The sequence below is a fragment of the Lutra lutra genome, chromosome 12, assembly GCF_902655055.1.
Source record: "Lutra lutra chromosome 12, mLutLut1.2, whole genome shotgun sequence".
In the NCBI taxonomy this organism is placed as follows: Eukaryota; Metazoa; Chordata; class Mammalia; order Carnivora; family Mustelidae; genus Lutra; species Lutra lutra.
This window is the reverse complement of record NC_062289.1, coordinates 7,334,551-7,406,639: the sequence shown is the minus strand read 5'-3', so window position 1 is coordinate 7,406,639 and position 72,089 is coordinate 7,334,551. Positions and strand designations below refer to the sequence as shown.

The following is a 72,089-nucleotide window of genomic DNA, read 5'->3' as shown; positions in this document are numbered from 1 at the left end:
CACATTAGGGAGGCAATCTGTTTTACTCCAAGTCTACTGATTTAAGTGTTAATGTCATCTAAAAAAAATGACAGAAACATCTAAGATAATGTTTGATAGATATCTGGGCACCATGGCCCAGTTAGGTTGGCACATAAAATGAGCTGTCATAGTAGTCAAGTACTGAATTAATAATTTAGTGTGTCAAACTGCAAAATGTGCCAAGAATTATGGCATTACTCTTATGCTATTCATTGGGATGAATTTTACAGCAAAACAATTTTTTCCAACTTCTAGTTTATGCATATGTGGCTAAAAAATTACTATGGAAAAAATCCAAATTTGTCTCAAGCCCTGAGGATTACAATAAAGCTGATAACAGCCTTTGCCAGTGAATACAATTTTTTGATATAATGAATGAATTTAGGAAAAAAATGATGGCCACATTAACCTATGGAATGTCAACGATGCTGGCACTGTAATAGGGATTTTCGGTGGGAAGACAAAGAGGGCACACAAGCTCTTCTCTCTGGAATGTATCAGATTGTTCACAAGCAAATATTAACTTTGAAAGCCCTGCCTAGTGATCTGAGGGAAGACTTCCTTCTTGCTATTCGTGTGGTTAATTTCAAACGGATTGTTGAAGTTGTGGTGTGAAGCTTATAAATGACAAAATTTGTTTATCTTCCACAATGACATCATTTGAAAGTCTATCAGAATTTTTGAGGTTCATATTAGAGTATCTTCAGTTGGACTTGAAATTTTAAAAAAGGAAGCTATTTCCCCCTTGTGTTTTGGAATTTCTTCTGAAGATGCTTTCACAACTCAAGTGAGGGGAAAAAAATAAATCCAAGGGCTTACTCATTTTCAGAGTTGATGTAATGAATTTATTTTGTCCTAAGGTATTACCAATCAAAAGATAATTTTGTAAGAGGAATATTCTGAGTTGTTTAACCTTCTTCCTAAGAAAGATCATGGTTTATCCAATGATTCTTAGAACCTCTCTATCAGGGTCTTAGATGAAAATCATCAATGCAATCCATACCCTCTTCCTGGAAACTCATTTTTTTAAAGATTTATTTATTTTGAGAGAGAGAAAGAAGGGGGAGGGGCAAAGGGAGAGAGAGAGACTTCAAGCAGACTCCTCACTGAGCACAGAGCCCAGTGTGCAACTTGATCCCAGGACCCTGAGATCATGCCCTGGCCCACACTAAGAGTCAGCTGCCTAACCAGCGAAGCCCTCCAGGTGCCCCTTCCTGGCTAGCTTCAATGGTTCAGGGAGAATTTGGTTTTTCCTTTTTTTGGACAGGAAAGAAGGGTAGGTACTATTAAAAAAAATTATAGCCTTGCCACATTCCATTGCTATGACAACTCTCCCATTAGCAGGCTGTATTGGGATATAACCGAGCCCCCCAACCCCGCTCCGCCAAAAAAAAAAAAAAAAAAAAAAAAAGGTTTGCTTGTGCTTGTTAAGAAGATGTTCACATAGTTGAACCCTGGATCCAGGAGGAACCATTAACATGGATTCCTCCAAAAGTAATGCCACCCCAGGCTCGTGAGCACCCCTAGCAAGGATCAGATGGCACCAGCTGATAGGCACCATTCCAAAATCTTTCTTTTTTGTGCATTCATCCAGTGAACTGACTTCTTTTCTTTGGTAAACATCCAATGTTAAAAAGAAAAAAAAAAAAAAGAAGACTTAATTGGTTGTGCCACAAAAATTGGCTCCAGAGGCCTGGAATAGGCTGCTTATAAAATTATTGCAGTTAGGCCATGGAAAACACGTTGCGATCTTGTCAGAGGGAAATATGCTTGTCCTGATCTGCAGCCTGGAGCTGCTCTGGCTTTGGAGCACCAGGGAAAACACCAAATCTTCAAACTTCCAAAAATGGTAATTTTCAAAAGAGCTTAGCATATTTGGCAAATATTTGAGCTTCGAAAATATTGAACCGGCAACTGAGGGAAAAAACAAAACAAAACACCCCTACAGCACCTGTAGATAAGCTCCAGCCACTGATATAAGAAACTGCGGCACAGGGTGCCTCCTCCTTTAATGAACATCTCAAAGGGCACTGGTCTTGACAGTGACTGAAAGGAAGGAAAGAGCATCTTATCTGGGGAAGGCCCAACCTGGAGAATGAGGCCCTGGCCTCTTATGCCCTGGCGTGGAGGGAGCTTGTACAGAGCCCTCCTCCGAGATGGCGTGGTAGGGGCTCGTACCAAACCCTCCTCAGAGATGGTCAGTGCTGTCAAATGATCCATTTGATGAATTTGGCATAATTAACCACTGGAAAGTAGCTTTTAGTAATTGATTATGAGTTTATCTCTGGGCATGATCTCATTTTTTAAATCTGTATGTAATGGGGAAGTAGTTTTATGTGTTTTGTCTGTAACTGGATCAATGTTGAACATGAACTGTTTTCTCTCTTTCATGATGACAAAACTTGCAGCCAGATGTGACAAAATTGGGTGTGTGTCGGGGGGGGATGTAATTCTAAAGCTGTCATTCCTTTGTTTTATCTTTGGTTTCAATATTTAGTTTGTTTTTGAAATTTCTGGGGCACTGCGTGGCTCAGTCAGTTAAGCATCTGACTCTTGATTTTGGCTCAGGTCATGATCTCAGGGTCCTCAGTATGAGCCCTGCATTGAGCTCTGCACTCAGCGGGGAGTCTGCTTGAGATTCTCTCTCCCTCTGTATGCCCCTTCCCCCTCCTAAATAAGTAAATATTAAAAATAAATTTCTATTAACATTTAAGGAAGGCAGGAGATGTTTCTGTTTATCTAAGAGGTCATGGGTTAGAAGTTGATAGTCCTGATTCTAAGCTCACTAGTCTCACAAGCAAGCCTCTTAGAAGAAGCACAGGTACCTTTTCTATGACCGTTCCCTTTCTCCTGCACACAGATTCTCTCTGTAGCCATGCCTAAGCAGGCACACCATATTTTGTCTCATTTCTTTATTTTTGCATACTTTGATGGTTTACTCTTGATGTGCCCTACTCTCATATTTCTAATCAGTTTTCCTATTTATCCTTGAGACTAAATTCAGATGGCACCTCCTTTAAGATGGCTTCCATGATTACATGGGCACATTGAACATTTCCTTCATCTATGCTAATACAACTTTGTATACACCACTATTTTGTGTTATTGTAAAGACTTAGAAAAATACATGACATGTACAAAAATATATTCGTATCTCATAAAAGTTGAAACATTACAAGTGAGGGTAAATTCTCTTTTGGCCATTGTCTAAGTTCCTCCTTCTCACACTTCTTAGATGGAATCACTGTTCTCAGTGTGAGAAATATCATGCCATGCCATTTTTATTTATATATGCATACATGTCCCTATATAAAATAGACAGTATTGTCTTTTGTGTGAGTTGCAGAAAATGGCATAACAATTATTGTGATATTCTGCAAATTGGTGATTTCTCTGTGTATCTGTCTCAGCTTATAGGAGACTCTCACCCCTCCCATCAGGTGGCAAAGTCCTTTCATCTAAAGGTGATGATGAGGAGGAGGAGGAGGAGGACTGTGTATGTGTGTTTCATTTTATTCCTTGCACCTTCTTTGTGCTCTCAACAGTGCCTAGACGATCATTATATAGTATTTTAATATATGTCTGTTGTCTGTTAAGTATCTGTATTGCTCTTTCATAACTATAGGAAGACAACAAAAAATCAAAAATTTAATCTTTAAAAATTAAATCTAAAAAATTAAAACTAGATCTGCCAATGTGGTCCCGCTGTGGTCCCGCAGTTTTACTTCTGGGTATATGTTTATTGCAACATTATTCACAATAGCCAAGATATGGAAACAATGTAAGTGCCCATCAGCTGATGACTGGATAAAGAAGATTATATATGTATATATATGTAATGGAATATTGTTATATTTATAATGGAATATCGTTCAGCCATGAGAAAGAAGGACATCCTGTCATTTGTGACAATATTGATGCAGAAAAAAGGAATGCTGTATGATACCACTTATATGTGCTTAAAGCAGAGGGTAAAATTGTGGTTACTAGGGGCTGGAAGATGGGGTATAGGATAGATGTTGTTAAGGGGACAAATTTGCAGTGTAGTGAATAAATCCTAGAGATCTAGTGCACAGTATGCGGAATATAGACAATCGTATCATCAGATTTGCTCAGAATCTAGAACTTAATTATTGCAGCTATTTAAAAGAAATGATAACTATGCAGTGTAATAGAGGTGCTAATTATCTTTACAATGGCAATCATATTACAATATATAAGTGTATCAAATGAACATGTTACACTTTTTTTTTTTTTTTTTTTAAGAGAAGAGAGTGAAAGCGTGAGTGGGGTGGGGGTTGTAGGGGCAGAGGGAGAGAGAGAATCCTGAGTAGGCTCAGTGCACATCCAGTGCAGAGCCCAGCTCAGGACTCGATCGATTCTGAGATCATGACTTGAGCTGAAACCAAGTCTCAGATGCTTAACTAACTGTGCCACCCGGATGCCCTAACGTGTTATACATTTTAAGTTTACACAATGTTATATGTCAAATATATTTCAGTAAAAAAAGATAGTATGGACTGATCACCAAGTGATAAATCCATTTCGTATGAGTGTTTTACTTAAGGAACATAAGAGAAATTATCTTTCCTATTGAGAATTGTATAATTGAATGGGGTTAATGGAAGAGAAGTTTATTGAGGCCATATCGAATACAGCTTGGTTACATGCATTTCTTACCTTGTTTTTACAAAGCACTTTGCTACTTGTACTCTAAAAATTAGTTCAAGTTGTCCTGGGGCAGAGAGTAGCAGACAACTGAGCATAAATATTAACCATTCCAGTATTACATAAATGGCAGTGTCTTCTCTCAAGTGGTACACATGCCTCTGGCAAAGAGAAAAAAATGCCCGGATGGCACATTTTCTTCTTCCAGTATGCGTCTCCAGTAGATACAAAGGCAAAAAACAAACTCTCAACGACTAGGTCTGTTCATGTTGTTTAATGGATTTCTTAGAGACCCACGTCTCAGGGACCTTCAGCTGTGGCTAATCCCTATGCAAACGGGGTCAGTTAAGATCTGACCTTCCCTAGTTGGGCTCCAACTCAGGCCAGAGGGAAATCGGACACCTCCTCACGTATGCCTTAGGGTGTGGGTTCCCTACTGGGAAAGCGTGGGATTTGAAATCCAGAAGCTTTTGTTTCAAGTCCCAATTCTGCCACTTGCCAATCGTATGATTTGGGGCAATTTATTTAATTTTTCCACACCTCAGTTTTCTCATCTGTAAAATTGGATTAATCGTTTTTACATAGACTATAAAGCATAATGTTAATGTGCAGTTAGGTAAAGCATGACCCAGCTTTGTTCCCATGTTTGTGTGTGGTCGTTCTTCGCCCTCTTTTTGCTCTTGTTACACCTTTCCCAAGCCTGTTTGAGGGAAGAGTCTCTGACTATCTTGTGCTTTTTCTGTCCTGGATTTTTTCCAGTTGTTCCTCAAAACCTACTCAGTCTCCCCCCTTCTCCACCCTGCACTGTCCTGTCAGACCATCCTTCACTGGTTGCACAGGGGATGCTGCTGCCTCTGGCTTCTTGTCAGGCTTGGTTGACAGGAGGGGCCGGTAGAGCTGAGCTGGAGACTGGGGTCAGAGAGTTCCCTTATGCCCAGAACGACAGGGCCAGCACATGGGCTCCCGGCCAAGCTTTCTCTCAGGGGTCTGGTGACATAATATTTTAACACCTGTTGACCAGTAAGTATTATGTATCTGTATTGTCCTTTACGACTAAAGGAAGATGAAGAATCAAAGCAAAATTTAAGATTGAATAATGGCCAACAAGATATTTAATATGAGCAATCCCTAGGCAAATGACATACATGTACTGGAATTTTCAGAGGTGATCTTCCTTAGAGATTAGAATAGAAAGAAGTTTCCACAGTGACGCTTCTACCAACATTACTACAAAATGCCATTTATATCCATTTTCTTTTAAAATAGTTTCCTAATTAAAATTATGTGACTTGATCACAAAGTAATAAACGAGTCCATTTCACGTGAGTGTCTTCCTTAAGTAAGGGACATAAGGACTGCCTCTCTTGGGGTCTCCTTCTATTGGCAGATGCCCTATTCTTGCTTGCTGGGTCCCCCCTCCTCTATAAATATTCCTTTTGTGGAACTCTCCTGTGTTACCTGTGAACGTGCCCAGCGTTTGTGATGGACCCTGAGCCATCGAGAGAAAGGGTGGGATGGCCCTGCCGCCCTCTCCTTGCACTCTGCAGGCATCATAACTAGGGCAGAAAATGTACCCTGAGTGTGGCTCCAGAATGAGCCAGCGGTTCTCAAGTCTGGTACAGAGTTGAACTGCAGAGGAGTCTGTTTTCTGAGATCCCAGTGAAGTTAGGTAGATTTATTTATTTCTGGAAAGTTTGTCTGGAAATTTAATGAGAACTCTCCTTCTGTGACATTTCATAGCAAGGAGTCGGTTATTAAAAGTGAAAACAATACAAAACCAGAACTGGTAGAAAAGTGGAAGTGCTCCGATAATTTTGTATGTTGTTGCCAAGATGGATGTGACAGATCAGATTCAATCACTTCAATTGTCTTCTTGGAACAGAGTGATTTTTATACTCAAATGGATCTTGTAATAGCCTATATTTATCAACAAGTATTCCTCAATATATTCCATTTATTATTCTGTATTCTGGTGATTTTAGTCATATACATTAAATTTGATCATTAAAAAATATACCCAAATTATTGTAATCTAAGAAACAAAGATTAAAAAAAAATCTTCCTTCCAAACTCATCTCTATCTTACAGCTGATTTAAAAACTTAAGTATTCAGTAACAGAGAGCAGTGATAAGTATAATCGCAAATAATTTCTTTGGCTTCAGGACACTTGTTAGGTATTTTTAGAATACTTTATATGAAGATTAAAGTTAATATATAGCTCCTGACAATACACCAGCTAAGGCTTAGGGAATTAATCAGCTGTTGTGATAGTAAGAATTTATCACTAGTAAGCCATCAGACACAAAATCTTTGGTGAACTGATTTAATTGACAGACTAAAAATAGATCTCCACTCAACTTGTCATGACTGGGAAAAGACATCTACCCCTGAACCAACATTGGTTGTGCATCTTTCTAGCCTTTTGACCTTGGGAGAGTGACTCAAAGTTTTAGGTCTCCATTTCCCCATCTGCAAAATAGTGATAGGATAACTAGTTATATCATCTCCACAGGGTTATTTTAAGCTTTAACTAGGCTGGTGCTTTGAAAAGCATAGAATGTCAACCTTGAGGATGTATGTGATTTTTATTTTGAAAGTTTTCTTCTGAATTGCAGCAGAATATTTTTTTAATGTAATGGGGAAAATGACTAGAAAATAAATATGTGAAAAAATAAAAATTTCTGCTTGTCTAGCTTGTTCAGCATTTCCTTTAATATGGGGAATAGGCCTTAGTTGGTGCTTAGGAATATGTGACAATTCACAGAAGAATTTGTTGCTCTTTAGATGGGTTAGTTCTCTTATGGATTTAATTACAGTAAAAGCATCAGCATTTTCAGCCTAAGAAGGATGATTTTTATCCTTTTTGGCACAAATGACAGATTTGTGTTATCTTTCTTTCTTGATGTTGTATAATCCCCAAATAGTGAGCAAATATCTAAATTTGTAGCCTCTATATTTTTAGGAGGATTCTGAACTGTATCTAAAACTTTCTCTTTGGGGAAGTATATAGACCCAGTATGTATTTAAAATTTATAATTAATCATCAACTTAGAATTTTAGAATTTGAAGGAAACCATCTTCCTCATCAGAAAATTGAGATCTGAGATGCAGTGACTTGCACAGTTCAGCAGTGAACCAGTGGTAGACAGGATCAGAACATGGGCCTCCTGATGATCAAATGGGCACTTTTTTAATTTTTATTTTTTAAAAAGATTTATATATTTATTTTAGAGAGAGAGATGGATATTGAGGGTGCATGAGTTGGGGGGAGGGAGAGGGAGAGAGAATCCAAGTGCACTGCGTGCTGGCCTGGAGCCCAGAAGGGGCTCGATCTCATGACCCTGGGATCATGACCTGAATCAAAATAAAGAGTTGGATGCCCCTTGGCACTCTTTTTAGTATTCCTTCACTCATTTTGTGAGCACATCAGTGAGCCCCTATCATTACTTCTAGAGAGAGACATGCAAGGGCTTACAGACACTCCATTCCAGCAGAGAAGAAGTAAAATGTTTCAATATATGCATCAGAGTAAAAAAATAACTAAATTTTACTCATTTCCTTATTATCTTATAAATCTCTCTCTCTCTCTCTCTTTTTTTTTTTTTTTTTGAGACTTTTATAGTAAGGGCAAACTGTATTCATTCTGGTACAATAGTCTGGGCTTTCATCCCCTCGTTCATATAACTGAAGGACATCAGAGTTTACCTTTTATTACTGTTTTCCCAGGACTTAGTTTCAGTGACTGGTGCATGGGAGGTTTGTCCTTACTTATTGATTTATTTTTGGACACCTGAAAGGCTTACCCTGTTCATGGATTCCATACATTCACCTGTCCATATCGCTAGGAAGCTGCAGTTTGGAAGATACAGTTTCACAGATAAGATCCCAGGTTGGGAATACCGCACAAGAGTAAAGTTCAGGAAGCTGCGATGAAAAAATTTTCATTGATTATTTCTTCAAGTCCCACTTCTCTAAAAGTGAGGAATGTGTTGAGGGAGGACCAGCATTTTGACCACTTTATCCACATGGCGGGAACTCAATGCTTAAAGGCTTTATTCATGGTTATGTACCCAGTACTTAGGAGTGCACCTGCCACAGGGTGCTCTTCCAACAAATATCTCTTGAATAAATATAACTTCTCTCTTATCTACTTCATGAAATTAGTGCTGCTTCAATACCATCCACAATAGAGAGAATCATGTAGTTTCTAGAGTGTCATTAGCAATGACTTCAACAGCATTAGATACTCTAGTCTATTTCCCCTAAAATATTTTCTCATAACTATCTGCTATTACTTCTATTAAATCTTTCTGTATGCTTTTACAAATATATAATACAGTCTCTAGGAAAATACAAAATCTCTTATGAGTTCTGTAACTGGTTATCAGAATTTAAAAAATACATATTTTTGAAGTAATGGTATAATGGAAAGAGTATAAGATTTTAAGTGAGAGAAATTTGAGTTAGAATTTTTAATTTTAAGACCAGATGTCTATCTGAGAAAATGATCAAATTTTTTGATACAACTTTGACAAATACTCAGTTTTTTTAATCCCCAAGTTGGAATGCACTCACGCATTGCTATTCCATTAATTAGTCTTAAAAAATGCCTAGAGACCAAGGCTTTGTTGTACCTAAGGTTTTGTTGTCTCTCTTGCTCTAAAAAGAAAATAGGATGGAAATAATGGCCTCACTGGAATGAGGCTAAGAAAGTGTCTCTGTCTGCCTAACCTGCAGTGTCTAAGACGACAGAGAACAAACAAGACGAAGGCGACTGGTGTGGTCAGAGATCATGCTCACAGAGCTCGTTCCGTGGAGGGAAATGTTATGTGATGGAAGCAGCGCCTTCAGCATGGTGCCCATCCACTTGGCATGCACTAGGCCGAGCTCTCTCGGAACCAGTGTTCTAGAAGTACGGAGTCTGAATGATAGCAGAATCCTCCAAGAGCATCATGAATTTAAAGTTGCAGGGCTGTCCACCCAGTTTTCAAGTAAAGAATGCCCAGGTCCGTCACTGTTCAGCTCAGTCAAGAAGAGGCTTTAGAATCCTCTGGGAACTCTGCCTCGGCTGGTACCAGCTGAAGCCTCACTACACTGATGAGTGTGGGTCTCCCAGATGCCATTTAAAGTTGCCAGGCATCCTTGGCGGTGTTACGGTCAACAGTGTGGTTCCCATAGTTGAACGATACATCTCTATCAGGTTGATTCTGAGATCAAATGCAGGTTACGGCAGAATCTTCTGGATGTACTCCATCTGGTCTGTCTTCTGTCTCCTGAGGATTTTCATTCAGACCTTGTATGAAGCTCACAGAGCAAGTCCTTATATCACAGCATTTTCAGCGAAGAAGCTCATTTCCGGTTAGGTCATGCCTTTAGTATTCACTGCTTAAACTTTCATGTAAATTAGAGATTTCAAAAGTCCCTAATTTAAAACAGTGATCTGGAGGCCCCAATGCTTCTAAAATTCATCCATAAATCCTACACTTTATAGTTCCTCCTGGCAGGTAATGTAAAGCAGAAATATATATATATATATATTTATATATATATATTATAAATATATATATTTATATATAATATATATATAATATATATTATATATATTATATATATATAATATATATTATATATATATTATATATAAATATATATATTTATAATATATATAATATATATATTATAAATATATTATATATATATATATATATTATAAATATATTATATATATTATATATAAATTATTATATATAAATATATATAAATATATAAATATTTATATATAATTATATATATTATATATAATATATATATATATATTTATATATAGGGCAGGGGCTGCGGTGAGAGGAACGTGGAAGGACCCCTGGGGAGAAGGTCTAGAACTTGAGGTTTAACCACCACGAAGTCAATAAATAACTGTCGAAAGCTGTACACAGCCGTTCCTTCTAATACAGCGAGAACTGATGAGTTTTTGCGTGCGCCTGCGTGGGCTCCGGGTTGTGCGCCTGCGTGGGCTCCGGGTTGTGCGCCCGCGTGGGCTCCGGGTTGTGCGCCTGCGTGGGCTCCGGGTTGTGCGCCCGCGACCCGAAGGACGTTCCGGCCTCCCGCGCCGCAGAGCCGCACGTTAGAGGAGGCACAGCCCGTCGAGAGCAAACCTGCGCGGGCCCCGCCTGCGTTTTCAGCCCGCGGGCCGTCGGCTGCTGGGACGCGCGACCCGCTCTACGGGAACCTCGGTGGGCGAGCGCGGGGTGGGCGCGGCCAGCCGGGCAGTGGGAACGGCGGCGCGCCCTGTCCCCGGCCCCGGCCCGGCCCCCGTGCTTACCGGCCAGCGGGAGCGGGGACAGCTGTCACTGCTCCTTAAAGCAGACTCTGAGCAGCAAGGGTCGTCATCTCTGCTCTGACAGTTGCTTTGGAATAAGGGAATTCTTGGGAAGCATTTCTTCTCTTTCAGCTTAAAAATTGCTGCTGGCATCACGACTTTGGATTTCAGGATGTTCTCAACTTCTGCCCGAACCATGCCACACAACAATACCGACGCGTTTCGCCGAGATCGCGCTCCACTTCGTAAGCACATGCATTTTTCTAGAGAGGAGCCACGAATGAAAGTCTGGTTGTTCCGACGGCCTCTGCCGAGGGTGGCCTTCACCGCCGAGCTCCGGTGATAACCGCTAAGTTGCCTGGCCCGGACCCCCTACCCGAGCTCTGCTTCCTGTGGCTGATGTTCTGTCTGCGGCAGGCGGACGCGGTTGGTCCCAGGTGTGACATTAAATTAGGTGACAGTGCTGCTGTAGGAGCCGACGTGGGGCGTCAGCCGGGGCTGCGGGACGGGTGGGAGGGGGATCAGAAATGAACCTTTTCATTTTCCAAGCATGGAGGTCCAATCAGACGACTGTTGTGAATGCCCACGAAAATCATAATTTATAATTCTGGGCACCTCTGAGCTAAATCCTAGAAAAGCTTTCTCTTCATTTTTTTCTCTCCTCAAACACTGTTGTAGTTACGAAGGAGATTTGGGGATAAGAAGGTAGGTAAAACCAAAAAGTGAGAAAATCTGCATGTTCGGGTTGTCTTTACTTAAGCCCAAAGAGCTCTTGGAAAGAATAAATTTGGCTGACTTACTATCTGGAGACATGTCACCACCAGACTGAAGTTTTAATTTTTCAATGGAATATTTGGGGTCATGTGAGCAGAAGTTGGCAACTACAGTAGCATAAATAAAGTTAAGGCCTCTTACAACTTTATATTTTGTTATATTTATATATATATATATATATATGTATATGTATATGCATATATATATTTCTATTTGATGTTATGGCGTCCTTGAGAAATATGTTCCAGCACCCAGAAGTGTAGGACACAGATAGGACTGTGCTGTCCTCTGCTTTTTTATAAAAGCAGTTTGTTCTACCTTATTGATCTTTACTGATTTTTACTTTTTTACTTCTTTTCTTAGAATGGAAATCTGATCTGATAAGGTCATCAGCTCTTTGCCATTTGCATTCTTTTCCTTGGAGGTTGTACTAATGGTTGTAATTGCCCACGTGAGTCCCAGATCCATGCCTGGGCTGACTCCCTACCCTTCCAGGCCTGCCTTCCCATCAAGCCCTTCTACGGACTTGTCACATCCACCTGCTGGTTTGTCCATCATTTTTAGGTCTCTGGGCGTTGTTCCCAATGTTCCTTCAGTCTTCAGTATTGTTTCCTGGCTCCTGTGTTGTTAGAGATTCTGCTGTCTTTAGGAGCGCCTGTGCTCTAGAGCCTATCACCAGGTTCAGGTGATATTAAAAGTATTTGTTAGTCAGTTTGGCATAGGTACCTGTCACTAGGCAGAGCTGACATGAGCCTGTGTGCAGCTGGGCAGCACTGGTGGATGTCAGCTCTGAGTATCCCCCTCTTCTGACATTTATGTTGGCAAATCTGTCTCCCCTACTCTACTTGTCATACTGAAGGTTCTCTGATGTCTAGGCCTTGCTCACACTTTAGATCCCAGTCATGTTCAAAATGCATGGGGGACTAAAATGTTGTTTGGATTGAGTGAGTAAATCATCTTTTTTTTTTTTTTTTTCATTTCAGTGCTTTGGTTCCATTAATCTAGCCTTATTTCATAGTTATTGCTTGGATGTCATATTCCTCTGGTGACTTATGTTGGTCCTTTCTGTATATCAAATTTGTCTCTCCCTCTCTTTCAATAGCTTAGGGTTACAAATTTCAAGCTGTTATTCTAGATTGAAAGGATAATGTTGATTGATAATTATAACATCTGATAAAATTAGCTACAAAATCTATGTTACAAATTCTAGGAAGAAAAAAAAAAACCCACCTTCTTATATCTCTATGTTAAGTAGCAAAAGCCAAAGGTAGAACTCTAAAATACTTTAGAAACATTTTCTCTCTTTAAAAAATGTTTACATCAACCCATTCACTGAGATTTTTATGGTAAGCTGTATACCCAACTATGTGTCTATATCATTATATTGTTTTATAAAAGTTTGTATTTATCAATACATCCCCAAATACACTCTTTTTTTTCAGGTGTCCTAGTGAAATTGAGACATGGTATGCCTATAATACCATATGTTCAAATCTTGAACTTACAAGCTTAGTGATCATAGAAATAGTAAAAACAGGACTCAGAGATAATGAGGCTCTGGAAGACCTTTCTTCCATGGGGGAAAGGGCCTCTCATTATTTGACTCTGGAGTATATTAGCTCTGGGTCCTTTAGATAGAAGACCACTGGGTTCAGTTGTCACTGTGGTGGACATTTGAGAATGTCACTCGCCCAAGCAAAAAACACGTAACAGGTAAGTAAGCAACTGAGAAGAGAAACACAAGGAGTTAGTGAGCCAGGGATGACTGTGCACAGACAGGAAAAGCAGGAGCATGAAGGAATGCAGCTCGTGGTCAGGGAGAACATTGATTTATAACTAGATCATGTGAACAGTCATCTCTGTGGCGTTTCACTCCGACCCAGACATGTGCCAGGCTTCTCCACGAGCTAACCTTTCTTTAATGGACAGTGATTACCCACCACCATTTTGGCTGGGACTGAACATGCACACAGCCTTTTCAAAATGGCTTCTCCACCAGAATCGTAAAGCCCTTTCAGTTCTCAGATGTGTTTTCACCCAGGCAGTGGAAATTATGCCTGTAGAGCAAGTTCAACTCTGGGCCTCCCGAAGTCCCCATCCCCCACCTCTTCTGACCCATTCTTGCCTTCCAGGGCACCGCTCCATTTTTTTTTTTTCCTGCGCCTTTTGTGGGAGTTACAGAATGCAGAAGCCAACCTTGTGTCATAAGTTCTAATGTGTTGCACAGAGTTTTCAGTGAGGTTTGCTTTATTTGGTTTTATTCCCGATACTAAAAAAGAACCTTAAACATGACCCTCAAAAAAGTGCCTTAACCTTTGGAAAACATGTCTAGAAGCAGAGGAAATGAAGGCATCTGCACAATTCCCCAGAGCAGTGACAGAAGCCCGCACTGTGAAGCCTCTGACAGCTCTTCCTGGTTACCATGGTGAGGGAAGGCCTTCTTGTGTATAGGCCATTAATGGGATGTTGATGCTCCTCAAGGTTTTAAATTAATTGTTTGGGGCACATCTCCTTCCTCCTCCATAATGTGAGCGTGTTGAACCAGTGCATAAACCTTACGCAAGGACTGGTGGGCTGATTCCTTGAGACGACCCAGGATTCTCCTTCCACTTATCTAAATTCTGTGTGTAGAGTAAATGTGCGAGGTATCATTATTCTATCTCAAGTACGTGTTTGCAAGCCCCTCCAACCATTTCCAATATTTTCTTGTAAAATAATCTGTATCCTGTGGCCTGCCTTGCAATACACAGCTGTGGAGTTAATGCCGCCCTACCATGGAGGCCTCGTGTGTGATGAATAGGGCACTTAGAGTTGATGTACCTTGTGCCTTCATCTCAAAGCTATGCTTTTGTGCCCTAAAACACATTTACTATGCAAAACCAGTTTTTACCTCCTGATTTTTCATTGCTCTTTGGGATAGCCTATGAACACTAAACAGTTCCTAGCTTTCTTTTTTTCTCGGCTGCTGGTAATTATTTCATTCTCTCTCCCAGAAGTCGATGCTAACGTCTTTTGAGCAAGTGGTCCCTCTATGATATCCCCTTTGTATGAGTACATGAAAATCGTCTCCACTGTATCCCACACTAATTTCTTTTCCTTTATTCTTATCATGTGCTAAATGAGAAATTACGAGGGGAAATTAGTAATAAAGGCAGTACTGAAATGAGCAGAACCAAATGTGCTACAATTACATTGTTATCACACAATCGCACTTTTTTTCTATGTTCCCATTAAAGCATGTATCATTATTCGTGGGAGCAGAAAAACAAAGACAAATCTTATATGGAATTTATAGGTATTTGTTTTAGTCTCTGGATTCCAAACTAGGATTACTTAACACATGATGATGTGCTCAGCTGGTGAGAAAAATACCTAAAATCCACACCTCCTGGGAGTGCCTGGGCTGTAGGTTAAGAGGAGCGTAGTAAAGAGTTTCGGCTTCAGGAGAAGCTATTTGCTGGTGATTAAAGAACATTCAACTGTAAAACCTTATCTTAATTTATGGTCCTTAACAACTAATGATCTATTCTGTAACCAAGGATAACCTTCTCTTATAGGGGTAATACCTTATAATTCAGAGTCTTGTTAACTGTGAACCTGGTGTATTGTGTTGGGAAGAAAAGCCAAGAGAGAGAAAGTAAACTCTGTTAATGCTGAGCCGCTAATTATCCCTGAGAACTTTTCTCATTTTTCCTATCATTATATGACTTCTGGTTCACAGTAGCCAAGATTAGGAATGATGTTTCTTATACTTGTACCGAAGAAGGTGCTCCCGTTCCCGGCGCTGTGAAGCCACGGTACTAGCTCAGGACTCCTTTCACCCAGACTATTAGGGGAGGGAGGAAAACAAGATTCTGTCACATTTAAACCACTGTTGTTTCAATTCTCTATTATCACAGCCATATCTAATCTTAAGCAACAGAGAAAGTTACAAACAAAATTCAAGGGAAAATAACTAGCAAAAATGACTAGCAGAAACATAATGAAATAGAGAATCAGACTGTAAGGGTTGATGTTCAGGAAAAAAATACATTTGGTGAAAGAAAAGCAAGGTATGTTTTTCCTTTTTTTAATTGAAGTATAGTTGATACACAATGTTTCATTAGTGTCAGGCGTACAACATAGTGATTCAACAACTCTATATGTGCTCACGACAGGTACAACTTACCACGTGTTCCCATACGACCCTATTATAATACCACTGACTATATTCCCTAAGCAAGGTGTGCTTTACAACTGTGTTTCCACACTGCCAGAGGCAGAAAGTGGTAGAAAGTAGGTGCTTGAATAATGTTTGTTTCAGCTTATGTTAAGATAAGCCTGTGGGTGAATTAATGAGATCTTAGCAGTCCCACATAGTGGAAATATGTAGGGATCGGAAGGCCATCTTGCTCCCATAGTTCCAATAAGAATACTGCTCCTGGTATCTCAAGAAAGAAACAAAGCTTTGGGGGGTGTTATTCAACACTATTCAGACAACCTAACTCCCCAAATTAAACATCATAATAACCGCTGCTGTGGCCCCAACAACAAGAAATAACGTGAGTTAACCCAACAAATCAGGAGGAGTGGAGAGTACATTGGTTTCCCTGGAGAAATTGAGTAAAAGCTTTCCTTGTGGAATAGGAAGTATGGAATGATTGTTAATCTTGATAATCTGCTCAAAGGAAACTAGTCTTCGGAGACTAATATTTCAAACTAAGGGAAAACAGGCTGCCAGAAACAAGGGCAAAGGAAATCCCTCAACATGATATTCAATTTGGAACACAATTTATGTAAAATTATCTTCAGATGGGCATGCTTTTGAGTTACAGTGAATGAATTTTAATTGGAGATGGCATAATTAATTATAATCAATAAGCTCAGTGATGCATTATCTACTAAGATATCAAAGAAATAATTCACTTTAACAAATATTTATTGAACACTCCACAACGATTTATGAAAGATGCAAATAAGGCAACATATTGTCTCTGCTCTTAAGCTACTTACTCTCTGAAGAAAATGCCTTGTAGTACTTGCAAAAGCAGTTTCCAGAGGAATGAGAAGTGGAACTAGACAGGAAAGCTAGTTATCGCTGTTTCTATAGGAATTTAGGGTCTCCTCTAAAATGGAGAAATCCTCAATTATGTTGGGTATTGTTTGAGTACGTGTGAACTCTAGGAATCACTGACGCTTTGCTAATAATGATAATGCGGGTGTTACGACTTTTTCAGTGGCCTGAGACAAAAATTAACCCAAACTTTCCCAAGCAAAAAAGAATACAAGCCTAATGGTTGCTGAAAATTAAATACCTGCATCGTTTCACAGCTTGCAAGCAAACCAAGATTCTTTTCCTTCCTTCGTTCTTTTTTTTCTGACTACAGAACTCCCAGGGATAAGTCTGTTTTGCTTCGCGTCCTGTGTGCAACTGCAGCTGAAGGCAGACGGGATGCTCTGTGTCTCTCACCCCTGGGCAGGGCTGGTCCCAACCGAACTCAGCATGCGGGGCAGTATTTTTTCTGAGAGAACTGTGATTTCCCAAGTGAAATAGCTCTAGGTGGACACATACATGCCTTCTTAAGTTCCCCCACAGCGTGCTTGACTACTCGGGAACAAGAAATGGAAGGCAAGTGAATTTCTTAGCAAGTAGAAGATGGGATGAACAGAAAACAAAGATAATATCTTAATCTTTTCTTATGTATCAGAGATCATAACACCGAAGAGAGAGGACAATATGAAAACTGAATATCTGATTACATAGATGATTTTAAGGAATAGGATTTAAAAAAAATTATGTATGGTATTTGTGTGGCTTAGGGCAGTAATTCCTAAAGTGTGTTTCCCAGGTGATGTTATATGATAAAAGGATTCCATTGGCTGACATATGTTGCAGACACTGCATATTATATTCTTCTATCCAAGCTTTTTAGTACATATTACTATACCAAAGACTGAAGTGTTTTAGAGTAAATAAGCCCATTTTACTTTGTTTAAAAACACCATTTATTCTATTTGACTTGGGATTTTTAAAAACACATAAATTATAAACATTCCAAATACTGATTTAGGAATGAAGAGGTACAATCTGTATCAAGACAACTTGAAATAGAATTTGAGCAGGAATGAGAAAAGATTAAAACTTCTTTATGAAACCGTGAAGTACAGAGGGTGTCATTTAGAAAATTATCACGAAGGGGCAATGAGGAATTTGAGGGCCCACTATATCTGGAAACTGCCCGAGGTCTAGACACTAATGAATAGGATATGAGTAACAATAACCATAGAGATGTAAATCTGATCCTAAGCATCTATTAAACATGGGATTTCTGTGTGCTTATTGAAGGAAAGACGACCACCCTGAATCATGCTGGAGCAATTAAACATTAGTCACTTCAAATTAATCTTATTTCCTCTATAGATCAGTAGACTCTCATGCACATTGTGTCTGGATTTTAATAAGGTGTATGTTATGGATTGAATTGTGCTCTCCCCTGCAAAGAGATGTGTTTGTTTGTTTGTTTTTTCTTAAGATTTTATTTATTTATTTGACACAGAGAAAGAGCACAAGCAGGGCGACAGAGGGAGAGGGAGATGCAAGCTCCTTGCTGAGCAGGGGACACAATGGGGGGGCTCAATCCCAGGACCCTGGGATAATGACCTGAGCTGAAGGCAGCCACTTAACCGACTGAGCCACCCAGGCGCCCTGCAAAAGATAAGTTGAAGTTCTAACCTGTGTGTACCTTAGCTGGTGACCTTCTTTGGAAACAGAGCCTTTCCAGAGATAATCCAGTTAAAATGAGATCATTAGGATCCTCCAATCCAATATTTTTGGTGTCCTTATAGAAAGGGGGAAATGTGGACACACAGACTGACATGCTCACAGAGAAGTTGAGGTGAAGACAGGAGGGGAGAAGATGGTCATGTGACCACAACATGGCATCTACAAGCTGAGGAAGGCCACGCATTGCCTGTCAACACCAGACACTAGCAGAGGCAGGGAATGGTTCTCCTCTGGCGCTGTCAGGTGCACAGCCTTCCCGACGCCTTCGTTTTGGACTTTGGACCTCCAGAATCCTGAGGCAATATGTTTGTGCTGTTTCTAGCCACCCAGTTTTTCTTACTTTGTTACAGCAGCCCAAGGGAACAGACACAGCTTAGGGCAAGGTCGTGACGTCAGAGTCTCTGATCCCCTCCTGAGATGGCAGTCGTCCCTTCCACTATGTACGGATGACAGCTAGTATTCCTGCGACACTCTCAGGAGTGACCAGCACCTAACCGGTGCCCAGAAATCACCACTTGGCTCCTGGAGCTGCACTTTCACCAGTGCATGTGTCCTGACTGCCTCGGGCTTGTCCAGTCTGACACAAGTGTGCATGTAGCCTTCACAAATGAGCTCATCCTCATTTGCTTAGCTGATACATTAAGAGTCTTCAAAAAGCACTTAATGTGCTAGAAAATCACACAAAACAAATGGCGTTAAATTTGGCAGGGATTAATATGAAGAAGTGTATCTGTATTCCAAAGGAAAATTCTGGAGCTCACATCTCAAATGTTATTTCATGGTCTTGGATTTATACTGGGAAATCCCAACTGTCCTTGAAGTCACTCAGCTTTCGCCTTTGTCTCTGGAGGATAGGAGGACTCACTCCTGCGGGCAGATTGGGCTCGATGTAGAAGTCCATGGCAGCAGTAGTCCTGCTGTGTTACTCTGTGTGTCCTTCTTTTTGGCAGAATGCACACACAACCCTTTCTTTTCATGTGCTGCGTTTGGGATCATAATGGACCCCTTCTGTACATTTTTGAAATGTTGAACTAAAATCCCTTTCGTTAAGATGCAGAGGTTTTGTCAGCATAGACAGTTTTGTTAGATATACTTCAAGGAATCTGAAAAATAATGGGGCACTTAATGAAAAAGGACTGAGGATACTTATTACAGTGGGATGAGTAGAAGAGCAGAGGTCAACACCTTCGATGCGCCATGTTTGTATTGTTTTGCTGTTCCTCAGGCCCACTGTTGACGGTAGCCGTGTCAGCTTTTAGATCTTACACTAGCGCTCCCATATTTAGGCAGCATTCTGCTAATGTCCTTCTTCCATTCTTGTTCAATTACACTTTGGTGAATGTGATAGAATATTGTTTTGAGCTGAAGAAGCTAGATACAAAGGAGGACATTTCTGTGTGGTGGCATGGCACAAAACTCGGGAGGGACAATCAAATCTGTAGTGACAGAAACAGATCAATGTTTTCTTGGAGTTTGAGGAAGTTCTGTATTTCGATTTTAGTGGTGGTTTAGACTTGAGCATATAGGTTCCTGTGGTTTGTAGGTACGTCTGACCCACGAATCAGCCTGATTCATCGGTGTCTTTCAGCCGACATAAATGGACAGTAAGCACATCTTACTAAAATTGTGGGGAATGATGAGTTTCTCTTCCTCTTTCCCCTAATTCCTCTCTCTCCTTCCCTCCCTCTCTCACTCCTTCCTTACCCCACTTCCCTCTCTTTGTGGCATTCTTCATTTGGGATGTTCATCTTCTTCCTACCAGAATTCTCCTAGAAAAGAAGAGCTGGGTTAATTCAACAGAAACACATTCTTTTAGGGAAGAAAAAAATGAAACAAGATGGGATCAGGAGGGAGACAAACCATAAGAGACTCTTAATCTCACAAAGCAAACCGAGGGTTGCTGGGGGGCTGGGGGGTGGGAGGGATAGGGTGGCTGGGTGATGGACATTGGGGAGGGTATGGGATATGGTGAGTGCTGTGAAATGTGTAAGCCTGACGATTCACAGACCTGTACCCCTGGGGCAAAAAATACATTATATGTTAATAAAAATAAAGAAATACATTCTTTATTAAGATAATAATTTTTCGGCTTCCCTCCTCAAGAAAGAGTGATTTTAAAAATAAGGTGTGATGTGGAATAATAGATGATTCGTTATAGATGGTGGTAATCATAGATGGTATCATACCCACAACTAACAAATGCTGTCATGAATAACCTTGCCTTAGTGGAACTTGACAAAGTTTTTCCCATATGGCTTTTTAACTGTCCTAACTGTCCAGCCTGTCTATCCTAGAGTTCATATTTGAATTGATGGTAGTTATACTAGTTATAATAGTTTAAGACAAGTAAGAAATACTGAAGTGAAACTTCTGGTGAAATTTCTAGTGAATTTCTCTTCATTTACCTCTCCTGCACAAATAACATACAGTATCTTAGTTTACAAAGCAGACAACTGTTTCAAGCTTTTTGTAATTGTATCGAGTATCTGATCTCGTCCCATCTTTCCTTACTCTCAGGAGTTGTTTCAGCTTTGAGAAAAGTCTGGCAAAACCAGCTTTCTCCCGCTCAGTCTGTGGACTGAATTACACCTCCACTTTCCCTTTCCTCTATTACTTTGGCTTCAGTGCACACTGGTTCCTTCTAGCAAAATCTGATAGCTGATGCCCATCACCCTGTCTCACCATGTCTCTACAGAGAACTTGTTTGCATTGATTATCCCTTTTTCCCCATGATTTCTCCATCAACACGCTCTTTCCAAACAGAGATGTTTCCTTCCTTAACACCCTCAGAGTTGTCTACACTAGTGTTTTGGAAACTGAGCTGCACTTCAGGATCATCTGAAAGGACTCTTCAAAATACATTTTCTCCAACATTATTATTAGAAATTCAGATAATTCAGATTTAGATTCATTCAGATTTCCATAAGAATTAGTAAACTTTCTTTTATTAATATTCATAGTGATTCTAAATGCAACTCATATATATATATATATATATATATATATGAGAGAGATCAGCTTTTACTACTTCTGCTTCTCAGCTCCCATTCATTTATTCATTCATTCATCTCTTGGCTCACCTGTTCTATCAAACTCATATATCTGTTTAGGAATTAATCAGTTTTCCTGAGGCTATATAAAAAGGAATTTATTTTAAACCATATATCATGTTACTTGACGAATTTAAAAATACATTAACGTTTGAAATCTTGGAAGATATTTCGAACACTATGAAATAGCCAGATACGTACATGTACACAGATAACAGTACATGTGTGTTTACTAAACTTCCTGTCACTTGACTCTTCTAGAAATAGAACTGTAAAAGGCTATGCAAGAGGGGTGTCTGCGTGGCTCCGTCAGTTAAGCACCGACTCTTGATTTTGGCTCCAGTCATGATCTCAGTGTTCTGAGATCGAAGCCGGCCTTGGGCTTTGTGCTGGGCATGCAGCCTGCTTGAGATTCTCTCTCTTCTCTCCCTCTACCCCTCCCCACCCTTCTCTCTCTCAAAGAACAATAAATAAAAGGTTATGGGAGACTTCAGTAACATCCTCAAGCTTCCATAGATTTTGAAATTTTAGCTATTTATACATTGGAGTCACACTGTGACAAAACCCTATGCATACCAGATGTGAAGCAGCAAGTCGTAGATTGTGATACGCAGCAATGAAAGACATCACTGGTTCTTAATAGAGCAAAGCTTTCTATAGGGCTTCCAGCACAGGTCCAACTTTTTGGCTGATATCTTTGCAAGCTGTGATTCTGCTATTTTGGAGGACTGTTTTATTCAGAGATGAGTCATGTGGTGTTACTAAAAGAAGTGGCTTCAACGCTGAACAGGCGGAAGGCATATGTGTAACAGCTCTCTTGCCCACACTGTTGGAGTGAGCGATTAATTATTGCCTGCTACTAGACTTCTCACAATGTCTTCTACAACCAGCTCATAGGTAGCTCTATGTAGGTGAATGCAAAGCATTTAGTTGTTAGACTCTTTTGAGTATGTTACTCTCTTTAACACTAACAATTCAGACTTCCCAAATGAGAAGACTGTAACATTTCCCTTCCTAATATTTACCAGGTAGCTGATGTCCTTTCCTGAAATTCCAAATGACCTAATTTTTTGCCACCATTTATGCCGAGTATTCCTCCTCCATACATCATTCCCACTGGAACTTATATTGCTTTATTCATACAGTCAACAAAGTTGAGTTGAGTTCTGGGGTTTCATCAATGAATCAAACATGTCCTCATATAGCTTACGTTTGGTTTGATGAACACTCTGTTTCCCATGATAAAGTTGAGGCTTGTAATGCAATGACAGGAGATCTGACCAATTCAGAAACTTCATGCATTTTTAGGGTTTTTATTCCATGCCTTGGCAGTGGACTCCATATCTCTTTCTAGGCTTTTTGTAACTGCAACTCTTTTGAGAGCATCTTTTGGGTTTCGTCTTCATATTCAGCAATCTTTTCATTCATTGCTATAATAACAAATTCTAGTACTTACTATTTAGCAGACATTGTTCTTTATATAATATGTATGAGTGCTTTATGTAGATGAGCTCATTCAGTCTTAACAACCATCATATGAGGCAGATACTATTGTTATTTCTGTGTTACAGATGAGGAAGTTGAGGCACAGACAGGTCAATTAACTTGCTGAAAGTTAGCTAGCTAGTAAGTGCCAGACCAGGAGTTCAAACTCACACCATCGAGCTCTGGGGACTATGCTCATCACTGCTACCAGTAGTATTCATTTCATACATGTATTTTGATACACTTTGTGCATATAGTTCTACTAATTTAATATATAACATATCATGGAACATATAGCAATATTTGTTTTGCCAAAACAACTTTTACTGAAAACTGTGGACACTTTTCACATGTATTTGCTATTAATTCACGACATCTTTTACCCACAGAATCTTATATCTTTTTGCTTAAATATACTTAATGGGGGCATGGTTGGGCTTCTAGCTGCCCTGTTCATATCGCCTGCATAATTTTCTTTTGAAGATTTTGAATTTTCTTTTGAAGAAGAAGTAATGAGTGAAGAAGAGATAAGAAGAACAGGACTGAATTGTGTACCCACTAAATTCTTATATTGAAGACCTAATCTCCAATGTGACTTGGAGATGAAGCCTTTGGAAAGTAATTAAGGTTACATGAAGTCATGAGGGTGGGACCTCCATGCCGGAATTAGTGGTTTCATGAGAAGACAAAAAGGGAGACCGTCCTCTCTCTCCCTCTGCTTTGTGAGCGCTCAGAGAAGAAGTGACCATTTGCAAGCCAGTAAAAGAGCTCTCAACAGGAACAGAATGGAAAAAAGTCCACCTTATTTGTAGACTTCTCAGTCTCAGACCTATGAGAAATAGATGCCTGTTGTTCAGCCATTTAGTCTATGGTGTTTTGTTACAGCAGCTTGAACAGACTGATACAAGAAGGGAGAATAAAAAAGGGGTCACAGAAAGTTTTCATGGGAATTATAATCTGACCTTAACCAGGTCTCAAACCTACTTACTTCTCTTTGTTTTGTTTATAAAATGCCTAATAACTATGATTAAGACTTGAACATTTTATATATATTTAGTTATCTATACTTAGATATAGAAATATATTCTTAGTTATAAAATGTACTTTAAATACATCCTTAGTTATATATGTGTGTGCATGTGTTCATGCAAGTGAGTATATTTTTGTTGAAATTTCCAGTTTTGTGGGTTAATATTTTTTATTTAATTTATTTATTTTTAAATTTTATTTTATTTTTTCAGTGTTCCAAGATTCATTGTTTATGCCCCACACCCAGTGCTCCACGCAATACATGCCCTCCTTGATACCCACCACCAGGCCCTCCCAACCCCCCACCCCCTCCCCTCGAAAACCCTCAGTTTGTTTCTCAGAGTCTACAGTCTCTCATGGTTTGTCTCCCCCTCCGATTTCCCCCAACTCACTTCTCCTCTCCTTCACCCATGTTCATGTTATTCCTTATGCTCCACAAGTAGGTGAAACCATATGATTTGGTATTCACTGAGTTTTTAAGTTAAAAAGAGGTGTTTAGATTCTACTACTCAGTGCTAGATTATAGGCAAATATAGAAAAATTTTAAATATTTTTAAATATTTAATTGATTAAATATTTAATTAATATGATAATTGACTCTCTCTGCTTGACTTATTTCACTCAGCATAATCTCCTCCAGGCCCATCCATGTTGATACAAAAGTTGGGTATTCATCCTTTCCGATGGAGGCCTAATACTCCATCATATACATGGACCATATCTTCTTTATCTGTTCGTCTGTTGAAGGGCATCTTGGCTTTTTCCACATGCGGCCATTGCTGCTATGAACATCGGGGTACGCGTGGCCCTTCTTTTCACTATGTCTGTATCTTTGGGGTAAATACCCAGTAGTGCAATTGCAGGGTCACAGGGTAGCTCTATTTTTAATTTCTTAAGGAATCTCCACACTGTTTTCCAAATTGGCTGCACCAACTTGCATTCCCACCAACAGTGTAAGAGGGTTCCCCTTTCTCCACATCCTTTCCAAAAAGTGAAAATGAACTTTTGGGACTTCATCAAGGTAGCAAGCAGTCAACAAAACAAAGAGACAACCCATGGAATGGGAGAAGATATTTGCAAAATACACTACAGACAGAGGGCTGATATCCAAGATCTATAAAGAACTCCTCAAAATCAACACACACAAAACAGATAATCATGTCAAAAAATGAGCAGAAGATATCAACAGACAGTTTTCCAAAGAAGACATACAAATGGCTAACAGACACATGAGAAAATGTTCATCATCATTAACCATCAGGGAGATTCAAATCAAAACCACACTGAGTTACAACCTTATACTAGAATGGCCAAAATTAACAAGATAGTAAGCAAGAAGTGATGGGTTAATATTTTTTAATAGAGTAAGTATTTAAATTTTTTTGTCAACATATTTTATGTGTTTAAAGATCACTTCCTGGCATATATTGTCATTAAATGACATTCTGTTGTCTCTTAACATATGTGTTATTTACTTGTATCTGTTGATTGTTTGGAATGAATGAACAGATATAATATGACCTGGTGATGACATCTATAACTCCTTTAAGAACTCAGATCAATGGTCATAAGTAGTTACACTTCTCTTAAAAAGCTGTTACAAGATCTCACAACTAGATTTAGAGGACTTTATTTGCATTGAGGTTGGTATTTATATAATCAAAATATTTAAAATTTTTCTATATTTGCCTATCATCTAACACTGAGTAGTAGAATCTAAACACCTCTTTTTAACTTAAAAACTCAGTGAATACCAAATAAATAACTAACTCAAATATCACGGAAATCTGAAGAAATCATAGCCACCCTTTATTTTTTTTTATTATGTTATGTTAGTCACCATACAGTACATCATTAGTTTTTAATGTGTTCCATGATTTGTTGTTTGCTTATAACACTCAGTGCATAGCCAACTTTGATCAAAATAAAAGACTGTCGACTTCCTGAATTCTCAGCTTTAGGATGACACATTGTTTCAGAGAGCACCCAAGCCACATCGTGGGCAAGTACCGGACTTGTGAATGTGGCTTATTAGCACCTTAAAATTTTAATTTTAAAAATATCATTATACTAACTATATCACCTAGGAAAAGGGATCAAATTATATGATTGAAGAAGCCATCGTATGCTTGTCACGTTCCTCATTTGTTTCTATGCCACAGACATCCTTTCTTTTGAAGACATCTTCCTAATGCGACCAGATCATGCAAGGCAACATATGTGGGCTAGGATCACTGTTAGGCTTTGACAGACTCTCAAATTAGATTTGTATCAGATTTGGAAGATTCAGCCAGGACCTATTACCAAATCATAAAATAGCATGTGTGTTTGTTTATATGTTTGCATTTTTGTGTAGGTGTATGTAGGAATGGAGCATTTGGGGAGACAAATGCATGATATATAAAATAGCTTTAAAAATAGAAAGCAGTTGTTAGTGGGATATAGATTGATGTTTTTAAAATACCATCTCGGTTTTAAATATAATACAGTAATGATATGTACAAAAATATTAAGGAAACATTGAAAAGATAGTTCAGTTAATAATTTTTCAGCGTTTAAGCTAAATTCTAAATGGCTTTAATGACTAGTCACTAAAATGGAATTTGGACTTGCATAGCAGGGGGAACTAAAACCACTTCTCTTTTTTTTTTTTACTAGACTTCAGGCCTCTTATCTTCATCCCCTGTATTCACGGACTCTCTGCCTGAGGGTCATTGCTGTGTATCACCCTTCACTCACAGAGGTGGATTTGTTTATTTCATAGTTTTTATCTTTTATAAACAGTTCTCCACATAATCATGAAAATCTGCCTGTAAGCCTCAAAGCATTTAGACATGCTTTGAATTAAAGATCCAAAACATAATAATCATCTACTCTCAGAATTTCCTAATACACTCTGCACCAGGAGGACCCTATTCTGTTATGGGCAGCATGCTGGTTTTGTTTTCCAAGTGTTTTAAACTCAAAGGAGAAAATGTTAGCTTCTTAAATAAAAGTGGTCATCAACTGCTGTTCTCATCTGAATATAGTTTGTCTTAATTTAGCAGACTGCATTATGAGGGTTTTAGAATTTTTTTTTTAATGATTTTTAAATGCAGAATATTCAGGACACAGATGCTGTATCTTTAGAGTAAGGCAAGTGAAGCACGATCCATCTTCTCTCTTAGTAAAGTCAACTCTTCTGATCCTTCCTGGAAGACAGACCAATAGAATGTTGCGTGAAACCATCCATCTTTATTTTCAAAGCGGCTGTGCTGATGCCGCTTCCTGGGTGCGGACTTGGGAAGGCCGGACGGCAGAGCCTCCTTCCGGCCGTTCTCTCGAACCGCCTGGAGCTGCTGGTTACGTGGGTGCCCTCCCGAAAGACTTCATGGCCGGGACGAAGCAGCCTCCTCCACCCGGGACTCTTCAAACCTTTCTTTAGTTCAGTCCATTCCTCGCTTAGATCTGAGTCGCGCGGCGATCACAGTACTTTCTGTGGTTCGCAGTGTCAGGGAACCGCTCGAAGCTTTCCGTCATGACCACTGCCGACAGCTCTCCTTCCTCAGTGGTGCCATGGGAGCTGCTGCTTGCACACAGTCTTTCCCTCCTTGCCTGTGTCGGGCCCGCAGAGCTCTGTCACCAGGAGAGTGCTTCAAGGGAGAGGTGGTGCAGCTCTCAGCAAACCTCCTTCTGAGCACTTACTTGCTTTCCAGTGGCTTCTCTGCAGGGAACCCCACCTCGGCTTCCACGAGCAGCTACACGACGGTGATGCTGATTTACACATCTCGCACCTGTGCTCCAGATGCATCTCTCCACACGGCCCTTCCCTTAGCATCGCCAGATGAGCCTTGTTCTCAAGACAGTAAAAACTGAAATCAAGTCTACTGTGACCTCGCCAGACCTGCTCTTTCTCCTCAACTTTATGTTTACCTTTTACCAGGCTACGCAGGGTTGTGTGGGAGACATTCTAGATTGTAGACTCTCCAGTCTAGCCTTCTCCCTCCTTTCCTCATCCTGCTGGTCCCACTGACCTTTGTCATGTCCACCGGCTGATGTCAGGACCTCTAATGTTTGGCCTTGAACCACTACAGTGGTTTCCAGTTCGATCTCCCTGCTCTCAAGTTCATATTCCTACAATGTGTCCACTCTTCATTGTAAAGAAAAAGGAATGAGGGGTTACTCAGATTACTGTTGCCACAGTTATTTTTCTAAAAAATAAAATCAGAATGTGTGGTTCTCTAGCTTCAGTTCATGAAAGGGCTTCCATGGATTGTGGTTTTCCCATCTATAAGAGGAGAATAGTCATAGATGATGTCCTGCTTATGTATGGTGTCCGTTCTAGAAGATAATGGATCTGGTGCCTGTCCCGTAACAGAAGTAGCCAGCCCCCTTGCCACAGCACACTGCGGCATGTGTTACCTTGCTCTGGGTCTTTGCCCGTGCTGCTTCTGCGTGATAACGCTTGTTCCCTTACCCACCCCGCAGGCTGAGTTTCAATATACTTTCTCTTTTGAAATGTCTTGTGGCGAAAACCTCTCTTATTCCTGAGTTTAAACTCCATGAGGGCTCGCTTTTTAATTTCTGAAATAATATCTGTGAGGCACCCAGCACAGAGCCTGGCCCAGGAAGAAACTTCTTTTACTGTGAAATGCCATGTAAATGCCGTGCTTTTACATCTACAGTGTCTACATCTATCTTATCTATACATGTACCCATATTTATGTTGCTATCTATCCATATCCGTATCCAATCATCATACCATTAGTAGATGATCTTGTTGAAATAAAATGGAGGACACCAGACTTGAAAATCCTCCAAGCAGACAAAACTGTTGAAGTCATGCAAACTTAGGCCAAATATAGCTTATTTCATGAACATACGTGAAACTTAGCTTATTTCTTGTAAATGCCTCTGGCAATCATAAAAAAAAAAAAACAAACCTAAAATTATCTTCCTGAAAATGGTATAAGATAATCACTTCTAAGCAGTACCCTGCCATCTGGAAACTTCCATTGTGATAGCCAATCACTGTAAAGGTTAAGCAATCCTCATTTTCATGTGTAAGCTGTCTGTGATGTCATGCTTCTGAGCTTCATGTCTGTTTTGGATTTTAAGCTCCCAGTTCACGAACTGTCCTAGGTGCACAATAAGCTCATAGCAATTACTATTTTACTGATCTGATGATTTTAATTTTGGATTTTTGACTATGCTTTTAAAAATGTGCATTTCATTTATGACATGTTCCTGCTTCAAACCACTCAGGTATCTCTTCAAAGTCTAGAGGATAAAACTCAGAGCCCTTGATGTCTAAAAGGTCTTTGTTCTGACTCTTGCTGAACATTCCAGTCTTTTGTCTGTAGGGACCCAGATATCCCAGAGCTGTGAAGACCCCTTGGATATGCCTGTGACCTCTGTGTGTGCAATTCTCAATTTGTGCTCACCTGTTTCCCTGCACCAGAGGCAGTCCAGCGTCGGCTCTGACAAGGAACTTCTGAGCATTTCATTTTTATTGTCCCATTTTGTCCTCATCACTGCGGCATGGCAGCGTTACCACTGTAATTTCCATCATGTGCTTGAGGACACCGAGGCACAGAAGTTTAAGACTTGCCTAGGGTCCTATCACATTCTTTTTCCACTAGAGTTGAAATCTGGAGGCAGAGACTGTGTCCGGTTAGGGTTTAATGATTAAACTGTGCAGCTCAAATATTTGCTGGATAAATGAAAAATCTAAGCCAGATATGTTTTCTGATAGCAGTCGCATCCCCAAAACTTTATATAAAGTCCGTGAGTTTCGCTGTGTAAACTTTGCTCTTGATTTTGCCGGCGTAGGTCATGCTTCCACAGAACCTACTGCTCCCCCACCCTGTGGCTGATTTGTGAATCCAAGCGTGGCCTTGTTACCAGAATGGCATCCGGTCTCAGCTCTGAATTTCCAGCCAGATGGGCTAGAGATGGGCTCTCCCTGAGGTGGGCTGCTGCTTGCTTGTATATGCTAGAAATTACCAGCATGATTAATCCACATGTGTCAGTCGTAAACACCAAGGAAAAACAATGCAGCCCCTGCAGTGGAGCATGAGAGACACGGCAGAGACTCTTGGAGCGAAAACGCACCGGACGCCAAGCGGGAAGATGCAGTGTTCAGCTGCGCATGATGTTAACTTTATGATTTTTGTCAGGTATTTGCGACTCGGTGTTATCATCTACATGGCAGATCCGAATTCCTCTTGCAGAATAGCTGCACACAGTCTGGTGAGAGTCCGTGAGATGCATTAACAAGCCTGTCCTGGCATTTGGCCATCAGCAAAGGGTGGGAAGAAAACACCTTTAGGTCAGTAACACTCAACTTTCCAAACTCAACTCGCTGCACGACCAACTTGCAAATGACCAAATAAATCACCACATTTATAAAACTTACTGACTTAAGCCAAGGTTGTTCTTTTATAGTTTTGACAGGATTGTTACCAACTTAGAGACTACATTTTAACAACATTAAGGGGTTTTGATTTATTTGGTAAGTGTAGGACATACTTCTCTATATTCTTAGCAAATCAGTGTATTGGCGAATACAGCAAATTGGTCCTACTGTGGAGAAAGCTCTTCTAACAGCAACAGGTTTGTGAATTTAAGCTCTGGAAGGATATGAAACATGTGTCTTGCTTAATGTTGTTTCCTTAATGCGCAGCAGTGCACCTAGGATGTGATTAAGTGAATAAATCTTTGTGGAATAAATTAATAATTGTATCCACATATGAGATTATAGATGACTTTTTATTGTCAGAAACAGACTTTAACGTAAGCATAGAATATGCCAGTTCTCAGCCAGTTGGCTAGCATTATTACTTGTTGTATTATTGGTGAGGTTGCTTTAAACATACTTGAATTAGGTGAGAGATGGCTTCTTGGGAAAAATACAAGAAAATATAAACATGGGTTTCTGAGTTGAAGTAAACTTAGTGATGACTAACAGATTGTTTTAATAGATGTTTCAATTCAGCATCAGTATTTATCCAGAAAACAAGTTGCAGTGGTTTTTAAATTAAAGAAAAATTATGAACTTCAGTATATACATTTAATCCATTCTCACAGGCAACATAATCATCGAATCAGTAGGTGGTTAGAAGTCAGGAAGAAAAACAAATTTCATTAAGTCTTAAATAATTCGTCTCATTTTTCTGGGAAAGACTGAATTGTTGCCCAGCCTTAGAATCACCATATTCAAGCAATGTGATTGTAATTGATGACATAATTAGCTTCATTACCAAGACGAATTGTCATCTTCTGGTACAGTTCTTTATTTTGGATAATGGAGAGTTATTTCAGCCTATAGAAAATAGTTGAATGATGGAATGGAATGACAAGTTGACTTATTTTATGTAAGATCCAATGGAACTAGCCATGAAACATGAGAATATCGTTTCCTATTTTTCAACCTGTATTGAAGTCGAATATACTATAGCAAATTGCCTAGTTTAGACAATGAGATAATTTATTATGACAACTAAGGATAGATGCATGGCTATCTTACTGTTCTTGGATACAGGTCTTAATGTTTAATCAAAACCCAGGCTCCTATTACTCAACCCACATACTTTCCTGACTTCGTTATGTCACAAACAATTGTGTATTTCTTTAAAGATAAAGATAAGCCAAAGTCTATGAAAGAAAATGCGTTTGTTGGAGGGTGTAAGCGGTATAAGGATGAAAAACAGAAGCTACAAGGATAAGAACCACCAGAAAAGCACGTACATATTCATAACCATATATGCCGTTATTTTCTTTTTCATATTTATCTTCTCTGGTTTTGTTCATCAACTTTAAAATGCAGATCTAGGTTTGAAGTTTTCATTGAAAAAAATCTTGTTTCTAGAAAAATAACAGTGTCTAAAAAATCCATTGAAATTATGCCAACTAAATGAGGTTAATCTTTTATTTCTAATACATCTTTATCTTTATTCAGTAAGAATGCATATATATGTGTGTATGTATGTATAAACATATATATGTGTAGATTAAACAGACACAGTGTTTATATAAGCATATGTAAAGATACATTCATAATTATTAGATAATATATTATATAATGAATATATATTAATAATATATTAGATAATTAATATATTAGATAAATAAAATATTAGTGTGTGTGTATGGGTATATATATGTGTGTATTATATATATATGTAATTCAAGTATAAGTCTTTGTTAAAGGGTAACTGGAATGTTTGTGTCCCCCGCCATAAATGAAACTCTACACTGAATCCTGCCATCACTGAACAGTCATAGCAAAGGGATTTCTGTGGTGGTGGGGGCAGCCATTCCAGGTATTCTTTGGTAATCGATATTTGTATAGACCAGATTGCAGCTGAAATTCTCTAAACTAATTTTATTTTGTCTCTTCCCCGCTCCCGTGTAGAAAATGGAGAGTCGTTTTCTTGAGGAGCCCGTCACTTTGTGTTGTACACCGAAGGCTTAAAGGCATTTCATACTCAATGGCTCTCCATTCCTATTCAGTCCTTTCTGGGAATTCTTCTTGGGAAGACTCCCCTTTTAAAAATAATTTACAGAAATCCTTAAGATTCTGTCAACTTCTGGATGTTCTGGAACTTCTAATCTTGACATCCTATCATGCTTAGTTCTCAGTGAAATGTTGGTGTGGTAGTCTTACAAGGTTATTCCTTCCCTTATGCCATTTCATACATGGTGTACTGTAGTTTTCCCAGAAGCCACTCTGTTTTCCCAATGCCAAGTTGCCCATCAAACTCGAAGGATGCCAGTCTCAAGTGTAAAATTGTCAAAGGTGGATAGTGGTTAAGGTAATGGTTGAAGGCAGCAGTTCTGAAATCAGATGTCTGGGTTCCTGCTCTCCACACACTAGCTGGATGGCCTTGGGAGAGTTAATGATCTTCTTTGTAGCTCAGTTTCTTCATCTGCAAAATACCCATTGAATCTAATTGATTTTAAATTGTATTTTTTTGAGGTTGGTGGGGTGGAGGGAGAGGCAGAGAGAGAATCCCAAGCAGGCTCCACACCCAGTGCACACAGCCTGACACGGGGCTCGATCTCACTGCCCTGAGATTGTGACCTAAGCTGAAATCAAGAGTCAGAAGATTAACTGACTGGGCCAACCAGGCACCCGAATTTAACTGAATTTGAAGAGTTCAGAATGCCTAGCATATTAGTATGAGCTCAGTAAGCATCAGCGTCTCCTACTGTGATCCTACTTCTACTATTACTACTACTGCCCTACTGTGATTACTCCTATCACTGCTGTCACTCCTGCCCTACCCTGCTGCTCTGTTACTGCTCCTGCTGCCCCTTGTCCTCGTTCCCCTCCTGCGGCTCCTACCACTGCTGCCACTCCTACTCTACTCCCATACCCACTCCTCTGTTCCTTCTCCCGCTGCTGTCACGGCCCCCCAACGCTGCCATTACTACGCTGTTATCCCCACCATCAGCAGGCACAACGGTTTCGCCAGGCTTCACAGTGCCAGCATTGACTTGGCTTCTGTGAGGCTTTCTCTATTCTGATGCTGCTCAGCCCTGACGGCAGATAGGAATCAGCGGGAAAACTTCAAAGAAACACCAAGGCCTGAATCCCACCACCAGAAAAATTAATCAGATATTCTGGGTAGACATATTTTTCGGGGAGTCCACCATTTGTGCCCCTAAAATCACCTGTCCACAGGCTCGGAACTAGGTCATGGCAGACTTGCAGCCAGATGCCACTTTCTGTCCCCGAGGGGAGCCCAGCTGCAGACGTGGGTGTGTCACTGCAGGCTGTGGTGTGATTGGGGGGCGGGTGAGGAGGTGAGGGGCCGGGGCAGTGTTGTTGAGCTCATCCGGGCCGATCTCAGCTGTGATTCATTTTCTCCATTCATTGTTGTGTGTGTTCTGAAACACACAGAATTGGAAAAAAAGAAATGTGTAATGAAAATGGTTGAGATTCTGTTCTGAGTGAGGTCCCTAAATCTTGTCTATGCTATTTGGACCAATTATCTTTGTAGATATATTTCCCTCCGGGAACGAATCAATAGGTGTTCTATCCTGTTGCCGTTTCTTCCAATATTAGTTATGTGTTTTTTTCCTATATATAAAAACTAAGGCTGAGTTGTCCAAGCTATTTTTCCCCCCATGAGAATCAGTGTTTCTACTCCACAGACACAAATCTGAAGGCACTCACAGGCAACTGCCAGCATTCGAGAGAAGGAGTAGTGCTAGTTGGGGCCAGGAGCCCCGAGAAGATGCCACAATATGTAGGGAGTGGTTACGTCACTGGTCACTAGCTCAGTGTTTCCCATCAGCCTAGTTCTGCCAGTTGTCCTCTTCCAATCTTACACCTCGGCTCTAACTTGTTTCTTTATCCAGTCAACACATATTTGCTCAAGGTTTGTTGGGTGACACGTTCTGGCTAGATGCTCGAGATGCAAAACAGATACGGTTTCTCCTGTCACGTGGCTTCCCGTCGGGTGGGCAAGGTCAGACACTGAACACGTCATCATAAGGATGACAAATGTGAAAGGAATGCATGATGCCACAGAGGTAAGTCACAGCAGGAGCTCAGCTTACCTGAAGTTCTAGAGAAGCCGTCCTGGCAGGGAAGGGCATCCTTAAACTCTGGGGGGTGTAGGAAATAGGAGAGCAAGGAGAAGGGCCAGAGTGCTTTAGTCAGGACAGTGCATGGAGAGGCCCTGATGTTGGACAGTTGGAGGGACAGGAAGAAGGGCATGATTGACGGACCGAGATAAAGGGACCGCAAGGGAGAGGGTTTATGACTCAGGACGTGGTTTCTGACTTGGCAAGAGCAAGTTATTAAATGCTTTTAAGGATGGAAGAGGCAGGATCAGCAAGGCAGGTGCCATCCCCTTGTCCTAAGTTCCCACGTAAGCTGTCTGTGATGGGCAGTTCCCAGGCTGACAGGTGCCTTCCAGTTTCCAGCACCCTCATCTGTGGGCTGGCCCGCCTGGAGCTTGTAGGTTTGTTCACCCGGCATGTGAGCATTTCATGCGTTAACCATCAGTCCTCAACAAAGGAGCGGGTTCGTGGAATTCTTCATCCCTCAGTGAGAAAATAATGAAGAATCTCTGCGGGATTCCTCAGAAAGCCCTAGAGGGTCTGAGCTCTTGTTTCTCTTCCGAGTAACCTGTTTATTAGCCTTCTCCTTTCTCTGTCACACTTTCTCTACTGTTCAGTTGTGTTTCCAGGATCATATCCTAAATAAACTGCCTGCATCAAAGTCTTTATCTCCATGTTTTCTATTTAAGGACTCAAATGAAAAGAGTTAGTGCTAGAAGTTATACCAAGAAGCAGACTCTGAGAGTTCCAGAATTTGGACCATTTCCTGGTCACAGAGCGCCAAGAACTACTGATGCTTGTGGGGCGTGGGGTAGTGAGAATCTCTAGCATCATAATTACTCAGTCCCCCTCTGTGGATTGGGGTGAGCTAAAGGTTGGAGCAGAGCTGCTCACTTACGCAGTAACTCTTGTGCTTCTACACAATATGAGGGCTCTGGTAATTATACGGACTGTAGAACTGACTAGCATTTGTTAATTTCCTTAGAACAAGAAGGAAAGGAAATAATAGACTCAGATCAACAACAGCTCTCACTTGGGCACACTTGGAAAACTGGAAGACTCCTGAATCCATAGGACAGATTGTATTAAAAACCGAACAGGGGGTGCCTGGGTGGCTCAGTGGATTAAGCCTCTGCCTTCAGCTCAGGTCATGATCTCAGGGTCCTGGGATCGAGCCCCACATCGGGCTTTCCACTCAGCGGGGAGCCTGCTTCCCCCTTTCTCTCTGCCTGCTGCTCTGCCTAGTCGTGATCTCTCTCTCTCTCTGCATCAAATAAATAAAATCTTAAAAAAAAAAAAAAAACAAAACCCAAAAAACCGAACAGGAGATGAAAACCTAAGGAAGGCAGAACGTATAGCCGAGTAGGTTTCTTATGCAGAAGTCACAGTCCTAATAATAAAGTAGTAGGAGCCCGAAACATGGAATGGTGACTTTCGGGTAGACTCATGATAACCTTGAACCTCCAAGTTCTGATGAACCTCCTGAACAGGCAGAAGTGGCTCCCTCATGCTGATTATGAGCCTCCCAGTGTTGATCGAGCACAATGGCGAAGACCTCTGCAAGAACTCTGAAAACAGCATGTGGATGGCCCTTTAAAGTTTTTCATACAATAATGGTCCACAGTTACAGAAATGTCTTAGAAAATTATTACAGAATGGGTTGGAAGGCTCAGCGATGTAGATAGATGAGAATGGGTTTGTTACATGGGTCAAGAAATGTCAGTTTGTAGTATTTCCTGGGAATATTCAGAAAACCCTCTTTTCATTAGAGGGGCGAAGAATGCTCAAGTAAGTGTGTTATTAGAAACACTAGGCACTCAGTGTTGGTTGTTCTCAGTAGGTTTGGTTTTGTCGGGCATGAGTAGTTTTGAGTCACGCAAGGGGAAAGGTAAGGCAAACATCATTGATGTCTTGTCTTGATCCCATATACCTCAGTTCATCTGTAGTGCAGTGCGTATTTCGCCGATCATGCTGATGGCTTCCAGATCTCTAGCAACCTCGTCTCTGTATTTCTGCCTGACAGCTGCCTTGGTGCCACAAATGTCGTCCAGATGAAAGGCAGTAATGAGGTTCTGCTAGGACTATGGCATGCGCCAATTTCAGAGGTGGAGCCTACAGTACAAATTTGACCAGATGTGGGGAGAGGGTTTATTTTGATTAATCTCCTATCTATAATGGTTGCTTCTTTTGTTATCTTGGGACCCATGTCTCTTACCCCTGTGGCTCTTGGCATTGGTTTTTCCCGGTATTTTTGGGGAAGGGCATTTTGCCTCTGAACACGTATCAATTTCAGGGATTTTGTGATTTCCAGATTTCACTTGAAATCAATTCCCATGTGTCCTTAGATCTCCACATATTATCACCCATCAAATTTCAATTATGTTTCACTTGCCTTTAAAAAAAATTATTTGTTTATTTGAGAGAGACAGTGAGAGAACACATAGGGTGGGGAGGGCCAGAGGTCAGAGGGAGAAGAGAGAGTCTGAAGCAGACTCTGTGCTGAGCACGGAGCCCACCTTGGAGCTTGATCTCACCACCCTGAGATCAGGAACTGGGCCAAAACCGAGAGTCTGAGGCTTAACAGACTGCACCACCCTGGTGCCCCTTCGTTTGCCTTTTGAAACATCTTGTAATTGCTTTCTACTTAGTCCATTCTCCTGTTTAACTTTGGTGGTCCTTTCTTGCTTCCCAGTCTGGCTCTCCATGATCAGTCATCTGTGATCTAAATGAATCCTTGCTTGAGATAAATAACAGATCATCATCAATTATACTTCTACCAATCTAAACAAATCCCCCCATCAAGTTGTCCTACTCACACAATTAGTTGTTGATGTACTGGTATAATGTAAGGGTATATTATTTCTTAAAACTGGATGATTTGGGGGATGTTGAATGTTATTTTTCTCTATGCATGAAAGAGATGGCTTGAGTGCTTTGGAAGAGCTGTAGTGTAACTCTGCCTACCTCCTCTCTTCAGTTCCTCCTCTTAGCTGGTGTGGGTAGAGCCTTGTGTTTGGCTGAGAACACAATTCCCTCTTTCAACTTTCACAACATCATGGCAACTCTGTCTCCTTACAGCTGGTGTATAAAACATATAGTTCTGGCTCCTTACCACATCTCAAAATATCTGCACTTAGAAGCCCCTGTTAGTGAATTTAGAAAGAATTGACAACAAGCCAGGACCTGGAAAAATCTTACCTCAGATCTCTAATATTTGCAAAGAACTATATATTTAAGTCAGTTGGCAATGCATATTTAAAATGTTAAATAATAAGCATGATATAAATAGTGACTAAAGGAGAAATGTTTTACACATCTGAAGATGTACCATTATCCAATTTTTGTGGCAGAGACACCTAGCTACTTAGGAAAGTCCACATCGACTTCTTTCTGGCCACATAGCGAGACTATGTTTTATGGTTTCCCATGAAGCCAGGAAGGGCATGTGACTGAGTTCCAACCGATAGAATTGTGAGTAAATATGATCCCTACCTCAAGTGCTGGCTGGGTCTCCTGTTGAGACCCTCTCTCCCCTTCTGGTGGGCTGGAATGGAGATCACTGCCACGGTCATCTTGGAATCAATGTGCCTCCAGCACCTTTGTCTTCCTGGCCTCTGAATGACAGTGTTGAGGAGGCCTGGCTCCTGCCTGTGAGCCACTCAGAACTAGTCTGTGAGCAAGAAGCAAACATTGTGTTTAATCCATTAACATGGTAATAGCCAATAGCTTACCTGATTAATACAGTACAGAAATTAATTAAAAACATAAAGACTTTATTTCAGGCTAGATGTTCTCAATTATATTTTTTGGGAGATGTGGACTTTAACTGGATATGGAAAGATGGGGGAGGATTTGCATCAGTGGAGGTCAGGGTGGATATTCAAGGTATATGACTAGATAAAGCAAAAATCAAGAAATTTGCGAGCAAATCAATTTGAGCAAAGAAGGAAGATTTTTAAGAATAGCTCGAAGCATGCCTGAATAATCGGATTGAGACAGATTTCGAAAGGTCTTTAATGTTTGGATAAATATTTTGTTTTAATAAGTTTGGCAGTATGTATATCCGGAAAAAACTGAACATTGTGTGTATTGACATAATAAAGTAATATTCTAAGAAGATTAATCTTGTGAACATAGTTTGAGGCCAACATGAACTAAATGGCTATTCTAGCTATGAAGAGAACTCTTGTCTTTCAATTAATCAAATTTAAATCCCGAGGATTTTCTTCTGTTTTGTAAATACAAATTAAAAGGCAGAAACAATCAACGTGAATGGCCTCTCCACACGACTAAGGATTTGCCTAATTATTTTTATGAAAGGATGGATGTGTATTCTTTAGAACTAAGGCTGCTTGACCAGCATTTTTAACAGTCCTTTTACTCACAGTGCTCTCAGCCTGGTGGGAAAGAAAGACGTTACATGAATAATTACATAATTGTAATTATAGTTAAGTGTTTGCAAGGAGATGGTAAGAAGGCATGAGTGTATAGCATGGGGTCCTAACATAATGGAGGGGGACAGGGTGGTATTCAGGAAAGCTTCCCTGACCAGTAGAAGAAATTGCAGACAAAGTAGGACATCGGTTCTCCCTGAGATCATCAATTATTTCTTAAGGTCATGAGGTCCAATAGGGTTGGGGGTAGGGAAGGTTTGGCCATACACAAAGGGGCAGGTGGTAGATGATGAAGGAAGATGAAGGAAATAAGAAACCACAGATAAATCAGGAGGAAATGAGTAGTCGGTAACTCCTGGCTCTTTGAACGTTCTGTAGTGTGGAGAATGAGAGTATAATGGGTGGGATCAGAAATCATCAAAGTCAGTTTCAGGTACACCTGTTTAAATCCATTAGCGCTTCCCTATTTGGGAAGCAGCTCAGACAGTGGTTAGAGAAATGGGATGGGTAGCACTAGTGTCCTCAGTGATGGACTTAGAGCTATTTAAAAATGTTTATCCTCAGGCTGCCTTTAAATTCACTAGGGAAAAAAAAAAAGTTCTTGTCCCAGACTAATGCATCTTACCTTCATTTCCTCTTCAGTCCCTCCTCTCAGTTTAGCTGAAGACTCCATTTCCTCACTGTAATTCTCGCATTATTCATAGTTGATTCTCCTTAAAATAGGTTGTTTTTTAGCATGATCATCTGGAAGCAATTTAAACAAAAAAGCATTTATACATAAGCTCAGTTCTCTGCTTTCCAAAGACTTTCAGAATGATTAATGTTGGCTAGTTAAATATTGTACCGGTCAATAAGACCAAGTAGAGTCACTAGAACAGCAAACACACATCAGACTCTCATTCTGAGGGCTAGGAAAGGGGAAGGCGTGTATTGCAGCTGCCTCTGCCCCCGGCAAACCAGAATCTCAGGTAACATGCCGTGTGATTTATGCTGACACGTCTGTGTAATTCATTGATTACCTGGGTCTTGTCTAAGCTTTGTTTAACGAATAAAGAGCAAGACAGACTTATGATATGCTATTTGCCCATGTTTATTCAATCATTTATTTATTAACTAATTCTTGGACACCCACTTTGTGTTGGGCATGACGATGGGTTTTGGGTAACCTGCAGTGGAAAGGTAACCATAATCCCCTTTCCCCTGGAAGCTCTGTGAGAGGGAGGAAACAGATGCCACCGAAGAAAGGATGATGACCTGGGGCATGTGTTGTAAGGGGGAGTGCAGGGCAGCGGCAGACATGCAGCAGGGAACCTGTGCTAATCCGTGAGCCGGCACTGTTCTCCCTGAGAAATGCGTGCTTAGGTTCTGACCTGGGGAAACTGTGGAATTAGCCCGAAGAAGACGAAGGAAGAGGAGTGCTCTTGGCAGAAAGAAGACCACTGGCAAAGAGCACCAACAGCTTGGGGAGATGCAGGAAGTGAAAGAATTTCGGTACATTTTGAGAATAAAATATGTGATTCGGTGTCCAGAAATGAGTCTGGAAAAGAATCTGGAGGCACAGGCCGTATCATAAACCCAGGACCTTGTGGTGGCTTTTATCTTAACAATGGTGCGAATCCACCGCAGGGGTTCCAGCAGGGAAGGGCATGATGATACGGGGTAGGGAAGGTTGGACGGGGGGCTGGGGGAGCAGTGACTGCAGCAGTCACGTGAGAGATGGTAGGCACGAGCTCTGGGTAGCAACAAGAATAAAGACGCAAAGGACGTCATGTGTATAAAAACGCCGTGTGTTACAGGTTGTGGAGCTTCTGGGTGGTGAGCCTAGAACTGTGCTCTATGGACCCCTGATCTCTGATGCTGTAACTGACCCATGGTATGTTATCATTTGTCCATTAGTTTTCAGTATTTGAAAATGCATGCAATCGTTTTAGTACCGATCTATTGGGACACACGGCTAAGGCATGAGGTTCCTGGAAGAGTTTTCACATCCCGTGAATCACGGAGAGCACTCATTTGTCTAGGTACTGTTTTCAGCAACACTGCCCCAAAACAACTTTCTTATCTTTTAAGGATATATGAATGTTTCTATAGAAGTTGAAGTAAACTAGCAGGTGAGAATGTCAATATTTCAAATTTTTTTTTATAGCTTGTCATATTTCTCCTTGAGGCAGACTGCATTGAAAGCAGACTTTAGAGAAGTAGAAGAGAACATAACAATCTTCAGATGTGAATTTATTAGCATCTCTCTGGGGGACAGAAGACACCCACAAAGAAGTTCTTTTATGTTGTGGGCTGTTTTCCACTAGTTTTTGGTATAGAAATATGCCTATCTATTCTCTTTTCAAGAGAAAGTTATTGACTAGATGTTGAGAACACTTGGTGGTATAAAAAGTTTAGTTTTAAGAATGACCAGTTCAAAATTCAGATACCTTATTTTTATTTTTTAAAGATTTATTTATTAATTTGAGAGCGAGAGAGAAAACGAGCAGGGGGAGGGACAGAGGGGGAGAATCCTCAGGCAGACTCCCCGCTGAGTGTGGAGTGTGATGCAGGGCTCGATCCCAGGACCCTGAGATCATGACCTGAGCCGAAATCAAGAGTTGGATGCTTAACCGACTGGCTAAGCCACTCAGGAGTTCCAACATTCAGATACTTTATAGATCTATTAAAAAAAAAAGACAGTTGTTCTCCACATGTTAATTTTTCTATTGTGAAAACATTACTGAGTCATTTTACATCTTCTAATTAAATACATTTAGCATTATCTGAGTGTTGTAATGATTCTGACTTGTACATTGTAGGTTAATGCTGCTTTATATTAACAGTATTCGACAGGACACTGGGCTCTACTTGTTTTTCAGCTAGCCCCAGACACCAAGGTTAGCAGAGGCTCTAGCTCCTGTGAAGGAGGTCAGGGTCCATATCCTCCAAATGCCTCCTGACTAGTTCTGTGCTTAGTTAAGGCTTCGGTAAAAGTAGGATCTTAAGCAAGTAGGACCCAGTACAATAAGCTGAGAGCTAGGAGGAGAGCACTTTGCTTTCATATCCTAAACTGCGAGCCAATACATCCAGATGTAAATGTTGAAAGATTGTTACGTTCTGCCTCAATTTATTCCTTTGACCCTCCTTGAGAAGTAAAAGGGCAGAAACATGGATGGGTAGATAAATTAAAAGGCTAATTTCATTTGGGGGGGTTGTTTAGTATATGTTCATTGTTTAAAAAATTTTACTATGTATTTTTCAATTATAAGTGACTCTTATATCCAAGGTGAAATTTAAAACGAATTAGATGAAGCAGAGCAAAAAAAAAAAATAAATAAAAAATAAAAAAAATAGACCTTTCATTTTTATTTTTTTAAAGATTTTATTTATTTGTTTTAGAAAGGGGGATAGCATGAGTGGGGACAGGGCAGAAGGAGAGAAAATCTGAAGAGGACTGCAAACTCAGCGTGGAGCCCGACTCGGGGCTCCGTCCCACGACTGGGAGATCACAACCTGAGCTGAAACCAAGAGTCAGATGCTTAAGTGACTGAGCCACCCAAGTGCCCCAAGAATATCTTAAATTGAAGAAGATCCAGTATTAGGTCTGAAGTGAATTAATATTACCAAGAGAATTCTGCTATGGACCCAAAGTATATGCATTTTGCTTCATAGTCGACATGTTGGTCTATTCTGAGAAGTCAGGGTTCTAAATTGTTAAAAATTATTATGTTTAAACTCCTAGTTCAGAAGTTTGAGAAACAGCTTTAGCTCTGATACACAGCTATATTTTTTCTCCCAATTTTTTATTTAAATTCCAGTTAGTTAACATATAGTGTAATATGAGTTTCAAGAGTAGAATTTAGTGATTCATCACATACACACAGCACCCAGTGCGCATCACAAGCGCCCACCACCCATTTAACCCATCCACCTGCCCCTGCCCCCCACCCAGCAACCCTCAGTGTGTTCTCTATAGTTAAGAGTCTCTCTTATGGTTTGCCTTCATCTCTTTTCCCCCTCTGTATTCATCTATTTTGTTTCTTAAATTCCACATATAAGTGAAATCATATAGTATTTGTCTTTCTCAGACTGACTTATTTTGCTTAGCATTATACTCTCTAACTCCATCCACATCTTTGCTAATGGCAAGATTTCATTCTTTTTGATGGCTGAGTAAAATTCCATTGTGAGTGTGTATATGTTTGTGTGTGTGTGTGTGTGTGTGTATACATGTATATATACCACATATACCACTTCTTTGTTCATTCATCAGTCAATAGACATTTGGGCTCTTTCCATAATTTGGCTATTATAGATAATGCTTCTATAAACATTGGGGTGCATGTATTCCTTTGAATCAGTATTTTTGTACCTTTGAGGTAAGTACTTAGTAATGAAATTGCTGGGTGGCTCTATTTTTAGCTTTTTTGAGGAACCTCCAAACTGTTTTCCACAATGGTTGCATGGATTTGCATTCCCACCAACAGTGTAAGAGGGTTCCCCTTTCTCCACATCTGTTGTTTCCTGTGTTGTTAATTTTAGCCATTCTGACAGCTGTGAGGTGATAGCTTATTGTAGGCATATAGCTACATTTTGACTGTGTGTATTTAACAACTTGCGCATGTTAAATTTCCTGTAGGCTTCCTCAAAAACAGTCCTCTCAACCAGCTTCCTCACATTACTGGGAGCAGTCAGATAACTGCCCATCTTATTCCTTCTCCTGAGTTCTTTATGGGTCAGCATCCTGGCTGTCCTCTGATTTGGTCAGTATCCGAAGCATGTGCCAAACTGAATTCTTGTATGTTACATCTGTCTGTAGTCCTCTATCTCTTGATTTTCTTGTTTTCTCAAGTTTCACCTTCAGTCCATCTGCAAACCCCGATGACTCTGACTCTCCCTCATAGTACATCCTGAATTCTCTCCCTTCTCACCACCACAGCCACCAGCCTCCCTCAAGCCACCATCATCTAATGGCATTGCCTTCTTACTGTCTCTTTGCTTCTATCCTCATGCCCTTCCATATCCTACTGACAATCGCATTTTGGTGATCCTAAGAGTCACCATTTTATGGGCAAATCATGTCACTTCCTTACTGAACACCTACGAGAAATTCCCACCCAGATTTCTTGTTTTAGGCTTTAAGGTATCTGCATACGTAGACTGTCGCTTTCACAGGAGCAGAGGTACCACTTCCTGGGTTATTGTTGTGTCCTCAGCACTCAGCCTAATGCCTCACACACAGCAGGACTCAGCATGTGCTTGTTGACTGAATGATTGTGTCAAAGAATAAATGAATAGTGTTCCCATGCAGTCAACGGAACCACTGCTTGGACTAAGGATTCCAGACCCCTCTTTTTCACAAGGGAACATGTCTTCTGTTTGACGATATTATCCAAATAGGCATAACTTTAAGTCACTTCTCCGTATAAATCTGAATTGTAGTTTTTCTCCTAAAGGAGCAATTCTGCCTTATAATTTGCATTTGAACAGCAATCCCAGGAGAGAACAATGAAAGCATGTCTTTTTGAAGCTGGTAAGGATGGAGGTTGTTCTGAACCAAGAAGGAGAAGCTCTTGTCCCCATGTTCGCTGGGGTCCTGAGCCTCTCCTAGGTGTTGGAGGAGCTGGTAAGAAAGGTCATGGCTGCGGGGAGAAAAGAGATAACAATCCCAGAGAGAGCTGTTCTGCAAGGTGGAGTCTGGAGAGATCCTGTGAGAGGGAAATGGGGATGGGAAGAAGCCTCTGAGGGGTGCGTGTGATGAGCACATGGGTCAACAGTGAGCTTTGATGGTGCCAAGCAGTTTCTGGCCTGGGACGAACTCACCAGGGTGTCAACCAGCTATGCAAACAAAGCATGTTTTTGAAGGAAGCGAGGATTACTATCAGAAGACGGACTCGTGCTGCTGGTCCAAGAAGAAAAGGAAAATGCTGGTTCTCCATATTGTGATTTCATGATGTCTAATAATATTACGAAGTAAATACCAGACAATATCTCACTCATGTCTCCAGCACCGCCTCATTCATAAAAGACGAACTGCTGTTAAAATTTATGGTCTCCTGTAGTTTACTTGGTGTTGGTGTCCATATCATACTTGGGAAAGGTCTGGCTAGCTGCTTCTTGTTACCGGGCTGGCCAGATGTTTTATGACAAATAGACACAGTTGGTTTTTGCAATTACCCGCCAAGTGTGATATTTAGCAACTAGACAGTTGGCTGCAGTCTTTCAAATATGATGCTTGTGGAGAGAACAATTTATGTTAATCATTGAAATGCCTTTCCAAGTTATTAGCTTTCAGTTTTTATTTTCCCAGTGCTTTTTCTACACATCCATCGAAATTGTCAATCCTCTCTTATTTTGTCAAATAATAATTTGTATGACTAAAATATTTTAATCATTGGCTCTAAAATGCTGATTAAATAGCCAAGGATAGTTTAATATCTACTTTAAGGTATGGGTGAATTTTTGAGGAAAATAAGTTAAAATATATGTTTGCTTTTATTTACAAATATGAGCACACAAAAGGCTCACTGATCCTGAGAGTCCTATGATCGGAAGTCCTATGCCTTCTCTTTTGAGAAGTATCAAACACATAACACAGGCTTCCATCCTGCTTCCCTCCCCCCATCCCTCCCACACTTGCTCTTCTTGATTTCTTGGCTATCTAAATTCAACATGTCTGGAGGGTATGTTGGCACCCTCAAAGCAAAAGGTGCCTGGGATGAGCAAGGTTGGTCTGTGGGGAGTGCAGCTGTTCTTATCTCTTCACTCCTTGGTAGACAGCTTGGCACAGCTGAGCTCTCCGGGGGGTAGGCTAGCCTGGTGATCTTGGATGACCTTTGAGGGGACAGAGTTGGGGTGGGCATCTTCCTCTGTCCTTTGGAGGTCATCTTGCTGGCACACTCAAATGCCAGAAGGGGATCTGACTCTCAAATGGCATGCCTTAATCTACAGTTTTATTCAGTTGAAACTCAAATTTGGGATCATGAAGTCTTTCTAGTATTCAAAAGAATCTCATTTTTTCTGAAAGTATCCAGCTTAGTGGCAAGAACATGGACTGTGCACCCTGCTGCTCGTTATGTACACAGATGCCCAAGAGCCAAGTGCTCACTGCCAGCCCTCAGTCTCCAGGGAGTCCGGAAGACTGAATGGCCAATTACTTACCCATCCACTTCAGGAGAGCGACCTCCTTGTTGGTCTGGGCCCTGTCCAAACTGCCTGGCGTAGAAATCCAAGACATATTTGCACAAAGTGAAAACCCAGATTTAAATGTTGTGCTGAGCTGATTTATCACTATGGAGAGAGACTACATCTCTATTTTCTCTTTGGGATTAAATTGATTTATCTGTATAATAGTGACTAATTGCTTTAAAATCTTCAAGGGAGAAAATTGCTGTAAATAGTGAAAGCAGACACAAACTAAAAAACAGATGACCCAGAACTTTTCTGCGTGGACCCATTCGGGTAGCCATGTTTTCAGGCAAGTATTCTGAGGTGGTTAAGTGGAACTGAGAGATAATTTGATGTGATTAGAAGTGAGTTACCTCGGAGCCAGATACACCCAGTTTTGAATACCAGTTCTGATTCCTGGTCGCTGAGGAGCGGTGTCTATGCTGCTTGACCTCTCTGAGCACTTGTTCCTCATCTGCGAAATGGAGACAATAATGGAATGGATCTGATGCTTATAAAGCACCCAGTGTAGCATGTGACCCAAGGAAGGCAATACAAAAATCACTCTTATTTGAAGACCATCCTGTTAGGGGGACTGAATTTTCTTTTTTTTTTTTTTTTAAAGATTTTATTTATTTATTTGTCAGAGAGAGAGAGGGAGAGAGAGCGAGCACAGGCAGACAGAGTGGCAGGCAGAGGCAGAGGGAGAAGCAGGCTCCCTGCTGAGCAAGGAGCCCGACGTGGGACTCGATCCCAGGACTCTGGGATCACGACCTGAGCCGAAAGCAGCTGCTTAACCAACTGAGCCACCCAGGCGTCCCGGGACTGAATTTTCTTATGTTGTAAAATGTTCATTGCAGAAGTGTTGACTAAATATAAATCTTTGTCATGTGTCTAGTGAAATATTGAGCAAAATATAAAGGAAATTCAATGGCATTCATAGCTCATCAGAACATACAAGTTTTGGGAAGAGGTGGGAAGTTACTTTGCCCCCTTTGATATGAGCTGTTTAAGAGAGTGAATCTATAGGTTTGATGCTAAAATCCCCCCCCCCATTTTAAAAAGGCATTTTTAGTGTTCCCATGGACCATGGTGAACTAGACTCCCTGTTTCTGAGTTCGTTAAACCACATGTACTATGTTTTTAAAATGCTTCCTGACCCTGGCTTGAGGCCCTGAATAGAGGTCCGTCAATAGAGGTCCTTCTTAGCTAACCCCACCCTAACCAACCTCCCTCATCAGGCCCCCAACCCCAGGCCTAGTAACCTGGCTGTGATCATTCCAGAGCCAAGTGCCAGGCACACAGGGACAACCCCATGTCCCCAGGGCCAGTTCTAAGCCTGCTCACTGCCTTATGTCTTCCTTTCCAAGGAAACCACAGTGAAGACATTTTCCCACAGTGCCTCCCCCGCCCCGCCTTGTGTCCTACCGTTAATTTCCTGTGTGGCCCCTTCTGACATGACACATGCTCCCTCTCTTAGGAGAATAAATTATCTCTCTTTTTTCCCTACAGTTTTATGAGGTATAATTGATAAGTAAAAATTACATATATAGAATGTGTAGAGTGTGATGTTTATATATATATATGTAAATATACAGCAATAGCTTGTATGCAGCCTTTCTCCACTTTTTGGCTACACTTGTGTTGCTACAGGTTCTTAATTGGACCCTGGAACAATCCTAGGGCTATTTTCGTATGTGGATAGCGGTCTCATTGTTAGTTTGTGTGGGGAATGAAATCCTGTGTTCCCTTCTCTGCCATCTTGCTGATGTCACTCCCAAAATGATCTTTGTGACTGCAGTTGCCTACTGATCCGCTGGTCTTGCTATATCTAAGTAAGAATGAGCCCTATTAAAATACCATGGTCCTAACTCAGGAAACACTGGATGTTGTTGAGGATTTGGAGAAAAGGAAACCCTCTTACACTGTTGGTGGGAATGCAAACTGGTGCAGCCACTCCGGAAAATAGTATGGAGGTTTCTCAAAAAGTTAAAAATAGAGCTACCCTATGACCTAGGAAGTGCACTACTGGGTATTTATCCAAAGGATACAAACATCTTGATTCGAAGGGATACATGCCCCCCAGTGTTTATAGCAGCAATGTCCACAATGGGCAAAATATAGGAAGAGCCTAGATGTCTGTCAACAAAAGAATGGATAAAGAAGATGTGTCTCATATATAGGTATATACATATATATAATGGAATATTACCAACCATCCACAAGAATGACATCTTGCTGCTTGCAATGATGTGGATTGAACTAGAGGATATTATGCAAAGCGAAATCAGTCAGTCAGAGAAAGACAGATAGCATATGATTTTACTCATATGGAATTTAAGAACAAAATTCATGAACACAGGGGAAGGGAAAGAAAAATAAGATAAAATCAGAGAAGGAGACAAACCATAAGAAACTCTTAACTCTAGGAAACAAACTGAGGGTTGCTGGAGGGGAGGTGGATGGGGGGGATGGAGTAACCGGGGGATGGGCATTAAGGAGGCACGTGATGTGATGAGCACTGGGTGTTACAAGCAACTGAAGAATCTCTGAATTCTACCTCTGAAACTAGTAATATCCTATATGTTAATTAAATTGATTTTAAATAAAACATTCTTTAAAAAATAAAATAACATAGTTCTATAGAATTGATGCTCAAGGCTGTCTCAAATCTCTTCAAGGCATTTTAATAAAAAAATTTTTCTTGTGCACATAATACTGACAGTTGAATATGTAAAGAGCATATGCGCAGTGTGTGCCCATGCTGTCTCCCTGAATGAGGGACCAGACCAAACTCTGGCATTTCATTTTGTGTCTTTATTTCACGGTATTGTTGCTCAAAACCAGAGTTTACTTTGAAGTAAAAATAACAATTGGAAAAAAAAAAAGTAGGGTCCTGGAGGCTCCCTGGTTTTCACCATCTGCATTCTCTCTAATAACTATTGTATCACATCAAGTCATTGCCACACCACTGAGAAACTGTGCTCACCTGAAATGCCATGTGTGTGTGAAGAGGCCTATATCGTATTTCCAGAGGAAGTATAATTTTGAGTTTTCTCCTCTGGCTGAGTTTAAAATTTTAATTCTAATGTGACAGTAAAAATGAGTTGATCTATCACCGTTGGATTAACAACAAACCAGTTCTGCGGATGGAAATCCTTCATGTCTGGGGCTGCTGACACAGTGGCTTTATAGTTCCATGGCCAACAGAGATTTTCACCTAATCGGGGCTAGCTAGGTTTCTGACATTTCCGTTTTTCCTTTAAAGAATTGGAAAAGGAACATTTTTCATGACACAACCGTTAGTACTTCTTATGATAATAAGAGGTTTTAAATTAGATATATTTTTCTGACATATCTATTTTCTTCCTCAAGTTTGTTTCTTAACATTAAGCTGTAATGATATGTTTATGTTACTATATGTGTGAATTTATTTTGGTGTTTAAAATTTTCTGAAGACATTGGATAATTAAAAGCTTTTCAGAATTTGAATGCTATTTTTATCAGAAAAGTTGCATTTATTTTCCCGGGAATGATGTTTCCTTCTATCAGGCTGTGGCTGAAGGTTCTCTAGTTCTCTTTGCAGCTACTGGTAACTGGCGGGTTTATAGTTAATTTACAACAGGACAGTTTCAGCATGGCAGTTTCTAAGACACCGTGATAAATAATTAGGTAACCAAAAAGGATAATGGTTAAGAGTGGGACATCAGTGGTCAGATGCTTGGGTTTTCATGCTGGATCTAGATCCAACTCGCTATGTGGCTTTAGGCAAGATACTGAACTGCTTCGATCCACTTAATACATATTAACACGGTGTCTGCTTTCCACGTTGATCATTTGTCTATACTGATACGGTATTTCGTAGAACATTTGCTATGTTCTCAACAAGGGGAAATTATGCTAACCTAAAGCTACTTCAAATACCATTTAATTATTTTCGTTATGAAATTTGAAGCCTATTAAACATTTGTCACTTATTTTTTGGTGATGTTGCAGTATTTGTCTTTATTATATAAGATAAGGCAGAGAGATTCTTGTTTTTATGTATTTTTTTTTGAAGATTTTATTTATTTATTTGGCAGAGAAAGAGAGATCACAAGCAGGCAGAGAGGCAGCCAGAGAGAGGGGGAAGCAGGCTCCCCGCTGAGCAGAGATTTCTCCATGCGGGGCTCAATCCCAGGACCCCCGAGACCATAGCTGAAGGCAGAAGCTTAACCCACTGAGCTACCCAGGCGCCCCGAGATTCTTGTTTTTAAAGGAAAATGTCAGAGCAAGATTACCTTGAAGTAAATTTAGGCAGCATATTAACAGTTAGATATAATAATAATATCCTATTTAAAATGAAAGTCTGTGTATAATACAGAACAGTAACCATAGGCCACATTTATTGACCAGGCCTCGCTTCCTGTACAGTTTACTCACAATGTCATTTATCATCACACCAACCAAACAGACTAAACTCCGGTGCTAGGCGGCTTTTACAGAGGTGGAAACTGAGGTGTCCAGAGTGTGGGAGACTTCCCCGCACTGCACGCAGAGTAACTTACATCAGGTTTTAAACCCAGACTTTCTGACTCCAACTTTGACCTACCTAAGAACTAAACATAAATCAATCCAACATAAATCAATTCAGGAAATATTTATTGATGACACGTTTTCCTCAAGGCTCTAGAAATTCCCATTATGCCCTCAGAATGTGGGGGGAAATAAAAAAGTATTATAATATATGGATTTACCCCTTAAGGTTCTTACAGATTTCAGAATCTGGTATGTATAATGTAGTTTTGCATTAAGTTAATGAAATAATACATGCCTTTCCTTTATAGCCTCGCAAGACATGATCTGCTCTGAGGGAATTACAGTCCAATACATAATAACAACATTAAAATATCCCTTCTTCACAGGAAGTAACTATCTACCAATATTACTCTAACTTGAAATAGTAAACTCAAATGGAGTAGTCTGTTACCTAAATTTGGATTGCCTGTTTCGATATTTAGTTAGGTTATGAACTTGACTATGAGAGCCATCAAGGGTAGACATTTGGGTGGCTGAGGAAGAGCAGAAGTGCTTGTGTTTTTGGTGGGTTGGGACTGGTGGGTTTGTACTCTGAAGGGCATCAAAGACACCGAGCACTTAAGAGGATAAGAGTGAAAGCCACCAAAACAGAGATGAACTTAGACTAGCAAAATTCCTTTACTTTTTCAAAGAGTTTTTTTAGGGCATTGTTTCCGGTTTAGATATTACAGAGAGTAAATGGTTGTTCTAATGGAGAAACAGCTTAAAAAGGTAGAAATTCTCACAAGAGGCAGTACCAAAGGCTAGGGACCTAATCAATACAGACATTGGTAATATGTCAGATATAGAGTTCAGAATGATGATTCTCAAGGTTCTAGCCGGGCTTGAAAAAGGCATGGAAGATATTAAAGCAACCCTCTTGGGAGATATAAAAGCCCTTTCTGGAGAAATAAAAGAATTAAAATCTAACCAAGTTGAAATCAAAAAAGCTATTAATGAGGTGCAAACAAAAATGGAGGCTCTAACGGCTAGGATAAATGAGGCAGAAGAAAGAATTAGCGATATAGAGGACCAAATGACAGAGAATAAAGAAGCTGAGCAAAAGAGGGACAAACAGCTACTGGACCATGAGGGGAGAATTCGAGAGATAAGTGACACCATAAGACGAAACAACATTAGAATAATTGGGATTCCAGAAGAAGAGGAAACAGAGAGGGGAGCAGAAGGTATATTGGAGAGAATTATTGGAGAGAATTTCCCCAATATGGCAAAGGGAACAAGCATCAAAATCCAGGAGGTTCAGAGAACCCCCCTCAAGATCAATAAGAATAGGTCCACACCCCATCACCTAATAGTAAAATTGACAAGTCTTAGTGACAAAGAAAAGATCCTGAAGGCAGCCCGGGAAAAGAAGTCTGTAAGGTACAATGGTAAAAATATTAGATTGGCAGCAGACTTATCCACAGAGACCTGGCAGGCCAGAAAGAGCTGGCATGATATATTCAGAGTACTAAATGAGAAAAACATGCAGCCAAGAATACTATATCCAGCTAGGCTATCATTGAAAATAGAAGGAGAGATTAAAAGCTTCCAGGACAAACAAAAACTGAAAGAATTTGCAAATACCAAACCAGCTCTACAGGAAATATTGAAAGGGGTCCTCTAAGCAAAGAGAGACCCTAAAAGAAGTAGATCAGAAAGAAACAGAGACAATATACAATAACAGTCACCTTACAGGCAATACAATGGCACTAAATTCATATCTCTCAATACTTACCCTGAATGTTAATGGGCTAAATGCCCCAATCAAAAGACACAGGGTATCAGAATGGATAAAAAAACAAAACCCGCTCTTTCTGCCGCCATCTTGGTTCCGCGTCCCCCGCACAAAATGCCTGGTGAAGCCACAGAAACCGTCCCTGCTACAGAGCAGGAGTTGCCACAGCCCCAGGCTGAGACAGGGTCTGGAACAGAATCTGACAGTGATGAATCAGTACCACAGCTTGAGGAACAGGATTCCACACAGGCAACCACACAGCAAGCCCAGCTGGCAGCAGCTGCTGAAATTGACGAAGAACCAGTCAGTAAAGCAAAACAGAGCCGGAGTGAAAAGAAGGCACGGAAGGCTATGTCCAAACTGGGTCTTCGACAGGTTACAGGGGTTACAAGAGTCACTATCCGGAAATCTAAGAATATCCTCTTTGTCATCACAAAACCAGATGTCTACAAGAGCCCAGCTTCAGATACCTACATAGTTTTTGGGGAAGCCAAGATCAAGGATTTATCTCAGCAAGCACAACTGGCAGCTGCTGAGAAATTCAAAGTTCAAGGTGAAGCTGTCTCAAACATTCAAGGAAACACACAGACTCCAACTGTACAAGAGGAGAGTGAAGAGGAAGAGGTTGATGAAACCGGTGTAGAGGTTAAGGACATAGAATTGGTCATGTCACAAGCAAATGTGTCAAGAGCAAAGACAGTCCGAGCCCTGAAGAACAACAGTAATGACATTGTAAATGCTATTATGGAATTAACAATGTAACCATCTGAAAACGAGGACTTTTTTTTGGTGTTTCAAAAGAATAACTGCAGCTTGGTTTGAAATTTGTACTGTTTCTATCATTAATAAAGTTATGGCTTCTTGTTGGATGAAAAAAAAAAAACAACAAAACCCATCTATATGTTGCCTACAAGAAACTATCTTAAACCTGAAGACACCTCCAGATTTAAAGTGAGGGGGTGGAAAAGAATTTACCATGCTAATGGACATCAGAAGAAAGCAGGAGTGGCAATCCTTATAGCAGATCAATTAGATTTTAAGCCAAAGACTACAATAAGAGATGAGGAAGGACACTATATCATACTCAAAGGAACTATCCAACAAGAAGATCTAACAATTTTAAATATCTATGCCCCTAACATGGGAGCAGCCAACTATATAAACCAATTAATAACAAAATCAAAGAAACATATCAACAATAATACAATAATAGTAGGGTACTTTAACACTCCCCTCACTGAAATGGACAGATCATCCAAGCAAAAGATCAACAAGGAAATAAAGGCCTTAAATGACACACTGGACCAGATGGACATCACAGATATATTCAGAACTTTTCATCCCAAAGCAACAGAATACACATTCTTCTCTAGTGCACATGGAACATTCTCCAGAATAGATCACATTCTTGGTCCTAAATCAGGTCTCAACTGTTATCAAAAGATTGGAATCATTCCCTGCATATTTTCAGACCACAATGCTCTGAAGCTAGAACTCAATCACAAGAGGAAATTTGGAAAGAAACCAAATACATGGAGACTAAACAGCATCCTTCTAAAGAATGAATGGGTCAATCAGAAAATTAAAGAAGAATTGAAAAAATTTATGGAAACAAATGATAATGAAAACACAATGGTTCAAAATCTGTGAGACACAACAAAGGCAGTCCTGAGAGGAAAATATATAGCGGTACAAGCCTTTCTCAAGAAACAAGAAAGGTCTCAGGTACACAACCTAACCCTACACCTAAAGGAGCTGGAGAAAGAACAAGAAAGAAACCCTAAACCCAGCAGGAGAAGAGAAATCATAAAGATCAGAGCAGAAATCAATGAAATAGAAACCAAAAAAACAATAGAACAAATCAACAAAACTAGGAGCTGGTTCTTTGAAAGAATTAATAAGATTGATAAACCCCTGGCCAGACTTATCAAAAAGAAAAGAGAGAGGACCCAAATAAATAAAATCATGAATGAAAGAGGAGAGATCACAACGAACACCAAAGAAATACAATTATAAGAACATACTATGAGCAACTCTACGCCAACAAATTTGACAATCTGGAAGAAATGGATGCATTCCTAGAGACATATAAACTACCACAACTGAACCAAGAAGAAAGAGAAAGCCTGAACAGACCCATAACCAGTAAGGAGATTGAAACAGTCATCAAAAATCTCCAAACAAACAAAAGCCCAGGGCCAGAGGGCTTCCCGGGGGAATTCTACCAAACATTTAAAGAAGAACTAATTCCTATTCTCCTGAAACTGTTCCAAAAACTAGAAATGGAAGGAAAACTTCCAAACTCATTTTATGAGGCCAGCATCACCTTGATCCCAAAACCAGACAAGGATCCCATCAAAAAAGAGAACTACAGACCAATATCCTTGATGAACACAGATGCGAAAATTCTCGCCAAAATACTAGCCAATAGGATTCAACAGTACGTTAAAAGGATTATTCACCACGACCAAGTGGGATTTATTCCAGGGCTGCAAGGCTGGTTCAACATCCGCAAATCAATCAATGTGATACAACACATTAATAAAAGAAAGAACAAGAATCATATGATACTCTCCATAGATGCTGAAAAAGCATTTGACAAAGTACAGCATCCCTTCCTGATCAAAACTCTTCAAAGTGTAGGGATAGAGGGCACATACCTCAATATTATCAAAGCCATCTATGAAAAACCCACGGCAAATATCATTCTCAATGGAGAAAAACTGAAAGCTTTTCCGCTAAGGTCAGGAACACGGCAGGGATGTCCGTTATCACCACTGCTATTCAACATAGTACTAGAAGTCCTAGCCTCAGCAATCAGACAACAGAAGGAAATTAAAGGCATCCAAATCGGCAAAGAAGAAGTCAAACTATCACTCTTTGCAGATGATATGATACTATATGTGGAAAACCCAAAAGACTCCACTCCAAAACTGCTAGAACTTGTGCAGGAATTCAGTAAAGTGTCAGGATATAAAATCAATGCACAGAAATCAGTTGCATTTCTCTACACCAACAACAAGACAGAAGAAAGAGAAATTAAGGAGTCCATCCCATTTACAATTGCACCTAAAACTATAAGATACCTAGGAATAAACCTAACCAAAGAGACTAAGAATCTATACACAGAAAACTATAAAGTACTCATGAAAGAAATTGAGGAAGACACAAAGAAATGGAAAAATGTTCCATGCTCCTGGATTGGAAGAATAAATATTGTGAAAATGTCTATGCTACCTAAAGCAATCTACACATTTAATGCAATTCCTATCAAAGTACCATCCATTTTTTTCAAAGAAATGGAACAAATAATCCTAAAATTTATATGGAACCAGAAAAGACCTCAAATAGCCAAAGGAATATTAAAAAAGAAAGCCAAAGTTGGTGGCATCACAATTCCGGACTTCAAGCTCTATTACAAAGCTGTCATCATCAAGACAGCACGGTACTGGCACAAAAACAGACACATAGATCAATGGAACAGAATAGAGAGCCCAGAAATAGACCCTCAACTCTATGGTCAACTCATCTTCGACAAAGCAGGAAAGAATGTCCAATGGAAAAAAGACAGCCTCTTCAATAAATGGTGTTGGGAAAATTGGACAGCCACATGCAGAAAAATGAAATTGGATCATTTCCTTACACCACACACGAAAATAGACTCAAAATGGATGAAGGATCTCAATGTGAGAAAGGAATCCATCAAAATCCTTGAGGATAACACAGGCAGCAACCTCTTCGACCTCAGCCGCAGCAACATCTTCCTAGGAACATCACCAAAGGCAAGGGAAGCAAGGGCAAAAATGAACTTTTGGGATTTTATCAAGATCAAAAGCTTTTGCACAGCAAAGGAAACAGTGAACAAAACCAAAAGACAACTGACAGAATGGGAGAAGATATTTGCAAATGACATATCAGATAAAGGGCTAGTGTCCAAAATCTATAAAGAACTTAGCAAACTCAACACCCAAAGAACAAATAATCCAATCAAGAAATGGGCAGAGGACGTGAACAGACATTTCTGCAAAGAAGACATCCAGATGGCCAACAGACACATGAAAAAGTGCTCCATATCACTCGGCATCAGGGAAATACAAATCAAAACCACCGTGAGATATCACCTCACACCAGTCAGAATGGCTAAAATTAACAAGTCAGGATATGACAGATGCTGGCGAGGATGCGGAGAAAGGGGAACCCTCCTACATTGTTGGTGGGAATGCAAGCTGGTGCAACCACTCTGGAGAACAGCATGGAGGTTCCTCAAAATGTTGAAAATAGAACTACCCTATGACCCTGCAATTACACTGCTGGGTATTTACCCTAAAGATACAAACGTAGTGATCCGAAGGGGCACGTGCACCCGAATGTTTATAGCAGCCATGTCTACAATAGCCAAACTATGGAAAGAACCTAGATGTCCATCAACAGACGAATGGATAAAGAAGATGTGGTATATATACACAATGGAATACTATGCAGCCATCAAAAGAAATGAAATCTTGCCATTTGCAATGATGTGGATGGAACTAGAGGGTATCATGCTTAGTGAAATAAGTCAATCGGAGAAAGACCACTATCATATGATCTCCCTGATATGAGGGAGAGGAGATGCAACATGGGGGGTTGAGGGGGTAGGAGAAGAGTAAATGAAACAAGATGGGATTGGGAGGGAGACAAACCATAAGTGACTCTTAATCTCACAAAACAAACTGAGGGTTGATGGGGGGAGGGGGGGTTGGGAGGGGGGTGGGGTTATGGACACTGGGGAGGGTATGTGCTATGGTGAGTGCTGTGAAGTGTGTAAACCTGGCGATTCACAGACCTGTACCCCTGGGGATAAAAATATATGTTTATAAAAAATAAAATTAATTTTAAAAAAAGAAATATCAATAAAAAAAAAGGTAGAAATTCTCAAACAAGTCCTGCTTGGTTCTTACTACAATTTTGTTGTTGCGGGATTTTGTACCCTTTTCAGTTAATGTTGGTCAATATTAATTGTTGAATTTATGCAACCATCTAAGCCAGAGTATTTGATGTTTTCTAAGAAAAGCATAAAAGAACGATGATTAAAATATTAGATTTGCCAAATAGGGGCATATTTTTCTCATTTTCTCTTCCCTACATCCTAGCAAAGATTAATATTCATAAATGATTTTTAAGTTCACTTAGCAGAAAACAAGTTTGGTGTTAAAGAGTGCTAATGTAAATCTTTTTGGAAAATAAATCATTATTTTGATTTTACTCCACATTTCCAGATGGGAACACAATTACTTGAAAGTATTTCATATGTTAAAAAGAATGAGAGTTATTATTTTGAGCATTTCGTTAGATTCTCAATTTCCTGATACTATCACTATTCTTGAGAAAATACCATATATAAGAAGAACAGTGTGATTTCAATGATTTATGATGAACTTTGTTCCAGATAGTCAAGTGATTATTTTTGGTCAAGTAAATATTTCATGACACAGTTAAAAATAACTATTGTAAAATATTGACTAATACGGGGTGTGGAATGCAAATTACACTCAACGCCATAAGTGATGGGGCTGGGCTTTCCAGTGGTTCTTTCACAGGATTTTTCATTTCCATCTATCAGATGCCATTTCCTGTGTGGTTCCTATATTACAGCCATTTCTCTGCAGCTATGACAGAACACGGCGTCAAGCTCAACTGATGGTCTCCGAGTCCCTGTGGACCACATGGGCGCACAGACAGGAGAGACATATATTTTTGTGTCAGGGGGTAATGAGCATCTTTCTTTCCACCTGCAATTTTCACTGTGGTTCTTTGTTTGCCTGTTGATCCCAAAAAATTCCTTCCACATGACATTCACACTCTCTCAGAGGGTTCTTTATTCCCCTGTACCTAGCAGCCCAGGACGGCTATGGAAATTTGCAAGGAACATGAAAATAGAATTCCGGCTTGGTGACACAGAGAAATAATGATGAAGGTAAACGATGAGCTCAGTTTTGATGTATTATTTAGAAACGTTGCATTGCTTCCATGAGCTGCTCCCCTGAGCACTGACAAGGCGTGACAGTGGGAAATGCCGTGATGGGTAGATGGAGGCAAATCATGTTAAATATGCTTTTTTTCTTCCCCCATACGCCTTTGTGTACTTGCTCAGGGGTCAAGAAAGAAAAAAAAAAAAAAGATCCTGCTCACCAGCATGACTTATAATCATTACACTGCTTCAGATAATTGTACCTTGTTGACGATCAGTCATTAATTATTTGTCTATTTGTGGGGAATCGTTTGCTACAGGCTTGCTGTTGCTTTGCCACCTTTGTTTTATTATGGTGTTTTATTTCATTGATAATGCTCTTCGGCGCTGTAAGACAAGAGACCGGGAAACAAGGGTGTATGTTTACACAGCAGTCAGGCCTGGCTTCCACTGCTAAGGTAACAAAGAATGCAAAGGGATTCTTGAAAGCAAGAAGCCGACTGCGCCTGTACAGTACCGGAAAGATGAAAATGCATTCATGTGGCCTGGAGAACTCCCAGGTGATCCTGCAGTATAATTAGAAACTTTTCCTGAAGATGTTATCGTGCCTATATTGCCTTATCATTTATGGAGAGTCTGTAAAAATGTATATTTTTAATTAAACAATGGAAACAGGTCATTCCCAGGTGAAACTGCCTCCAATGCATTATCTACACTGCTCGTCTCTCACCACGCTCCTTCTCCCTCATAAAAAATTAGTCAGTGGCTCATTTTCCCAGGAATTTGCTCTGGGAAATTGAGGTTTGCCCCTACTTAGGTTTGAGCGGTTAAAGACGCAAGTTCCCTGTCCCATTAGTATGCATGCAGGATGTGAAGTAGATTGTGAGGTCTGCAAATGAGGCCCAAACTATCTCTAGGGGGGCTGACTGCCCTGCTCTGCTTGAGGTGTGGGGCGAGGGGCCATCGTCAAAGTGACGGCTTGCCAGTGGTTGATAGGCACGGTCACATTCAACACCGAATAATAAAATTAGGTGCTAAAAGTGGAATTATTAGAGAAGACAACACTTGGGGAATGATGGAAGAGCTTTCCAGATGAGATAAGACTCTCGGTAAAGGTTAACCTGGCCGATTGATGAAGAAAGATTAGGACGAGAATAACCACAGGACAGCACCATTACAGGACTGCGCTCGAACTGAGTGGTCAGCGTAAGACAGAAATGGGAGGAAAGAAGGTTCTTCATAAGGGCTGCGATAGAATGCATCTTTTAGCATATTTTAATAACACTCTAAAAAGATAACTTGAATGATGCATCCAATAAGAGACTGAGAAAGAATCTGTAATTGCTGCTGATGAGTTTATTTGCTCAGTGGTCCCGGGATTCTATGTGACAGTGATACGTGTGGGACGATAGGAAGTATACTGGCATCCTGTGTTTTGCGGAGAAGATAGTTGATAAAAGGGACGAAAGCTCCTATCTGTATCTGTCTGACGATGTTCTTGCCCAGTGATAAAAGTTGGAAGTGCTCACACAAGGAGCCATGAAGTATGGGGAATGATGGTTTTCCTGGTCCTGGAGAGCTCTGGGGATGCGATTCAGGGGACCCTGAAAGGGGGTACATCTTCTGATGGTAAAGTTCTGATTAGCCAATGGAGATTTATCACTGGAACTCAGACTTGTAAATCAGAAAGCCTCAGCATGTTTGCTACAGAGATGACTCCAGCGCCTTGACTCTCAGACCACAGACGCTGGGAATTGCGTGACTTGTCCCTGGCATAAGCAGGTGGCTTCCCCAGACGCCCACTTTCCTTTCCTAGAAGCCTAATCAGTGTAATAATCAGTGTGATAAAGCAGGCTCAGATACACGCCTTAAGTTAGAGGCTCGAAGTTCTTGAGTGCTTAATTGTTGCAATCAGCTTATACATGTGTTTTAAGTATTGTTTCTAAAATAATTATGAATATAACATTTTGAAACTGTGGATTTCCATGCTTGGGGGAAAATATAATAATATATCTGTTTATGTTTTAGAAGCTGCAAGGTTTAATTTTATTTACATCTCCAGGTTCTGAGGCATAAGCCTTGCGATCATATTTGTTTGTTTTTTAGGAAGAAGTACTGCGTTAGGAGTTTTCATCTTACTGTGTTTTCCCGCCTTTGCGTATGAGTGATTTTTACAACTGGAATTCAGGACACACGTATTTATTTACTCATTTAATACACACTCAGTGAGTGCCTACCAAGTACCGGCGTCCCAGGTGCTGGGGAATAGAGATGGATATAAGAGACCAAACCCACGTGGAGCTTGCATTCTAGTGGAAGAGAGAAATGGTCAGAAAGCAAGTACACACACACTATAAAGCTATTCAGTGCTAGGAGGAGAGACCCAGCATGGGGAGCGTGTGGTCAGGGAAGCATTACGTTTGATGCTGTGTTCAGGACAGGCCTCTCTGACAATGTGACATTTGAACAAGGAACTAGAGGGAGGGAAGAAATAAGTCTTGCCAAGATCTGGGGAATGAATTTTCTTGGAAGATTAGTGTTATGTGGTTTACCCTAAAAGATCAGGACCGTACCTTATCTAGAATATTTTAAATACTTTTTCATGAGTCTGTATTTCATGGTTTTATTTGTCATTTTGGGGACCTGTATTATTAGCTTACACTATGTTGATCATAAATCCCTGAGACTGCGGCTTGCAGATTTCCCTCTAGTTTTGACTTCCGGGCAGAACGGTTCACAAGGGAAGGGAGGAGGAGGAGCGGGCACCGGGGGGAGGATGTGTGTAAGGAGAAGAATGCGTGTGCTAACATCCCAGAGCTCTAATTTATTTCTAAGTCTGAATGAATTAACGCAAAACCAGATATGGATTGATGATTTGTTTTGCAGAAGAATCGGCGGGTTAAAAAGGCCAAGAAATAATGTCGTAACCCCCGATACCCCAGACAGATTGTTATTCCTTTAATTCTTCATGAAGAAATCTTAAACCAATGAGCACTCCCTTGGATGAATTGTGCTGTTGGAAACATTAGTATTTTATTGCAGCTGTGTGAATTTTTTAAGAGAAAGTTTCCCCATAGCAGCCAATACAGTCTGACTCGATGCTGAATTACCTGGAGAAAAATGAATATAGTCTCATGGTACCCATGAGGTAACCCACACTTTTAGAAAAAGAGAATCACAGTGGACTGCCGTGAGAGTTTATTCTAGAAGCCCGTTGTTGGAATTTATTAAAAGCTTGAGGAAAATAGCCCAGCTCTTACTTAGCTGGAAGAGGAGCCCAGTAAAGGGAGTGTGCTTGTATTTCATGTACAGTCTATGCGTACAAAGTGCTCATGGTCTGTAGGACAACGAAGAAGTCTAGGAGAGGAGATCTTTTACTCTGTAATCTAAGTATTGCTTGGTCATTCTGTACTTGCAGTGATGTGCGGATTTCAGTCACACTGATGTCAATGTTGAGGAGTTTTTCATACTTCCAGTATCAGAAAGTTAAAATTGTACATCTGTTAGCCACTGTAATTCTGTCCACCACATATAATCACTAAAATTAAAAATGAACTTCTCATGAAAATAGAGTCCCAGTGCAGAAGTTGAACTTTAATACCTTTGAAATTTAAGGCAGTCACTTAATCAAACAGATTGCTGTCCCTGGTTCCAGCCTATGGGAATTCGCAGGTGTTAAATCAGCTTCAGAAGGACTCCCCTATTGTTTCTTAATGGAAAACTAGAACATATGGAGACTTGCACGTGGAAAATAAGCATAAATCAAATATAAGAAAATAAGCATAAATCAAATATAAGAGATATAAGAGATACTGAGCATGGTCTCGGCATTTGTCTTTAGTTTTCCAAGCATGTACAATTCTGTGCCATTTGAGCTGTCTGATGTGGTTTGCTATTTCATTTCAAAATAATAATGCAATAGTTTCAACATTTTAGCTTTAACCTTCTCCGTAACTAGAGGAACTATTCAAATGCTTTTGATGTGATAGTAGAGTGATTCTGTCTTTTGAGAATGACAATCAGTGCCTTTGTGATTTCACAGTATAAACTATTTGAAAGCAAGAAATGTGGAGGTGAGTAGCCTGTGATGATACTGAATCACTAGGGTATGTTTCTGAACAGTTAGGAACAGAGAGGAAATACAAAGGCAGACTAGAAAGAGTTCTTTTCACCCCAGGGATTTTTAGAGTTTCTTGGTGCATATGGATTTTAGAAAAAAAAATTATTTGGATTTGATTTATTCTTTTGACCTTGACGGTATAGAATGAAGGACAGTTTTACAGTCTTCGTAGAGCAGAGCTTGGGCATTAAATGTTCATGTTTGTACACTGTTTACAGATACCAAATTTTTTGGGATATTTGTAGACCACGGCTCAGTAAAATTCTTGGTAAGCATTTCCATTCTAGTTTAATTTCATAAAGCCAAATAGCTGACCTGAAATCACAACGTAGAGTTATTTTGTCGACAGAGCCATGGGAAGCAAAATAGGCTGATTTCAGTCCCACTGTTTTAAAGTTACCTCTGCATGTATTCTTACATTTGAAGGACAGCTACAAAACCCACTGCCTTCTCAGCACTGAAACGTGGCAGTCATGCGAGAATACCACCCTTCATGAGTTTCACACCCAAGAACAAAACGAGCGAATGAATGAATGAACGCAATGTAGGCACGCTAGTGCCAGGGACCGACTCCTCTGTGTCACAGTTGGAGGGCCCGTGAGAGTCATGGTCATGAGTTAGACAAAACCCGTCTTGTGATGACTCCTCACTTGAAAAATCCCTCTTCTAAAATTTTCAGCTAATTATTACAAAAGTAAAAACCTTGGGAACTCCTTACTTATTTTCTATTAATTTTTCCTTCTGCTAATTGGTGCTCTTCCTTCACTGTTGTCATCGCTCTGACCTGCCACTGCTTTGCATCCAGGTGTTTTGTGGAGCGATCCTCCTGTTGGTCGGCCTTAGGAGAAACAAAGCAATCACCAGCAGCCGCAGATAGGAAACATTTGTATGTGATAGGGTAGTTATACCGCCTGGGCTTCTCATTTGTAACAGCCTGAGGTTTCTCTAGGAAAAAGAGCGTCTGTGGCAAGTAAGCCATGGGTTGAATTCAAATGTGAGACTCCCATCTTTCTAAAGTCTCATTCGGTTTATCAAGTGTCTTGCCTCCTGCTGGAGAAGATACAGATGAAGAGATCATGGTTTTCCTGGGGGTTTGAAACTCAGGTTAAACAGACATCAGAAGGGGATTCTCAAATGAATTTTCAGTAAGTGCATTGACAGGCTCAGAAATTTCAACTCTAGCAAATACAATGTTCTTTTCAATTAATGTCAAAACATCAGCTACCTTGCAGGTCTGTTAAACTAAAATGGTATCTGTATTCTGTGGTTTTCAGCAGGGCCCTGTTGGAGGTGAGGTTTAATTGTAGTCAGTCTCTTTGAATATCCATTGGATAATTTCAGAAATATATATATATATTTTTTACCTTTTTACTTGCCCTAAGGTTTTTCTGTTATGAAACCTTCTCTTCTTGATTTGCAATGTGCTGTGCAACTGCATCCCAAGTTGACTCAGTAAGTGGTTTAGAAAATCTTTCCTGAGGAAAATACAGGTTTTCATTCATGTAGTTAGGAGTCTGATGGCAAAATCTACATATGTATTCTTTGTAGGAAAAACAGCTGGAGATTGTTTCCTTCTCATTGTGTTTGATGTGCTTGTTAGGATAGGATTAGCTTACCGTAATTTGTAAAGGATACCGTCCGATGACTGGCTACTTGTGGATGGGGAGAAGGTGCTCATTGTGTGTCTGGATTCACTGTGCACTCTCAGCTTCATGGGCTCGCAGAGCTTCTGAGTGTCTGCTACGTGGAGGATGATTAATAGTGGTGATGAACTCATGGAAACATGGCAGAGTGAATGAATGAACAGATAGGGGCAACTTTGTAAGTACTGTAGTGCATATTTTTGTAAAATGCCTTCTCTTTCCAAGTGAAGGCTTGGGGACCAGGGGATGTGTGAGGATATCTGAGATGGAAACATAAGAAACAATGCAGTGTGCAGAGAGAAGACACAGAGCAAGGCATCCGGAGGGAGCCTCCTTGGACACACCCGTCTATTCGGCTACTTATGCAGATGTGGCAGTAAGTCCAAAACAGGATTTTTTGAAAGGGTAAAAAATATAATTAGATAGAAATGTACCATGATGGGGGGCCTGGGTGGCCGAGTCAGTTAAGCGTCTGCCTTCTGTTCAGGTCATGGTCCCAGGGTCCTGGGATCAAGGTCTGCGTTGGGCTCCCTGCTCAGCGGAGAAGCTGCTTCTCCCTCTCCCTCTGCTTGCTGTTCTGCCTACTTGTGCTCTCTCTCTATCTCTTTGTCAAATAAATAAATAAAATCTTGAAAAAAAATATACCATGATATAATACATTCAAGAATCATCTTACAATCCTATTTTGTACAGGTTAATTTGAATTTGGCTAAGCCAGTGAAGTTGAATGTTGCATCTCTGTATTTGGAGAGTGCAAGAGATGACTCACTGAGGGATGGCTCCAGCTGGTACCTTCTGGATCCTCCATCATGTTCACATCAGGTTCATGCTTCTGTTGGCTGCTCCACGTCTGTGACTCTGTGTGGCAGGAACACTGGGACAGTCTCCTTCTGACATGCAGGGCTTATCCTAAGGGCAACTTTCACTTGAGGACTTGGCTGAACATTTCTTGAATTGCTCTGCAGTCCTAATCTCCCATTCTAAGCTCCCTTCTTCCCTCTGTCCTTCTGCAAGCATCAGATTGCACAATTATCTTCTTGCCTTCTCCTGCCTTTTCTTTTAATACGTTTCTGGTATATATAATCCCATCTTGGTGTCTGCTTCTTGGCCAAGTAATACAGCTGGTACTAAGAACGGTCCAAAAACCTGGCAAGAAGACAGGGACTTGGGATCGGCTCACTCACTGCACAGTGGGTGAAGAACACAATATGCTGAGTGGTGTGTGGGGCCTGGGTGATCCCTGGGACTAGGAGGAAGCCCAGTTACAGGGGTTCTCTGCAGGTTCTGTGACTCATGACTTTGAGAGACATTGGGGGTGGGGAGAGTGACAGTGCTTACCAAGACATGGAATCAGTTGTTTTAGGCTGACTCGTATGGCTATGCCCTGATGAGGAATAGCAAAGAACCAAAGGCCAATAACTAGCAGTAAAGACTTATTATTTTGTGAGAGCCAGAGAGCCTCTGTGGTGGCTTACAAAGAAGCCATTTGCCCTTGCAGTGGAAGAGCAGATGACTAAGGACCCTGCAGACTCCCAGAGCTTCAGAGATGTTTGAATGCTCAGCCAGTGCAGGTCCGTGATACTAGAGAAGGCGAAAGATTGAGAAAATGAGAGGCCTTGAAATATGGGGTGGGGTTATCTGGATACATGCCTCTGAAGATTTTGGCTCTGTAGACGCCATGAACCTCAGAGCTCACAGAGGGCCCACCCCTCCTGATTAGGACGTGCTGGAAGATGTGGAAGAAGTTTCTCCCTTGCAAGGAAACAGGTATGGAGTTGTCCCTTCCTCCTCTTGTGGGTGTCTTCTGTACTAGTCATGCTTCTAGTTTCTGTAAACTTGATGCTTAAATATCTGCTCTATGTGCATTTGCTGGATGTGTCTGGTTCTGGACAACCTATTAATATACCTGAGTTGCTTTGCCTTGGCTTTCTGCCTCCCTCATCTCTCTCTCTATCCTTAGGAGGAATCCTTTCGAATACAAACCAAGTAATCTAGCATCTACATGCACACTCAAGGCCATTAATCTGCCAGCCCTAATCACTCCAGGGCCAAGTACCTGACAACCAGGGAGATTCCCATGCCCCAGAGACCACTGAAATTATTCAAACCAGCTAATCCTAACCCTGTTTACCAGGTTTTGCCTGTTCTCTCCTGTAGAAACCACAGTATAAGGTCTCGCCTACAGTTCCCCATCTCCCTCTGCCTCCTGCCAAGTCCCAGGGCTTTCTCGGGTAGCCCCTATGTGGTATGACTTGCCCTCTTCTCTTGGGAATTGTATTAAACTATCTTCTTAATGGCCATCATTTCCCAATCTCAGGTCTTACTATACTTGACGTTTCCTATTAATACACTGTGTTTTAAATCAATGCCAGGCTAGGAACTAAGGTAAAACCCGGCATGACCTAGCTTGAGACATATTGGGCCTGATAAGTGAGGAAGGAGACCCTGCCCTGAAGAAGCCCTATGAATTAGCTTAGTTGGTGTGAGCTGACAGAAGCCACAGGAGCACGCCTAGGGTTGCATTTTGAAGTTGTTTGATCAAGGGAGTAGGAACATAAAGTTGGACGAGCAAGAATTCATTTACTTTAAGTGCATTTTCCTCAAGTCTTGGAATTGAACAATCTGGCAAGGAACCCACACAATGAGAGGTTTTGTTGCTAGAGTAGCTCTTAGAATTCTGGAAAAAAGGGGTGGGCTGTTCTCAATGAAGAGGAAATGCCTGAGTTACTCTGGCAGATGGCAGAGGAAGCAAAAAAGGAGCTGAGGGGAAAGTAGAGAGCAGTAGTGGATATTTCTGGTAAAGCCAGAAGACCTCGAGAAGGCCAGAGGGTACAACATTCACCAAAGGCGTTAATCACTCCCTGACACTTGGGGCACCAAGATCGCTAAGAAGCTCGGCGGTGGCTCTCTTCGGCAGACCAGGGCTGGTGGGAGGATCAGGAGCTGTAGTGATGGGTCCCTATCCCCCACTGGGTTGATGGAGTAATAGAAGCCAGCTGGTGGATCTGTTGTGATGAGATTTACTTTGTAAATGGGGTGCTATTATTAAATGTGCACCAGATGCAGTATTTCTAGAACTCTTAGAGTGAGAAGAATTTCTGGCTTACAGCCTGCTACTAGCACAGCTTGATTACCACTCCCCAGTGCCTCCGGGATGGGCACCCCATGTGTCCTTAGTAGCCTCTTGACCAAAGATGTGGGACACATAAAAGAAGCACAACTTGTAAATATCTCAATAAATCTTGCTCTATTACTGAAGGTTCCCAATACCCACAGAAAAAAAGATCCTGTTGAAGGACTGTGTGTGGTCCATTATATTCATGTACCTCTAACAAAGGTCTAATATTCTCATACCAACCCATGTAATACCTCTGTCCTGTCTGTCACAAAGACAAATTGGTATGGCTACCACTTTGCACAAGATTTAAGGGCCATTAGGGAGATTTTACTCCCCTGCTTCTCTGCTATCTCTAAAATCATCCTATTCTCAACCCCCGAGACCACTGCTTACTTTATAGCTACAGAACTATGGTCAGAATTCTTTAGTTTATCCTTTCTCCTAGACTCACTGTACCTGTTTACATTAAACTGGGGAAAATCAACAATACACACGGACATTTGTGCCCAAGGGTTTACGGAAGCATCCTCTTCCTTCTCACCAATACTCGACTATACCTGAACCATTAGAGACGTCCAATTTCCCAAGGACTCCACTTTTATACAATATATGGATGATCTTCTGCTTGTTCTCGAGATCGAGAGTCTTGCAGAATTGATTTCTTCCACTTGCTGACATTATTAGTGTACAGGGACATAGATTCTCTGAGGATAAACACCAATTTTATTGGCCCCAAGTGCATTTTCTTGGCCATGACATCAAGTAAAAATTTAGATTATACATTGATGCAAGTTCTGTGGATTTTAACTTAATAAGAAAATGCATTTCAGAGATCCATTGCTTATTATATCTTCACATTTATTTCATGACAAAAACCTGCCCTCCTTGTTTGCACACAGCGGTGGCAGCTCAAAGTCAACAGAGGGCCCTGCTGACTTAGACTTAAGATCTTCACTTAACCCCATGATCCCTTATACCATTTGGACCTTCCTTTTGACTGAAAAGACAGAGCATTTTTCTGTTTCTAGAACAACTTCTTTTGAAATCCTTTAGCTTTTCCCTGTACACATTTCTGTCCTTTGCTGAAACACTTAAAACCTGCCATTCTTCTTCCAGAGTAGAGAGAAACTCCTGACTGCTATGAACTTATTTGGGGATTTTCCTTGGTTTTTATCTGACCTTCTTGAAGCCCCCTTAGATATCCTAGTTTGTGAATTATGTGTGGATGAATTCTGTTTGAGAACTGAACAAGAACGCTATCAAGCTGGATATGCGAACAGAACCCACTGAGACTTGTTTAAATCTCCCCCTCTCCGAGGCATGAAATCTGCACAGGTTGCCAAAATTGTAGCCGTTACTAAGGCCTGCCAGTTAGCTGAGATAAAAGAGCAAATGTCTAGACAGAAATGGTTTTGGAATGATTCAAGGCTTGGGTCTGCTTTGGAAGAAGCACCACTTCTTAATTGCTGCTCATGTACTCCAATTAAACAAGGCAACCACATAAAAGCAGTTTCGAGAAGCTAACGTTCATCTTTTAGCAGATTAATATACTAAACAAGCTATGTGAACACATCCAGGACACCAAACAAATCCAAAATTCAGAGCCAAAGTGAATTTCTGACTCTTGGCATCGTGTCTTGAGTTGATTCCAGAATCAAGCACCTGAATCTGAAGTCGCCCATTGGAAAAGATCAGATCTTTTGCTTTACCCAGATGGCACCTGGTGGCACCAAGATGATTATTTGGTCTGCACTGAGAGGCTGAATTAGAGTGTCTAAAAAGCCAAGCCATAACTATGGCTTCCTGCAAAGGAAAATCCAAAAATGTCCTTAATAACTATTAACAGGGAAATCTTAATGAGAGAGATGACCGAGCACGTCTTAGCCGCGTGTCCCAGCTGTCAAGCCGCAAGTCCTTTGTGAAACTGTAAAGGTGGGGCAAGGACATGAACCGGAACATTTCGGTCATTTAGAACATCTGCAAATGGATTCATTCAGTTGCTCCAGTGTGATTTTGAATATATTCTTAATCACAGCATATTGTCCGTTTTCTGGTGGGCTGGAATCATTTCCTTTCTCTAACTGTCATGACAGGGGCAAAGCAGCCTTTAGACTCTGATTCCACCTGAGTAATACTCACCTATTCCTCTTCTGTTAGGGGTACTCAGGTAGCCAGAGCAGAAATTAAGGGACTTTAGAAGGCTTTTTGCTGGTCACCGGGAAGCTTCAGGAGTCCTGTTGCCACTGGTCCGCAGAGCAATCAGGACCAATGAATGACACACTAAAATGGAAACTTGCAACACTGTCTGGGCAACTTCAGTTGCCATGGTCAAAGGTTTTACTCTTTGCTCCCCTATTACGCAGCCTGGAACAGAAATTCAAAGACTGTCTCCTCGTGAGCTGCCACTGGATTGCCCATGCATGCTGGAGATATCAGCCCCGTGAGCTGCCACTGTTTGCCCACGCATGCATCCTTGACTCTGCTTGTTCACAGGCTGATACAGGCTAATGCTGTAGAAATTTCTTTAAAGATCTTATTTATTTACTGAGAGAGAGCAAGCTGGGCGAGGGGCTGGGGGAGAAGGAGAGAGAATCTCAAGCAGACTCCCACACGGTGCTCAATCTCAGGACCCTGAGATCATGATCTGAGCCAAAATCAGGAGTCAGAGGATCAACTGACTGAGCCCCCCAGGTACCCCTCTGTTGTGGAACTTGAAGGCCAAGCTTCTTTTCCTTAAGCCCATTTGGTTTTCCCCAAAGATAAATCACAGGAAGCACTGCACGACGTTCAGCTTGGAGACCTTCTCTACTGAAAATGAAAGCAACGTAAAAGTGCTCTTAAACCTTAGTGGAGGAGCCCCGAACCGTGAACACTGCAGTGAAACTCCTGGGAACTGCCCGTTGCGTTCATGTCTCTTAGTAAAAAAGGCAACATACCCCTACCTCCTGGACATCCATGCCAACGTAAGACCAAACACTGAGAATTTCTTGGGCTCTCCAAGAGCACATGACATCTTAAAGTAGACATCTTTCTCCAGAACTTCAGACCCAACCCCATTAATGCTAGGAGCAATTGATTGCCAGCCCCTTCTTTATCTCTTTCCTTTTTTTTTTCTTTTCCTATTATTTTCCCTCTCAGTTGGTTTAAGGATTTTGATTGTAAAAATGACATTCTTTAAGTTTCTTTTCCTATTCATGTCATTTTGGGTAGATCTATATTACACGCAAATCTATTAATACCAGGTCTTGCTTTCCGCAGACATGGTTGGGGATGAGATTATTCTGGCTGATCCCAGATCAGACTGGATCTTGCTTAAGAGGCATTGTCCAAGGCTTACTAGCAATTCTTATGTGAACGTGCGTCTCCATAGTCATGGCTCTGTTTTCTCCAGAGGTTGTAATGCTTTTATTTAGCTGTCCACTCATCAAATGATTGAAATTCAACTATAAAGTCACAAGAAACTCGGAGGGCAGTCATCAGCAAAGAGGCCATGACTGCTGCTCTTGACCAGTGGTGTAGACAAGCATCCTGAAAACAAAACAGAAAACAAGGTTTGGTCAAATGAGGAGACTGGAAATTCCTGGGAACCAGCTAGAGAGATGGAGAAACCGTGAGGGCCTGAACTCTTCCCCTCTGAGCCTTGTGTGACTTGAGACCCTGTGACGGTTTGCCATTCCTCCTCAGCTTTCTTGGCAGGCCCTACGTGAACTTAGTGCCTCACATGTTGATGGATCCAAACTGCTCAACTGAAGACAACGAGAATAATTCTTCCTTCTGCTGGGTGCCGTCCTGATGAACCAACTCCTGAAACAAACTCAAACAAATCTCTTTCTAAAGATCTGTATCTCTTTACTTCTTCCTCAAAGCAACACACACACACACACACACACACACACACACACACACACACACACACTCCTTAGGGTCTGCTTGAAGTACTCTCTGACCTGCCTCTGCTTACTTTGCCTAATTCATTCCTACTCATTCTGTAGATCTTAAGATCACAAAGGTCATGCCCTTGGAAAAGCTCCTTGGCCCCCCATTATATACTCTTTTCCTTATGACAAAGGAGAAGATACTATTTTGCAGGTCTTAGGATACCAATTTGCAGGTAATCTTTCAGTGTGCTTATTTGATGATTATCTCTTTTCCTTAATAAACTTTAAGATTCACAAGGGCAAGAGCTGGATTGGATTTGCAACCATTCTATTCCCAGCCACTAAGAGCAATGCTTGGTGTGTAGTAGCTTCTTGGTCAAGTGTTTGTTGAAAGGTTAAAAGAATGGAAGGAAAAAGAAAAGAATTAATTCATTTGTAACAGTGGGCTGAATTGATCTAATCTGTGGAAGCAGCAGATTTCAGATACCTAAACTACACATTTCTGCACTGTTGCATTAGCAGAGGTGCCTGGATACTGTTCTGTTTCATGATTAGTGGTTCTTCTTTTCTCCTCATGTGGAAGCATTCTCTGTTTAAAGTTGTTAATGCATGTAATCAGATCACCATCAGATCTTGTTGCTTTGAGAGCTCAGACTATTTCATTAGTGAAGGAGGAGGCAATGGAAGAGGGAGGGAGGAGGATGAGGGGAGGAGGAGAAACTTTCATAATGAGAAATATTTAGAATAGAACAAAATATATTTCCCAACTGTATTATTTTCGGAGGTCATTTGACATAGTTTATTACACATCTAGATTTACTGTAAGTGAAAGCTGGGCTGAAAGAGATCTGATTTTTGCCTGATTAGGCAGGGCCTCA

The 72,089-nt window shown here is 40.7% G+C and overlaps 1 protein-coding gene across 1 annotated transcript; it reads left to right on the top strand.

The window, feature by feature from the left end:
- The first annotated feature begins 52,572 nt into the window (after nucleotides 1-52,572).
- LOC125082131 (nascent polypeptide-associated complex subunit alpha-like) lies at nucleotides 52,573-53,385 on the top strand. Its single transcript, XM_047697391.1, has one exon. It carries the CDS (start codon nucleotides 52,617-52,619, stop codon nucleotides 53,262-53,264), a length of 648 nt encoding a protein of 215 aa, XP_047553347.1. The 5' UTR covers nucleotides 52,573-52,616; the 3' UTR covers nucleotides 53,265-53,385.
- Nucleotides 53,386-72,089: the final 18,704 nt, after the last annotated feature.

What these genes read in the sequence shown, in the direction of transcription:
- LOC125082131 (XM_047697391.1), top strand. Translation starts at nt 52,617, where the DNA reads ATGCCTGGTGAAGCCACAGAAACCGTCCCTGCTACAGAGCAGGAGTTG.